This window comes from Emys orbicularis, chromosome 21 (assembly GCF_028017835.1).
Source record: "Emys orbicularis isolate rEmyOrb1 chromosome 21, rEmyOrb1.hap1, whole genome shotgun sequence".
NCBI classification, from domain to species: Eukaryota; Metazoa; Chordata; order Testudines; family Emydidae; genus Emys; species Emys orbicularis.
The window spans coordinates 1289433-1352970 of NC_088703.1; the positions used below are offsets into that span (position 1 = coordinate 1289433).

The following is a 63538-nucleotide window of genomic DNA, read 5'->3' on the forward strand; positions in this document are numbered from 1 at the left end:
TCCGACGTGGCTCTAACGGATGCTCATAATTCCAGATCGTTTCCCAACTTCCTGTCGGCTCCCGGCCGGCGTCTGGGACCCCTTGAGCTCGGCCGGGTCGGCCCTGGGGAACTCAGCGGTTGTCTCTGCCAGGGGCAGGGGAATGGGAGTGCTTCCTGCACACGCCCTCACGGCGAGCACTTCCCACCCTGCCCCCTCAGCCCTGCTGCCAACCGTCAGCTCCAGGTCCCCAAAACCCCATCCCCCCTCCTCCTCGGCTGGGCTCCACGGCAGAGAGCCAGGGATTCGCACCCCATTTGCATAGGGAAACTAAGGCACGGCGCAATCACAGTAGCCCGAGTTCAGCACTGCGGAAGCAACAAGGGATTCTGCTAGTTCACCTGGGGGGTGTCAGAGCCCAACGGCCCCTGCGAGATCCCAGCCTCCGCACAGACTAGAGACAGGATGAATCGCAGCCGTCTCTGGGGTGGGGCACGGGGACCTGGCGCCAAGATGCAGCCGTCTCTGGGGCGGGGCAGTTGTTTATGCAGGGAGCTCTCCCCTGCTGGTCCTGGCGTGGCAAGGACCAAGCTCCACAATGTGACCCCTCGAATGTTCCCTCAAAGCACTTCCCAGACGCCAGCCCTGCTCCGCGGCCGGAGAGCTGGGAGCCACTCATCCCCGAGCCCTTCCTGTGGAGCACCAGGGAGCGAACCCAGGAGTTCGGAGGCCTGGGTCCCGCCACGCCGGGGAGCGAACCCAGGAGTCCGGAGGCCTGGGTCCCCCACCCACCCGCCTGCCCAGAGCGGAGGTAGAGCCGCAGAGCCCCAGTCCCCACTGCTCCCCCTCGTGCTGGGCCCTGCACCCAGCCCCTCCCCAGAGCCAGACGCAGACACCCGGGGTCCCAGGCAGCCAACCCGTCAGTGACGCTGGGCGCAGGCCTCCCAGGAGCAGCCTGGCAGACACTAGGCTGCAAAATAAAGACCCATCGGCTCCCCTGCCCCCCTCCCTGGGCTCCTGAGTCACTGAGCATCCAGGGGCCGCATGATTAAGGCAAGCGGGGGGGGGGGGGAAGGGTTGAGTCTTTTGATCATTGCCTGGGATACGCCACATCCTCCTTCCCCAGCAAAATCTGTCACATCCCCAGGCCGGCTGCAGCCGCCACCTGTTCCCAGAGCAAACACGCCCCAGCCTGGGAATTACGGGGCAAGGAGCCAGAGATCAGAGGGGTCAGGGGAGGGGGGGGGTTGCACTGGGAAGAGCCCCCTTGCTTTGGGTGTGACAAATATCGGCTCCTCCCCCGCCGGGGCTGGCACACCCCGCAAGAGATCGGTCACCCCCAGACGTGGTGGCCGCCCCCAAGAAGTAGCTGTTTTCAGGGGTGGGCGTTTCGGCCCCTTCCCCATCCACGCGCTCCACAGATAGGCCCATGCACGCAGCTCCCCTGGGTGCCAGGCTCCCCCAGCCGTTCTGGGGTGGCCTGGGGTCCCCCCGTTTGTCCACACTCCCTGGTCTCCTGTGTCTGAAAGAACCCGCCCCGGGCGGGTAACCGGCGCCGACCTCGGGTGGTTTCTTTGCAGCCGAAGGGGGCACGGCCGTGGGGAGACCCTAAATCCGTTCTCCCGGACGCCAGCTCCTCTTCCGTCCGCACCCCAAGAGTTTACACCCCCCCACTGGATAGCATCACAGCTCAGTGGGCCCAGCCCGCACGACCTGCCAGCGTCAAGCGGGCCAGACGGGCGCTGTGCAAAGGAGCGCCCCGGGGCGATCGATCGCGCCAGCGTGGTTTGGATCGATCGCCCAGCCCGCGCCATCTGCCAGCGCTCAGCCCCCCCTCCGCGGCTGCCTCTGGTTTCCAAGGCCCCGAACCACAGTCCTGCCAGATCTGCAAAACGCTAGAAAAATAAATGACACATTTCTCCCCCGTGCGGCTCCCTCCTTTTTTGGGGGGGGGGGGAGAATTTCCCTTTTCCCAGCACTGACGCCCCCCCCCCACTTCAGCTCTGCAAAAATCAGTCAAATCCCCCATCCCGACCCAAGGCCCAGACCCCCCAGTTTCCACAGGCCTAGGGAAGGGAGCGACCCAAAGGCCCTGGGGGGCGGAGGGGGCACAGACCCCACTCTCATGTCTGTGGCTTTGGAGAAAATAATCGGGGCGGGGGGGGGGGGGAAGCGAGACCCACAGCCCAGGCTTGGCAGCAGTTCCCCTCCCTCCCGGACCCGGCACCAGGGCTGGGGGGGGGGGGTTGGGACCCCCAGAACTCTCTCCCCCCCCCCAGTATGCTGCAGACCGCAGCTAATAAACCCATCCGGTGCCTCCCCCCGAGAGCAGCCCTGCTCCCCCCCCGAGATGGGATCTGTACTAAATGCAGGAAGGGGAGAGGATGGGGGGTCCCGCTTTGTAGAGCCCCCCCAGCCCCTGTGCAGCCACCACTCGGGGGGGGGCAGCCCCGGGGGGGGCAGGGTTTCGGAGCTGACCCCCCCTTTCCGAGACATTTTTGCAGGGGGAGGCTGCACCCTCGGGGGGGGGACGGACATTTGCAACGTGCACAAGGCGCGGGGGGGGATCGGAGCCCAGCACCCCCCGCCCACGGCCCCGGGCCGGGCCGGGCCCCCCTTACCCGGGCGCTGGCTGGCTCCGCAGGCACCGAGCGGCCCCCCCCCCGGCCGCCCCCGGCTCCGGCTCCGGCCCCGGCCCCGGCCCCTGGTTACAGTGACGCGCACGCGCCGTCTTCTCCTCCCCGGGAGCATTCCAGCCGCTGGCCACGCCCCCGCCTCACCAATATGCAAAGAGAGCCACGCCCTCCCGTGCGCGAGGTCTCACGGCCCCTCCCCCTCCATTGGCCACCCCTTTCTCAGCGCCTCTCAGCTCCCCTCCCATTGGCTGTGGTGTCATGAATATGTAAATAGACTCTGCATTGACCACAACCCCCTCCTTCCCTCTCGTTATTTACAAACGGCCTCAGCCCCCACCCCGGCTCTCTTCCTATTGGCCTCTAGGCTCATGAATATGCAAATAGGCCTTCGCTGACCTTACCCCCCCTTTTTTGGGGGGGGCAAGAGTCCCTCAGCCTGCTCCCATTGGCACCCAGGCTCATGCATATGCAAATACACCTCCCCATCCGTTGATAGGCACAAGGGTTGACCCCCAGACTGGGCCCGGTGCTCAGAGGCGGGGGGGGGGCATGTGACCCCTTTAGCCCTTGGCCACCTTCCTCCAAACGGACCCCCCCAGACCGGATCCATCACCGCCCCCATCTCACCCCAACCTATTAGGACCCCTGCCCAGAGCAAGTGAGAGATGGACCCCCCCACATCTGACCCCATAGCCCCCCAGATCCCCCCCCCCCGAGTTGGGCAGGGTTGTCCCCCCGTCTCGTCACCCGCAGAGAGAAAAGCCCCACCTCGGGGTGCTGCCAGCGCAGATCAGAACCTGGCCCCACGGCCCCTCTCCCGGCGCGTGTGGGATGAGCCGCCCCCAGGAAGGGCTCGTCCCAGCCCCACAGCGGGGTCAGGCCGGGCCCCCGGTGTTGCTAGTGGCGCCGTTCGATACGGATGGGGGCGGCTTTGTGTGTGTGGACGCCCTTAAACCAGTTCAGACCCGACGGAGGGCAGCTGAGCTAGACGGAGCCACACGCGGCCACCAGCTCGGTCCATCCGCTGCCACTTCTCTGGCTGGGCCCCCCCAGTGCCAGGGTTTAACTCCGGGGCACCCGTGTCCAGCCTGGGCCTGCAGCTGGGCCACGCCAAGGGGCTGAGGTCGAGCCGGAGCCAGCAGCCAGCGCCGGCGGGAGCTGTCCCCCACGCTCCTTGGAAGCCACGCTGGCAGCAGCTGCTTCCGCGCCCCGCCTGGGCTTTGACCCCACAGGCCGGCCCTCGGCGGCTCCCGGCTTCCTCTGCTCAGCCGGCTTGCTCGCCTGTGATGCCATAACCAGCACAGGGTGACCAGATGTCCCGATTTTATAGGGACAGTCCCGATTTTTGGGTCTTTTTCTTATATAGGCTCCTATTACCCCCCACCCCGTCCTGATTATTCACATTTGCTGTCTGGTCACCCTAAACCAGCATGGCACTGCCAGCTCTGATGTCATGGGGGGGCGACTTCACGCGGGGAGGGGGGGGCACAGCTGTGAGCCGGGATGGGGCTGTTTGCTCGCACAGGAATGAAAACACTGCCTGGCCAGAGCATCGTTCCAAGCCCCCGGGCAGCACTGCGACAGCTTACACGGGGCAGGACTCCTGGGTTCTCTCCCCACCTCTGGGAGTGGGGGCTGGTGGGTAGAGCAGAGGGACTGGGAGCCAGGACTCCTGGGTTCTCTCCCAGCTCTGGGAGGGGAGTGGGGTCTGGTGGTTAGAGCAGGGGGGGCTGGGAGCCAGGACTCCTGGGTTCTCTCCCCAGCTCTGGGAGTGGGGGCTGGTGGGTAGAGCAGAGGGACTGGGAGCCAGGACTCCTGGGTTCTCTCCCAGCTCTGGGAGGGGAGTGGGGTCTGGTGGTTAGAGCAGGGGGGGCTGGGAGCCAGGACTCCTGGGTTCTCTCCCCAGCTCTGGGAGTGGGGGCTGGTGGGTAGAGCAGAGGGGCTGGGAGCCAGGACTCCTGGGTTCTCTCCCAGCTCTGGGAGGGGAGTGGGGGCTGGTGGGTTAGAGCAGGGGGAGGCTGGGAGCCAGGACTCCTGGGTTCTCTCCCCAGCTCTGGGAGTGGGGGCTGGTGGGTAGAGCAGAGGGGCTGGGAGCCAGGACTCCTGGGTTCTCTCCCCAGCTCTGGGAGTGGGGGCTGGTGGGTAGAGCAGGGGGACCAGGAATCTGGACTGTGGGGGGCTTGTGCCCATCCGTCAGGCAGGCGATAACCAGTTGTGAGCTTCACTAAATGAAGTTGGCCCAGGGGGTTTGGGCTACAAACCCTCCACCGCGCGGCAGGGGAGGTCGCTGTGGCCCTGGGATGAACGTGCCAGAGCTGGGGATAGGATCTGAGAGTCCTGGCTCCACCCCCCCCCCCAAATGCTGGGACCCTCCGCACCCCACTAACAATAAAGACCAATGAACGACCCCGTGGCCAGAAAGCAGCTGCCAGGGCCCAGCTCGCCCCCAGCCCCACGGGCTCGGTGGGGGAGGGAACGGTTAGGGTGTGACGCCCCATCCTGCTGGCCCAGTCAAGAGAAGCGAGCCAGGTGCTGGGGGAGACAGACTCGGGAGAGCTGAGTTTCCTGCCCAGCTCTGCCAGGGCCTCAGTTTCCCCATCTGAAAAACTGAGATGCTTCTTTGGTTAGACGGTGAGCTCTTTGGGGCAGGGCTCGTCCCACCCCATGTCTGGGCAGCACCCGGTGCGATGGGGCCCTGATCTCGGCCGGGGTCGATGATTGGAACTGTGACCCAAGGGATTATTTCAGCACGAGACACTCAGGTCTGGCCGTGGCTGCCCGGGTGGAGCTGCGGAGAGCGAACCATCTGGAGCTGGGTTCTGCACGTCCTTGCGGTGGGAAAATCTGCCGTGTTCTTGGGAGCTGCCGTGACGTTAGCCGGAAACAAACGCTCAGATTAAAACCAGCTGCCTGCTCCCTGCATGACTCCTGGGGAATGGGCCACGGGGCCTGTCCCCTCTGGGGGGCGCTGGCTCCGACCCGGCCCCAGGGCGGGGACTGGCTGGCTCAGGGGGGCAGGGAACGGGCCCGGGGCTGTCCCCTCTAGCGTAGGAGTCTGCCTGGGGCCCGGCAGGGCAAAGTGCCAGCTCCCGCAGTCGGCAGGAGCTGGTTTCCCGGGGGGGCGCACGGCCGGGAACTCGTCTCCGGCAGGCTGGGCTCCCCGGGGATCCGCGGCGGTTCCCGGAATCGGCTCCCTCACGGCGCTGGGAGGTGCTGGCTGGGGCACTGGGCAGCTCCCTGCTCTGGGGCTGGATTGGCCCAGCGGGTGAAGCTGCAGCAGGGTGGGGGGGGCTGAAGACGGGAGATCAAAGCCTTGGAAAGAGACCAAAAGCGCCTGCCGCCGTCACGGGGCCGGAATCTGGGACACTGGGATGGTGCAGAACCGTGGGGGGGAGGGGCTGCAAAGACGGGGGGCCCAACGGGGGGGACCCTAAAATGGGAATTGTGTCTATGTCTTTGCCTGGCTCTGCAGGAACCAGCTGGGCCAGCCCCTGCCCCCCGCAGCCCTCTCTGTGGGGGCAGCAGTAGCGGGTGGGAAGGGGGGGTACATGGAATCGGGACCTCCGACTTGGGGAGGAGGGAGCGTCGGGAGAAGAAATCGACAAGGCCCAGCCCAGGTGCAGGATTTAATGCGAACGGCCCGGCAACAGGACAGCGACGCTGGCGGGCACGGCCTGGCAGGGCCGCGGGCACAGACGGCCCCCGGAGCTCGGCCGAGTTCCCAGCCCACGGCAGCCGGGGCTGCAGATCCCCCAGGTCGGGGTGCAGGGAGGTCCTGTTTGGGGTGCCAGGCCCCGCCCCGGCGCTAGGCTCCCCGCTCCCGGGCCCAGTACTGCCCGTAGAGCTCCTGGAAGAGGCCGTGGCAGGGGATGCGGGCGCGCAGCCGGGCGCAGAGCAGGAAGCAGCCGGCCAGCTTGCGGTGCAGGGCGTAGCTCTCCTCGGGGGGCGGCGTCAGCCGGTGGCGCAGCATGACGGGAATCAGGGCCTGCACGCGCCGCGTGGTGCTCTGGGCGCCGAAGTCAAAGAGCCCCGGGGCGGAGAAAGCCTCCCCCAGGATCATCACCGTGTCCACGTGCGCCTCCTCAAACTCCTGGGCACGGGGGGGGGGGAGGGGGGGTGTTAGCGCCATGGGCGGGGGTCAGCGACTGGAACAGCCAAGCCCCTGCACAGAACCCCCCAGCTCTGCCGGTGCCCCTCACTCCCAAACCGCAGCCCCTACTAGCCCAGCCCTGGGCTCCCCCCCAGCCCTGCCGATGCCCCTCACTCCCAACCCACAGCCCCTACTAGCCCAGCCCTGGGCTCCCCCCCAGCCCTGCCGGTGCCCCTCACTCCCAACCCACAGCCCCTACTAGCCCAGCCCTGGGCTAGCACCCAGCTCTGCCAGTGCCCCTCACTCCCAACCCGCAGCCCCTGCTAGCCCAGCCCTGCCCCCGCCCTGCCGGTGCCCCTCACTCCCGACCCGCAGCCCCTGCTAGCCCAGCCCTGGGCTCCCCCCCAGCCCTGACAATGCCCCTCACTCCCGACCCGCAGCCCCTACTAGCCCAGCCCTGGGCTCCCCCCCAGCCCTCACGATGCCCCTCACTCCCAACCCGCAGCCCCTGCTAGCCCAGCCCTGGGCTAGCACCCAGCCCTGCCGGTGCCCCTCACTCCCGACCCGCAGCCCCTGCTAGCCCAGCCCTGCCAATGCCCCTCACTCCCGACCCACAGCCCCTGCCAGCCCAGCCCTGCCGGTGCCCCTCACTCCCAACCCGCAGCCCCTGCTAGCCCGGCCCTGCTGGTGCCCCTCACTCCCGACCCGCAGCCCCTGCTAGCCCGGCCTAACCCTCCCCCCCCAGCTCTGCCGGTGCCCCTCACTCCCGACCTGCAGCCCCTGCTAGCCCAGCCCTGGGCTCCCCCCGACCCCAGCTCTGCCGGTGCCCCTCACTCCCGACCCATAGCCCCTGCTACCCCAGCCCCACCCGCACCCCCCCACTCTCGACCCATAACCCCCAGCTAGCCCAGCCCCACCCGCTACCCCAGCCCTGCCCACCCCCCAGCACCCCTCACTCCCAACCCACAGCCCCCTGCTACCCAGCGCTGCCTGCCCCCCCCAGCGCCGCTCACTCCCGACCCACAGCCCCCACCCTCCCAGCCTGGGGTCTCTGCTCGGCCCCCAGCACATCCCCAGCCCAGCCGCTCACCTTGGTCTCGAAGCCAGTCACAAACTTCAAGTGTTTCGATTTTTGGAGCACCTTGGCTCTGTCCCCGTCGGCTGCAGCTTTCACCACCTGCGGCAGGGAGGGGCCAGGTGAGAACAAGCTGCAGGGCAACCCCTAGTGCCAGCCCTGCCTGCCAGGGGAGAGCGCCCCCTGCTGGCCCCCACCCCCTGTGACGCAGCGCCCCCTAGGGCCTCAGGCCAGCCCTGCCTGCCAGGGGAGAGCGCCCCCTGCTGGCCCCCACCCCCTGTGACGCAGCGCCCCTAGGGCCTCAGGCCAGCACCGACTGCCAGGGGAGAGCGCCCCCTGCTGGCCCCCACCCCCTGTGACGCAGCGCCCCCTAGGGCCTCAGGCCAGCACCGAATACCAGGGGAGAGCGCCCCCTGCTGGCCCCCACCTCCTGCAGCACAGCGCCCCCTAGGGCCTCAGGCCAGCCCTGCCTGCCAGGGGAGAGCGCCCCCTGTTGGCCCCCACCCCCTGTGACGCAGCGCCCCCTAGGGCCTCAGGCCAGCACCGACTGAGAGCGCCCCCTGCTGGCCCCCACCCCCTGCGGCACAGCACACCCTAGGGCCTCAGGCCAGCACCGAATACCAGGAGAGAGCGCCCCCTGCTGGCCCCCACCCCCTAGGGCCTCAGGCCAGCACTGCCTGCCAGGGGACAGCGCCCCCTGCTGAGTCCCTGCCCCGAATCACAGCGCCCCCTAGTGCCACACTTGTTCCCCGTGCCGGCTGGATTTCCCATGTGGGTCTCCCCCCCGGCCCCGACCTGGGCCAGCCCTGCGGAGGCTGCGAGGGGGACGCAGGATCCAGGCCGGGTGGCACCAGGCCGCTCAGGTGCCAGTTCCCACAAATACCCACACAAAGGAAGGTCTAAGGGTCACATGCCCCAAGGGTGCCCAATTCCTGGCTGCCCATAAACCCCAATTCCCTGAGGCACCCAGCACCACCCCAGACGACAGCCTGGCCCAGTGGGCAGGGCACTGGCCGGGGACTCGGGAGTCCTGGGTTCTATTCCCAGCTGTGCCATTGGCCTCAGGCAAGTCCCCGCCCCATGACTCAGTTTCCCACCTGTAAAAGGCGGACGATGATCCTGAGTAAAGAACCATTAGCTCCATGGATGAAAAGACAGAACGATGCAATTGTGTAACATCAGGACCCAGCTGCTGGTATCTGGGCGCCGCCCAGACCCCATCCAAGATCGGGGCCCCTTAGCACCAGGCACCGCAGAGAGAGTAAGAGACGGCCCCTGCCCCAAAGAGCTCCAGTCTGAACAGACACAGAGTGGGAGGAGAAACTGAGGCATGGGGAGGGGCACTGACTTGCCCAGAGCTGGGAAGGGAATCCAGGTGTTCCATCAACGCAGCGCCCTAGCCCCCGGCCCCCGCTGCCTCTAACCCCGCGGGCTCCGAGGCAGCAGCCGGGTCGTCTCCGATACAGACAGGCAGGCTCCTGCGTGGCGGGCGGGCGGGCGAACGCGCCCATACCTCGATGTAGTGATGGGTGAACTCTCTGCTGAAGGGCCGGCTTGCTCCAAAATCCAGCAAGGTCACCTGGAACAAACGACAGAGCGGCTCACAGCCTGCATTGGGCTGCGGCTCAGGCCTGCTCCGGGAAATGCCAGGAGCGCCTGATTTCGAGCAGGGCCCCACCCCGCACACCTGTGGAACTCGCTGCTGCTGGGCCCTGAGAACGCTCCATACTCAGCCGGCCTTTGCCAGCGGCTGGCGCTCGGCCAGAAGGGTTTTTAGCTGATGTGTTTTTTATTGCCCGGGCCACGGAGCGGATCTGCGAGCTCCTCGCTAGAGAGCGGACCCGATGAATAATTCAGCCGCAGAGCACGGGTTAGATTGGGATCGATACGCCCCGTGGGACGGAGGGGGAAATGGAGAGGCGGAGAGGCGAGGGAATCGCCCGAGGGTAAAGGAGGAGGCTGGGGCAGTGCCAGAGGAGAAGCTGAGGTGCTCCTGGCCCCCGTGCCCGAGCGCAGACAGCTCCGATGGACGTGTAGTGGGAAGCTCTGGCCCCGGGCTCTCTGCGGCAGGATCACAGTGTGGGGGAGCTGTTTGTATTTCAGCCGGCAGGGCCAACGGGCCGGGCAGCTTCCCACGTTTCCAAGGGCCCCTCGCGATCAGCCCGTCTGACCCGCACACACCGGAGAACGGCGCCTGGCCGTCCCCGCGCCCCTGGATGGGCTCCAGGCTGCCATGCCCTTAGAGGCCAGGGAGGGGTCGGGGTGACTACTACGTGTATTCTGGTAGCCTCTAAAGGCCAGGGTCCAGCGGGGCGATTACTATGTATATTACAGTAGCCCCTAAAAGCCAGGGTTGGGGGGGCAACTATTACATATATTAGGGTAGCTCCTAGAGGCCAGGGTCCTGGGGGGCAATTACTCTGTGTATTACGGTAGTCCCTGGGTTGGAGGCGATTATTACATGTATTACGGTGGTGACTCAGCCCCCCCCTCCCCCCCCAGCAGCCCCTTGAGGGGCAGAACTGTGGAAAGGGGGCTGAGGGGCTCCCCCCAGGGGGCTGGCATGGACTCGCCCGCTCTCCTGCAGCCCCCTGGCTCCGGTGCTGCCCTGCAGAGCGTGCCCCCCCACAGCCACCCCCCACCCCCAGCAGGGGCCCAAGCCCCACCTGGTGCTTGCCAGCATCGTAGAAGAAGTTGGCCCAGTTGGGGTCCGTCTGCATGAAGCGGAATTGGAAGAGCTCCCGCAGGCAGAGGCGCAGGACGTTGAGACAGATCTGGGGGGGCAGCGAGGGAGAGGAGGGGAATTACTGGTATTCGGGCGGTGCCTGGGGACCCCCATTCTCAGCAGCAGTATGGGACCTTCGATCGGGGGCCTGCCGCGCCAGGCCCTGCCCCACCGGGTGATAATCCCCACGCTGCAGTTCCAGAGACGCAGGGACTGGCTCCAGGTCACGCAGCAGTTTAGGGACAGAGCCAGAGACAGAACCCAGGAGTCCTGGCTCCCAGCCCCTGCTCTAACCACTAGCCCCCACTCCCCTCCCAGAGCCAGGGATAGAACCCAGGGGTCCTGGTTCCCAGTCCCTGCTCTAACCACTAGCCCCCACTCCCCTCCCAGAGCCAGGGATAGAACCCAGGAGTCCTGGCTCCCAGCCCCCCCTACTCTAACCACTAGCCCCCACTCCCCTCCCAGAGCCAGAGCCAGAACCCAGGAGTCCTGGTTCCCAGTCCCTGCTCTAACCACTAGCCCCCACTCCCCTCCCAGAGCCAGGGATAGAACCCAGGAGTCCTGGCTCCCAGCCCCCCCTGCTCTAACCACTAGCCCCCACTCCCCTCCCAGAGCCAGAGCCAGAACCCAGGAGTCCTGGTTCCCAGTCCCTGCTCTAACCACTAGCCCCCACTCCCCTCCCAGAGCCAGGGATAGAACCCAGGAGTCCTGGCTCCCAGCCCCCCCTGCTCTAACCACTAGCCCCCACTCCCCTCCCAGAGCCAGAGCCAGAACCCAGGAGTCCTGGCTCCCAGTCCCTGCTCTAACCACTAGCCCCCACTCTCCCCCCCCCCGAGCCAGCGATAGAACCCAGGCATCCTGGCTCCCAGCTCCCCGTCTCTAACCACTAGCCCCCACTGCCCCGGGGGGGCAGCCCGGCTGCCGTGCTCGTCAGACCGGCCCCCCCGCGTGTGCCCGCCCCTCACCTCGTTCCGGAGGTCCTGGGGAAGCTCCTGGCACTGATCCAGGGGGACGCCGCTCCCCAACTCCATGGTCAGCACCCGCCGCGTCGTCAGCTCGCCCACCACCCTTGGCACCTCGAAGAAAGGGTCGCCGGCCAGGAGCTGCCTGGGGGGTCAGCAGGACACCGCTGGCTACCCCTGCTCTGCCAGCCACGAGCCACCGCCCCCCACCCCCAGGGGTGGGAAGCCACCAGGTCCCCGGCTCTGAGCTGGCGGGACGCTGCTTCTAGGGGGCCGGGCAGCCCTGCTAGAGGGGGGCCAAGGAGTAACCCATAGGTGGCTTAGCTCAGTTGGAGCAGTGCATGCTGGGACACGGAGTCCCCCCGCCCCCCCCCGAACACAGGAGCAGTGCATGCTGGGACACGGAGTGCCCAGGGCCCCCAGCTAACGCAGGAGCAGTGCATGATGGGACACGGAGTGCCCAGGGGCCACCCCACTAATGCAGTTGCAGTGCATGTGGGGACACACGGGAGGGGGGGAACCCCTAATGCAGGAGCAGTGCATGCTGGGACCCATTGGGGGGGGCGAACCCCTAACGCAGGAGCAGTGCATGCTGCACTGAATGGGGGCTGGGGGGCCAGGACCCTGCTGCCAGCCCACAGCCCCTCCCCGGAGGCCCAGCACACGGGGGGCCCAGCCCGGTCGGTACCTGAAGCTCCGGGCGCAGTCGGCCTCGCGCCGGTAGTCACACTCCCACTCCAGCTCTCTCTGCAGCACCTGCAGCGTGTTGTCGGCGAAGAGGCCTGGGGAGGGCAGAGGGGGGTGAGGCTGTGGGGGGGGGGGGAATCTCCCCTGCAGCCCCCAAGAGAAGGGGGCCCCAGAAGAGCGAGCCACGCCCAGGGGAGGGGGCAGGCGAGACGCTGGGTAACACAGCCCCCCCCCCCCCCCCCAGGCCCGGCGCAGGCCCTTACCCGCCGGGAGCACCGCGCTGACCCTCAGCAGCGCCAGCAGGTTCTCCACATCGCTCCGGATGCTCTGGGCTATGCCCGGGTACTGCGGGAGGGAGAGAGAGGCACTGGCTCGGAGAACGGAGGGGGGAGAGCCAGGCACCCCCCAGGTCGGAGCCCTTCCCAACCCCCACCCGCGAGAACAGCCAGGGCCACTGCCCCACTCAGGAGAAACTGAGGTACCCAGAAGGGAAGGGAGCTGATTCAGGTCACAAAGCAAGGCAGTAACAGAACTAGGAATAGAACCCAGGAGTCCTGGCTCCCAGCCCCCCCTGCTCTAACCACTATACCCCACTCCCCTCCCAGAGCCAGGGACAGAACCCAGGAGTCCTGGCTCCCAGCCCCCCCTGCTCTAACCACTAGACCCCTCTCCCCTCCCAGAGCCAGGGACAGAACCCAGGAGTCCTGGCTCCCAGCCCCCCCTGCTCTAACCACTAGACCCCTCTCCCCTCCCAGAGCCAGGGACAGAACCCAGGAATCCTGGCTCCCAGCCCCCTGTTCTAACCCCTCCCTCATGCTCCCTCTGTAATTGGCCCCAACTACCCTGAAGCTGCCACCCATGGGTGCTGGGGGGCAAGTGCCGCTCACCTGGATCTTCATGGCCACCTCCGTCCCGTCGCAGAGCACCCCGAGGTGCACCTGGCCAATGGACGCCGCTGCGAAGGGCGTCTCCTCGAAGGAGGCCACCTTCTCCCGCCAGTCCTGCCCCAGTTCCTCTGCCAGCACTCTCTGAAACGTGGGGGGGGGGGGGGGGAAGACACGCTCAGCCAGCGTCCTGCCCTGGGGACATGCCGGAGCGTCTCGTCTCTAGGGCACCGGCTCCACAGGCCTGGGGGCTCTCAGTCCCATGGCCAGCAGGACGCCTCAGGGCTCTCCCTGACCCCCCCGGGATACATGCTGTGGGGCGGCCGTCACTCACCCTGGTCTGCCAGGCCGGCATGAAGTCCGCACTCTGCCGCACCCGCGCGAAGATCCGCTGCAGCTGGGGGCTGAGGAAGCTGTTATCTGTGGGGAGAGGCGGGCTGGTCAGCGGGGTGCTCCTGGGCCCGGACGCGCCCCCACACCTGCCAGCCTCAGCCCCCGGGAGAGGCAGCCCAGCCCGTGACATTCGTGTGCCCGGCGTGCGGGGCTCTCTGTGCATGCCCGGCCCCTCCAGGGACGGGCCCTTCCCCAAGGCTGGGCACTTACCTTGGATACTCAGCATCTGCCCGACCTTGAGGGCGGCGCCCCGCACCCTGCACAGCGTGTCCACGATCCGCGCTGCGTTGGCCTCCGACAGGAAGGGGCTGGAGCCCAGGACCGAGCCGCTGCCGTCTGCGCAAAGGGGGCAGGGAGTGAGGGGGGGGGTGTCCTAGGGCTAGTTCCTCGGGGGGCTGACACCCACATCTCAGCAGCCCCCATGGGAGACCAATGGGCCAGCAACCCAGCCCCCTCCACCCCCCTCTGACCCCTGCCCCAGCGGCGTACGGGCCACGGGGATCCAGTCTCCAGGGCTGCCCCTTTGACAGCCAGGCAGGAGCCAGCCCCCCACTTACCCCTTGGCTTCGTCTCCCCATTGAGCGAGTTCTTGGCCATCTCTGCCAGGGCCCCGATGCCCAGCCCCACCGCCAGACCTGGGGAGAGAGGCACGGGTCAGAGGGCTGCTGCTCGGGGGGCTGGGCAGAGGGGGCGAGGCCAGGGATCCCGCACAGGGCGAGCCATCGGCCAGGCCGAGACGTGGGGCGCGCTAGCCCCTTGCTGGCTACTCACGTGATACACCACGCACAGACAGAGCAGGGCCAACAGGGAGCAGTAGGGAAGCAGACAGACAGACACCCCCCCTCCCTCCCCAGCGCAGGGACACGGACACCCCCCGTCTCAGCCCTGGGCTCTTGCGGACTCTACCTCCGAAGCTGGCGAGCCGACCCACGCGCGACGCAGGCACCGTCCGCTCCCGGGCTCTCTCGCTGAGCTGGTGGGAAGAGAAGAGGGGCAGGGCTGGGGGGGGGCATCGTGTCCAGCGGGGGATAGTGCAGGTCTGTGACGTGGGGGCTCCGTTCCCAGCTCCACCACTGCCCCTGCCCGGTGACGTCCCTGCCCCGCCTCATGCCTCAGTTTCCCCTCTCCCCCCACCCCGTGTCGATCTGCGCACTCCTTGGGGCAAGGGCTGGTTCTCGCTCTGTGTCTGGGGGGGCCCTGATCTTGGTGGGGGTCTACACGGGCTACCGTAATGCACCTAATAACAGGCTTCGAGATCTGCAGTCAGAGATCTGTACACAGCAAATATTTAGAAACAATGCCCAGGATTTTAGTATGTGCTGAGGCCCCTTTAAGGTGTCCCAAGCACACCCCCCCCCCCCAGCCCCTTTTGGCTGTCCTGCACCAAGAGTCTAATTAAAAGACACCCCACCCCTCCCGACAGCACTCCCTCCCTGTGCCTGCGTCCCCCCGGCATCTCCCACTGACCCCTCCTCACCGTCTGCCTAGGTGCCCGAGCCGGCTCCTCCGGGCCCATCTTCCGCCTGGCCTCCCGGGCTCTGCGGATGTCGTCAGCCATGAGGGCTCCCAGCGCCGCGTCTCGGTGGAAGAGCCGGCCGGGGCCGAGACCGGGGCACCCGGAGCCCCGGGTGCCGGTGTGTGCCGCGGGCAGGGGGGGAGGAGCCGACTGGCCAGAAGCCCTCGCAGCTGTGGGGGGGCCCCCTAACAGAGACACGTCTGGGAGCTGCTTGGGGGCCCCGTTTGGACTTGATGTGCCACCTCTCTCTCTTGGGACGAGCACCTGGGGCCCCCGGACTCCTGCCTGGAACAGGAGAATCAAGGAATGTGTCTGCGTGTCTGTGCGTCCGTGCATGAGTGTGCGTCTGTGCACGAGCGTGCGTCTGTGTGCGAGTGTGCGTCCGTGCGAGTGTGAGAGGAGCTTGCCCTGAATTCCCTTCACATGACCCCATGGCACCCGGCAGGTCATGGGCACTGTCTGGACCAACCCACCCACCCTTTCCCTTGCGGAAACCCGGAGGGTGATGGGAAAGAGACAGTGTCCCATCGCACCCTCTGTGAGGGCGTCCGGGGTGGAAACACTGGTGGACTGTCACCCCCCAGGGCAAGGAGGAGGACCGGCTACTGGGCCAGCCCTCACAGGGTCTGGACGGGTATAAGGAGATACAGCACCAAGCGCGGGACCGGAGAGCCAGAGACGTACGAGTAGAGAGAGACACGGATGGATGGATGGGAGGATGGATGGATGGAGACGGGATGGCTGGAGATGGAGTGGACGGGTGGATACACACCGGGAAGAGAGGGGTGGGTGGGTGGGATGGATGGATGGAGACGGGATGGCTGGAGATGGGGTGGACGGATGGATACACACAGGGAAGAGAGGGGTGGGTGGGTGGGATGGATGGATGGAGACAGGATGGCTGGAGATGGGGTGGACGGGTGGATACACACCGGGAAGAGAGGGACGGATGGGTGGATGGATGGATGGAGACGGGATGGCTGGAGATGGGGTGGACGGGTGGATACACACCGGGAAGAGAGGGACGGATGGGTGGGATGGATGGATGGATGGAGACGGGATGGCTGGAGATGGAGTGGACGGGTGGATACACACCGGGAAGAGAGGGGTGGGTGGGTGGGATGGATGGATGGAGACGGGATGGCTGGAGATGGGGTGGACGGGTGGATACACACCGGGAAGAGAGGGGTGGGTGGGTGGGATGGATGGATGGAGACCGGATGGATGGAGATGGGGTGGATACACACTGGGAAGAGAGGGGTGGGTGGGTGGGTGGGATGGATGGATGGAGACGGGATGGCTGGAGATGGGGTGGATGGGTGGATACACACTGGGAAGAGAGGGGTGGGTGGGTGGGATGGATGGATGGATGGAGACGGGATGGCTGGAGATGGAGTGGACGGGTGGATACACACCGGGAAGAGAGGGGTGGGTGGGTGGGATGGATGGATGGATGGAGACGGGATGGCTGGAGATGGAGTGGACGGGTGGATACACACCGGGAAGAGAGGGGTGGGTGGGTGGGATGGATGGATGGAGACGGGATGGCTGGAGATGGGGTGGACGGGTGGATACACACCGGGAAGAGAGGGACGGATGGGTGGATGGATGGATGGAGACGGGATGGCTGGAGATGGGGTGGACGGGTGGATACACACCGGGAAGAGAGGGACGGATGGGTGGATGGATGAAGAAGGGAGATGGATAGATATGGAGATCGGCTAGAGGGCTAGATACATACGGAGATGGATGGACGGATGGATAGACACGGGCCGGAGATGAAAGCGAGAGAGCTGGGTGGACATGCTGTAACTGGATGGAGAGGTATGGCGAAGGGAGAGATGGAGGGTACGGGCGGTTGAATAGGGACGGGATGGCGGCGGGACGGATGGAGACGGGAGGGACAGGAGCAGATGTAGGGAGAGGGGACGGAGGGGGGACGGTGACGGACTGGCGGGGGATGGACAGAGGGGGACGGAAGGAGACGGACAGGGGGCCGGACAGACGGGGGGCCGGGGGCTGCATGTGGGGACAGGCTGGCGGACCAGGCAGCCCCTGGGTCACTCACCCTGCGTCGGGCCGGGGCCCAGGTCTGGGGCTGCCCCCACGGGGCCCCCCCCAGCACCTCGCCCACGGCGCCCCGCAGCGCCCCCCGCAGCTCCGGCCACATGCTGCACCTGCGGGGGGGGGGGGCGGCAAAGGTCACTGGCCCTGCCTAGCACCCCTCCCCCACGGCCCCTCCCCCACCCCGGCCCGGCCCCTCCCCCACGGCGGACCGGCCCCTCCCCCCCCAGGGCGGCCCCTCCCCCACCCCGGACCGGCCCCTCCCTCCCCTCGGCCCCTCCCACTCTGGCCCCCCACGACCCCTCCCCCTCCCCCTCCGGACCGGCCCCCCCCCGGGAACAGCCCCTTCCCCCGTGCCGGGACCGGCCCCTCACGGCCCCTCTCCCACCCCGACCTGCCCCTCCCCCACAGCCCCACCCCCCGGGACCGCCCCTCCCCCTACGGCCGCCCCCCGGGACCGGCCCCTCCCCCTCCCGCGGGGTCGCTCCCGGTTCTCACCCGGGTCCGCCGCCCCGCGCCGGCTCCTGCTGCCGCCTCCGCTTCCAGGTTCAGCGGGGCCCCGCCCCCTCCGGCCAAGAGGAGCCAATCAGGGCCCTGCCCCGCGTGACTGCCGCCACGGACAGCCAATGGGAGGAGCGAGAAGGGGGCGAGGCCCCGCCTCCTGCTCGGGTCTGGGAGCTCTCACGTGTGTTGGGGGCGGGGCAATGCACGCGCGTTTGCACACTCGCGGACCCCTTACTCTCGTTGCACACTCTTCACACACTTGATGGCCCCTTCCACACCCATGTGCTGGCCTGTTGCACACTAATTGCACACTCCCCAGTTCACTGCACACTCGCTGGTCCATTGCACACTAATCGCACACTTCCTCGTTCATTGCACACTTGCTGGCCGGTTGCACACTAATCACACATTCACCAGTTCTTTGCACACTCGCTGGCCGGTTGCACACTAATTGCACACTCCCCAGTTCTTTGCACACTCGTGGGCCAGTTGCACACTAATCACACACTCCCCAGTTCATTGCACACTCGCTGGTTCATTGCACACTAATTGCACACTCCCCAGTTCACTGCACACTCGCTGGTCCATTGCACACTAATCGCACACTGCCCAGTTCATTGCACACTCACTGGCCTATTGCACACTTGTACAGCTCCTTGTTCACTCCATGATGCTGCCCATGGGTTCCTGGTCAGCCCCGGGGCCAGTGGCTGGATTCAGGCCTGTGCAGGGCTGGGATGTGCCCCCCCCACACACACTCCCCCCAGCACGGTTTGGGCTGAAAGGTTAAAAACTACACACACAGGGCGGGGGGCCGGGGGGGGACACAGACAGCGCCGCCTGTCTCATCTGAGGACCTCAAAGCAAGACAAGGACCCAAGAAGAGAGAAAACACTCTCCAATCACCCTTGTGCGAGACACAGTGAGGCCGGGCGAACCCCTGGGGTGGGAATGGAGACCCTGGCTTGGAGCTGAATTCAGTTTGGTTGAAAGAAGCAACTTAGTACAGAGTGTGTGTGTGTGTGTGTGTATGTGAGTGTGTGTGTGTGTGAGTGTATGTGTGTGTGTATGTGTGTGTGTGTGTGTGTATGTGTGTGTGTGTGTGTGTGTGTGTCCTGCTGCCCCCTGCTGGAGGGGCTGAGCCCTGCTCTCTCTGTGTGGGTGAGAGGTGACTCCAGAGTTATTGGACCTGCACAGGGAGGAACAGCTGGACTTTCATTCCAGATGTGTGGAATTAGGCCATAATTACCCCTCCCCCAACCTCTCCTCCTAATGAAAACAAGGCCTAAGGCTGTTGGACAGAACCAGGAACACCCCCCCCCCCACTCTAACCACTAGACCCCACTCCCCTCCCAGAGCCGGGGACAGAACCCAGGAGTCCTGACTCCCAGCCCCCTGCTCTAACCACTACACCCCACTCCCCTCCCAGAGACAGAACCCAGGAGTCCTGGCTCCCAGCCCCCCTGCTCTAACCACTAGCCCCCACTCCCCTCCCAGAGCCGGGGACACAACCCAGGAGTCCTGGCTCCCAGCCCCCCTGCTCTAACCACTAGACGCCACTCCCCTCCCAGAGCCGGGGACACAACCCAGGAGTCCTGGCTCCCAGCCCCCTGCTCTAACCACTAGACCCCACTCCCCTCCCAGAGCCGGGGACAGAACCCAGGAGTCCTGACTCCCAGCCCCCCTGCTCTAACCACCAGCCCCCACTCCCCTCCCAGAGCCAGGAGAGAACCCAGGAGTCCTGGCTCCCAGCCCCCCCCACTCTAACCACTAGACCCCACTCCCCTCCCAGAGCCAGGGATATACCCCAGGATTCCTGACTCCCAGCCCCCCTGCTCTAACCACCAGCCCCCACTCCCCTCCAGAGCCGGGGACAGAACCCAGGAGACATCCCAAGAAATGCATGACACACAACAATCATGAGATTTTTGTTTTGAATAATATATTTTGGAATCTTCTTATTTGTGGTTCTGGTTTCGGAGCCTGGAGCCTGCAGGCGCTTCATGGTTACAAGCCGTTCTCCACGCCCACCAGGGCTAGCCACTTCCTTTTTATTAAAGCCTGGAGACTCAGGGATTGCCCCGTGACTCCAGGCGCTGGGGCTTTACGAGAGACCCCAAATAGCAGAAGACGAGTGTGAAAAATTGCAAGAGCTGGCCGCTCTGTGACGGAGAAGGCAGACGAATCAAAGACAGTGCGGCCAACTCCCCGGGATTTTGTCCCAAGTCTCGTGCGATTTGGGGGTTGCCTTGGATTCCCGGCTCCTGTGGTCAGGGGTTATGTGAGAGTCTCCAGTCAGGAAGGGGTAGAACCTGCCCCTTTGAAAGCAGCGGAGTTTGTCACTGATTTCAGCAGGATCAGGAGTCCAGCCTGTTTCTCGCACGAGCGGCTGGAGGAAAGGGCTTTGAAACGGGACTTCAGCGGTACCCAAAGGCTGGGAAACCAGCAGGCAAATCAACAGGACCCCCCCAGAATCACAAATAGTCATTTTAACCATGGTGATTGGAAAGCCCATCTCATGAGACTGGGGGAGCCTGACGCGTGGTTAAAAACGCCTCGGGATTTGGGGCGTGTGCTTCGTGAAACGAAATCTCGGGATTTTAAACAGACTCCTGTGATGTTGGGTGCCCCAGCGCACTCGGGGGTGGGGAGGCTGGAAAGACCAGGGCGTAAGTGACGTCCGGAAGCGTTGGGAGATTGATGGTGGAGCAATCCCAGCCCACCATGGTGTGCGGGGTGTGGGGAGCTTTGTTGTAGTTTCAGGGTTGTGGCCTGGTTTGCCATCTCACACACCACCCTCCCCTGGGGTTTGTTAGGACCCACCCAACTGCTGGTGTTTGTTGTGTCTGGTCCCTTGGCCGGGCTAGCCGGGATATCGGATATCTGTCTGTCTTTGTGTACGGGTTGTGTCTGTGTGCGTAGGTTGACTTTATGTCTCTGGGTGTGCATGATGTCTGTGTGTTGTGTCTGTGTTTGTGCATTGTGTCTGGGTGTTATCTCTGCTGTGTCTGTGTTTGTGTCGTCTCTGTGTCTGGGTTGTGTGTCCGCATGTCTCTGTGTGTTGTCTCTGTCTCTGTATTGTCTCTGTATATTGTGTCTGTGTTTGTGTTATCTGTATGTTGTCTTTGTGTCTGTCTGTGTTGGTGTGTTGCGTCTGGGTGTCGTCTCTGTCTCTGTGTTTGTGTGATCTCTGTGTGTTGTCTCTGTGTCTGTGTTGTGTGTGTGTATCCGCCTGTGTTGTGTCCCTGGCCTGCATCCCCTTTCAATCCCCTCAAACCTGATCATTTTCCCCAAGCAGCCAGGGCCATGGCCCATCTCTGTCCCCACCCTGCGGCCGGGGCACAATGTAGCACTGACCTGGGGGGGCCCGGCTCCATCCGCGTGCCCTTGGGGGGGGGGGGCAGATCCCCTAGCGCCAGCTCTGGGCTGGGCCCGACCCGGCGGACACTGCAGGGAAATGACACATAAGTGAGAAACAAACGAAAGCCGGGCGGGTGGGGAAGGGGGAAAGGAGCCGACAGTCCAGAGGGGCCGAGCGGTGCGGGCTGGGCTGGGCGATTCCCGGCTAGATGCCTCCATCCCTTTGCTCTGGGGCGATGGGCAGGGGATATTGGCCGAGCCGAGCCTGGGGTCTGATCCACCACGGCAGGGGGCTGGGAGCCAGCAGCCTGCTCTGGCCTGAGGGGAAGCCAGAGGAACGCGTCAGGTCCCTGCTGCAGCCGAGGAAAATCCCAGCCAAGTCAATTCCCATTTCTCTGCTCCAGAGTGGACTCAAGGGGAGGGGGAGGGGGAGGGTAATAAGGGGTGGGAGCCAGGACTCCTGGGTTCTCTCCCAGCTCTGGGAGGGGAGCAGGGTCCAGAAGTAAGAGCAGGAGGGGGCTGGGCGCCCGGACTCCTGGGTTCCTGGCTTTGCCACTGGCTCCATGTTTGCCCATGGGCAAGTCCTTCTCTTTGCGTCAGTTTCCTGCTCTGTCGCGGGGGGCGAGGCCCTGGCCCAGGAGAGAGCGAAGCCAGGGACTTGAGCGACGCCCGGGCCCCAGCACTGGCTGTGATGAGGCGAAGGGCCATTGGGACGGCGTTTCCTGTGAGTGGGTACGTTCCGGGCCACAGGACGGCACGTGCCGAGCAGCGGGGCCGGCAGGACAGCCGGGGGGGCAGGACTGGACCCAACCAGGAGGCCGAGAGACTCTCCGCTAGGGACCACCTAGCCCAGCGTCCGGGCTCCCAGTGGTACCGAGCGCTGTCCACCCCCTGGCACCCCTTAGCATTTTTCTTTGTTCTTCCCCCCTTCTCCTGTCACCAGCTCAGCAAAACAGGCTCCAGGCTTCCCCTGCCCCGATCCTCTCCTGCCTTCTGGCCTTTAAACTGGAGAGCGGGTCAGGGTCAGTCTAAAAATAACAGACAAACAAGAGTTAAAAATAAGCTCCAAGCCCCCGGCCACTTTTTGTGGTTTGCCGATGACACTTGCGGGCTGTTTTTAATGACACGCTGCCGCTTTCCCCCAGGAAAGACCCAGACAAACACGGGCAAGTGACTAACCATGCCGTCAGTTTCACTCTTTCCCCCGTGTAATGAAAGTGCACAAAATAAAATCACCTGGACCAGAAAAACATCTGGCGGGATTTCCCCTCCTCTCTGGTTCTAGGAAGCTCTGCTTTTACCTGTGACGACAGCAGGTTTTTAAACAATCAGACGTGACTTTCTCCAGCTAATGGCGTCCCACGTGAGACGCGAAGGGCTTTTCGACACACACAGGTCGCACTGCTTTAACTGTCCCAGCCGGAGCAGCACAGGCTGCATTCAGATCGTAAGATCCCGGGGTTGTCTGTCTGTCTGGGTGTCCCTCGGAAGCCTGGAGGTTGGAGACAGGGGTAGTCCCCTGGTGCAGCTACTTCCTCCCATCCCTTTTTCGAGAAACAGGAGCTGGTTTACGGAAGAAATCGTCCATCGACCTCGCTGTGTCTACGCTGGGTCGGCTTAACAGCGGCGCTCACGGGCGTGGATTTCTCCCAGCCCTGGGCGCCGTCACTAGGTCGAGCTAACTGCAGACCAGGCCTCGATCGGTTAAAACCCAGCCCAAGCCGCCCCTCCCACTGGCACGGGACTCAAACCGCGTGCGGGGAAGGCCAGGTCGGTGACAGAAGCAGCTGACGCCTGGAACTTCGCATTTCCTGGCTCCTGCTGCCCTGATTTCAGAACCGCGACCCCAGGGACTTTGCGGGAGGAAGTCCTGGCCAGCGCCCGGCTCTTCCTGACAAGAGAGATTTAAAACCCAACATCGGTGTGCCCAGAGTTTGGGGCATGGAAATTGCATCAGTACAGAGCCTCTGGCCGCGTTTGCCGAAGCTGGCGAGGGTGGGGACCGGCTCGCTGCCAAGCCCCCACCCGCCCGGCCGCTCGGAATGAGGAGGAAGTGATGCCGTCTCGTGCCGCGCCCGTGTGAATCGCTGTGGGGGGGTCGGGCCCGGGCTGGCGTGGAAGTGCTGACGCCGCTGGTGGAAGTGCTGACGCAGGCCGCTGAGCACGGGGGTTCATCTCGACGTGGCCGTGTCCCGTCTGACGCCCGACCCATTGCTTGGTGACTAACGTGCCCCCGGCAGCTCTCATTACCCAATGCAGTAACTCCTGGGGAGCATCCGCAGCCCAGCGTGAGCCACCGCCCGTCTCCTTCTCCCGCGGTCCCTCTGCCAGCCACTGCGGGGGCGGGCGGTGGGGGGGGCAGCAGTGTCACTGGGCGAGAGGTGACACCTGGTGCCAGCTGCAACATGGGCCGGGCGATTCAGTCCTTGGCCCGACCGGCGCCTGTCTGGGCGTCTCCCTTTCCTCGGCAGCTGCCCGGAAGATTTTTTTCCTGAATTGCCCATGGAAGAGTCAGGAGACGAGACTGACCAGGGCTCTTTGCTTGTCGGGAAGTGACCCACGGGCCCGTAGCCATCACTGGCCGGTTGCTGGTGCAGAGATACTTGTCTTGGGATGGATTTTCCTTGGGAAGGGAGGGGCCAGGTTCAGCCTAAAACAGCGCCGCTCGCTTGTCCCGTGCGGTGGGGGGAAACCAGGCAGTGTCCAGAGCCTGGGGCTGGTGTTCATGGGGAGTGTGACGGGTTCGGTCACAGAAACCCCCTTGGGACTGTCACCTGACATGCTGGAATTACCTCTGAGCCCGTTTTCCCTGCCAGCTTGGGACTCCAGAACCCTGCCTGGTCGAGCCAGACACGCCAGCCTGCTGCAACACAGACCCAGGTCTGGTCCACGCCCCCAAAGCTGCAGAGTTAACTGAAAACAGCGTAAGAAGTGCTCCTGTCTCTAGTGCCCAGACACCCAGCTCCCAACGGGATCCAAACCCCAATGAATCCGTTTTACTCTGTATAAAGCTTATACAGGGTAAACGCATAAATTGTCCACCCTCTATAACACTGATAGCGAGATATGCACAGCTGTTTGCTCCCCCAGGTATTAATACATACTCTGAGTTAATTAATAAGCAAAAAGTGATTTTATTAAACACAAAAAGTAGGATTTAAGTGGTTCCAAGTAATAACAGACAGAACAAAGTGAATTACCAAGCAAAATAAAACAAAACACGCAAGTCTAAGCCTAATACAGTAGGAAACTAAATGCAGGTAAATCTCACCCTCAGAGATGTTCCAATAAACTTTCACAGGCTAGACTCCTTCCTAGTCTGGGCCCAATCCTTTCCCCTGGTACAGTCCTTCTTCCAGATCAGGTGGTAGCTAGGGGATTTCTCATGACTGCAGCCCCCTTTGTTCTGTTCCACCCCCTTTTATAGCTTTGGCACAAGGCGGGAATCTTTTGTCTCTCTGGGTCCCCACCCCTCCTTTTCAATGGAAAAGCACCAGGTTAAAGATGGATTCCAGTTCCGGTGACATGGTCACATGTCCTGTGAGACCCCCCCCCCCCCCCCCCCCCCGGCCTCCATTCTTCCCAGCCTGACTCACAGGAAGGCTTACAAGCAAACAGAGCCATTTACAACCAATTGTCCTAGTCAATGGGAGCCATCAAGCTTCCAAGCCACCATTAATGGCCCCCACTTTGCATAATGACAATAGGACTCAGAGTTAACTTCATATTCCTAGTTTCAGAGACAAGAATGATACGTACATACAAATAGGATGACCACACTTAGTAGATTAAAAGCTTTGTAATGGTACCTTACAAGAGACCTTTTGCATGAAGCATATTCCAGTTACATTATATTCACCCTCATTAGCATATTTCCATAAAGCATATGGAGTGCGTCGTCACAGAGAGAACCAGGTGGCGCTAGGCGCTGTACAAAAAGCAAGGCGGGCTCCCTCGGTGTCAGATGAGCTGACAGGTGGAAACAGATAGAAGTAAACAAGTCATAGAAATTGAAGAGGAATCAAGGGGCTATTTCCCGTGAGGGGGGTTTGCGGAGCTGGGGATTCAGTGTATCTGGGTTACAGGCAATAACCTCCCCGCCTGGCTCCGCGTGTCAGGTTAAGGGAGCCGGTGACTTGAGGCCCTGAGCTTAGCCCGAAGGGATCTGAGGGCAGGATCCGGCCTAGGGGAAGGAAGCCGGTGGTTCTCTTGGAACCTGGCGGGAGCTGGGAGAGAGGAACGCGGCTCTGTGCCGTTAAAAGGACTTCCCAGCTGGTTTGGAAAAGAAGTTAGATGGGGCGGTGTAGTGGTTAGAGCAGGGGGCTGGGAGCCAGGACTCCTGGGTTCTATCCCTGGCTCTGGGAAGGACGGTGGGGTCGTGGTTAGAGCAGGAGGCTGTGGGTCGGGACTCTGCTCCCAGCTCTGTGACTGACCTAAAGGCCTCAGGTTCTCCCCCCGTAAAGCAGGAACGTCGCTCACGGCGCCGGCATGGGAGCTTTGACCCCCTCCCGGGAGCAATTTGTCTTTGTGTTCCGATTTCTGGTATTACGATTGATCAGGTGCAGCCCGCTGACCCAGCCACGGACCAGGGCCCCACTGCGCTCGGCGCTGCACATAAACCCTGCAGTCATTCCGTTCCCCTGCGCTCCCAGATTTGCCGAGGGCGAAGCCGGCAGCTGGAAATCGAGTCCATGTAAAGTTCCACATTTCCCTCCTCAGCCTCCCCCCACCCCCGCCAAGTCTGGTGCTTTTACACCTCCGGCTTCCTTGTTCAAATCGCTTTTCTTCCCCCCCCCCCCCCCCCGTGGGTGCCTGAAAGACCCACACAAAACAGCGAGGGCTGACGCACAGCGCTGCCAAAATCCCCCCTGTCACCTGGAAAAAGAGCTGATCCCCCCACACACACACACCGCCCCCCCCCCCCCGTGTCTGTCAGTTACAGGAATCCTCCAAGGGGCGCTTGCAGCAGGGGAAAGGAAAACCCGCCCCACCCTGCCCTGCCGTCCGCAGATGCTGCCGGGGAAATCAGAACATCCCCGGGGGGCAGAGATCGCAGGGAGGGAGCCCCCAGTCCTCAACCGGCCCTTAGCCAGCGGGGCTGGAGGCTGTTCTCCCCTAGTTACAATGACCTCCCAGCGCCGCTGAGGCCTTGTCGAGGGCTGAGGTGCTGCAGTCAAGTGGTTAGAGCTCTGCCTGTGGCATCCGGACGCCTGGGTTCTCTTCTCCGCTCAGCGAGGGAGGTGTTGTCTCATGGTGAGTGCAGAGAACTGGCTGTCAGGACTCCTGGGTTCTATCCCCGACACTGGGAGGGGAGTGGGGGCTAGTGGTTAGAGCAGGGGGCTGGGAGCCAGGACTCCTGGGTTCTATCCCCGACACTGGGAGGGGAGGGGAGGGGGGTCTAGTGGTTAGAGCAGGGGGGCTGGGAGCCAGGACTCCTGGGTTCTCTCCCCGGCTCTGGGAGGGGAGGGGAGTGGGGTCTAGTGGTTAGAGCGGGGGGCTGGGAGCCAGGACTCCTGGGTTCTATCCCGTCTCTGGGAGGGGAGTGGGGGCTGGTGGTTAGAACAGGGGGGGCTGGGAGCCAGGACTCCTGGGTTCTCTCCCAGCTCTGGGAGGGGAGTGGGGTCTAGTGGTTAGAGCGGGGGGCTGGGAGCCAGGACTCCTGGGTTCTATCCCGTCTCTGGGAAGGGAGTGGGGTCTAGTGGTGAGAGCAGGGGAGGCTGGGAGCAGGACTCCTGGGTTCTCTCCCCGTCTCTGGGAGGGGAGTGGGGTCTAGTGGTGAGAGCAGGGTGCTGGGAGCCAGGACTCCTGGGTTCTCTCCCCGGCTCTGGGAGGGGAGTGGGGTCTAGTGGTGAGAGCAGGGGGTGCTGGGAGCAGGACAACTGGGTTCTCTCCCCGGCTCTGGGAGGGGAGTGGGGTCTAGTGGTGAGAGCAGGGGGGGCTGGGAGCAGGACAACTGGGTTCTCTCCCCGGCTCTGGGAGGGGAGTGGGGTCTAGTGGTTAGAGCAGGGGGCTGGGCGCCAGGACTCCTGGGTTCTCTCCCCGTCTCTGGGAGGGGAGTGGGGTCTAGTGGTGAGAGCAGGGGGGGCTGGGAGCAGGACACCTGGGTTGCAGCCGGCTGTCTCACCCCTCCCGAGGAGGACAGGCTGTCCCGTGACTGGTGTTGCTGCTGGTATTTACCGCCCTGGCCTTGGTTCGGGGATAAACAGGGCGTGTTTGTGTTCTTGTCTCCTGGGCTGATGCAGGACAGCGTGTGCCCGCCGGGGAGAGGCTGCGGGCACCGGCTCTTCCTTCCCATAGCCTGGGTGCAGAGGAACCCGGCCGGGCTGTGCCCGGAGATGGGGGTAAATGCCTGGCTTTGCTGTTTGCCCCGGGGCAGAGGGGAGCTCACTGGGGGGCGGGGGGGGCGGGCTGACTTGTGCCTTGGGGGCACAGATGATGTAACCAGTTCCCCCCCCCCCCCACGCACACTCCTACGTGAACTCACAGCCGCTGGCACCCACGTGTGGGCTTTAAAAATACACTGCAGCAAAAATCCCCATTGGGGGGGGAAATGAACCCAGCCCCACCACCACAGACTCAGCGAGACAGTCCCTGTCCCGAAGGGCCCCCACTCCGACCAGATGCTAGATGGGGAAACTGAGTCTGGCCCGAGGTCGCACAGCGGGTCCGGGGCCCAGCCAGGACTTGAACCCCGGTGTCCTGTACCCCAGCCCTGCCCCCCATGGGGTGGGCGGAGCGCCCCCGGGTGGCTGCCCCCTGCCCACGCCAGGGCCTGTCTCCTGTCGCTGTCATGGAAAATTCTCTGCCAGATGGCCCGGTTGCTTGGCAACCCCCTGGCGTCGTCACCCCCCCGGACCCCCCCGCCCAGGCTTGGATGCCAGCCAGAGGGGAGGGCTCCGGCTGCCTCGCAAAGAGGGAGCTGGCGCCAAGGGGAAGCGTGGGGCCGTGGGGCTGGCGGGCCATGAAGCCGCGGGACAGGAGCCCCCATCGGGTAAGTACCCGCGGGGCGCATGGGGCAGGTGCGACCGAGCGGGACACGTTGGGGGTTTTTTTGGGGGGGGTGGGAGAGGTGTCTGTAGAAGACAAAGCCCCGAATAGCAGGATGTGGGGTTACCCGAGGTGGGTCCAGGGCTCGGCCTGGGGACCCCGTCTGCTCTGTGCCTCAGCTTCCCCAGGTGGGCACGAGGGGGCTGACCCAGCTCCCGGGGGCTCCGGGACATGGAGAGGTTACCGGGCACCTCGACCGCCAGCCCGGCCCCACCCCTCCCCCCGGGGATAGAACCCAGGCGTCCGGGCTCCCTGCTCTAACCACCAACTCCCCCCACCCCTCCCCCCGGGGATAGAACCCAGGCGTCCGGGCTCCCAGCTCCCCCCGCCCCCAGGCGTCCTGCCCTTTTATCCAGCGGACAATGGCTCCCCTGCGCGTTGCCATAGCGATTCGCCCTGGGTGCTGGGCTTTGTCTGGCCATGGAGGCGGGGGGGGGGACTCCAAAGCCCCCGCCCCCCGGTGGCTGCCTGCCCAGGGGCCAGGCCGGGGGGGCTCTTTGCAGGTGCCCCTGGTGACTCAGCTCTGCCCCCCCCCCTGACAGTGCCGCAGCAGGAGCAGAGGGGGGGTTACACAGCCGGGGACCCCCCCAGCAGCGACTGCCCCCTGCTCTAATCACCAGACCCCACTCCGCTCCCAGAGCCGGGAGAGAACCTAGGAGTCCTGGCTCCCAGCCCCACTGCTCTAACTACCAGCCCCCACTCCCCCCCCCCCCCAGAGCTGGGGAGAGAACCCAGGAGTCCTGGCTCCCAGCCCCCACTCCGCTCCCAGAGCCGGGGAGACAACCCAGGAGTCCTGGCTCCCAGCCCCCCCCCTGCTCTAACCCACCAGCCCCAACTACCCTCCCAGAGCCGGGGAGAGAACCCAGGAGTCCTGGCTCCCATCCCCCCCTGCTCTAACCACTAGCCCCCACTCCCCTCCCAGAGCCAGGGAGAGAACCCAGGAGTCCGGCTCTCAGCCCCCCCTGCTCTAACCACTAGCCCCCACTCCCCTCCCAGAGCTGGGGAGAGAACCCAGGAGTCCGGGCTCCCAGCCCCCTGCACTAACCACTAGCCCCCCCTCCCCAAGCCGGGGATGGAACCCAGGAGTCCTGGCTCCCAGCCCCCTGCACTAACCACTAGACCCCCGTCCCCAAGCCGGGGATAGAACCCAGGCGTCCTGGCTCCTGCGATGAGCAGAGGTTCTCGAGCGCCGTTACCCTGTGGTGCCCTTTGCCCGTGTGTGATCCCTGCCCCAGGCTGACACACCATGGCAAAGCCAGGGACTCACTTGCAGCCCCCAGGGGACGTTTGAGCGGAAAGCTGCCAACTGGTCACCACGAGCCAGGCCCCCGCGCCTTGCCCAGAACCCAGCCCGACTCCCAGCCTTTGGTGTGGGGGTGGTGGGACCCACAGGCCCCTCGTGGAGCGAATGCACCTGGTGCTCATGGGAAAATGTCCCCCACGTCCCAGGCCGCCGGCTGGTTAAACCCTCGGCCTGGTTTCCCTGGGGAGGCTGGGCGCTGCAGGGGAGGGGGTCGCCGGGCCGCGAGGGAGCTGGGAGCAGATCGGGTCGGCCCCTCCAGCCCTCTGTGCTCCGCCAGCGTGGGATAAATCACCCCCCACCGCCCCTGCGTCTGGCCACTGTCCCGGCTGGGCTCGCAGCGTCGGGCTCAGCGGGAGCCCCGTCCCCCTGGGGGGCTGCCCCATGGCCGGTGGGCCCCGGCTGTCGGGAATGAGCCGCGGTTTTCTGAGCCTGAAAGGGGCTCTCGGATCCGCCTGAAAACAGGGTGAGAATGGGGGAAGGAGCCTGGGGCCTTCAGAGCTGGACTCCTGGGTTTTGTTCCCACACCCTTCGGGGGCCTCGCAGCCATCCGGGCGTCCGCCCTGGTGCCGTCTCTCTGCGGCGGGGCGACGCTGGTGCCAGGGTGTTGTTTGCAGCTCGCTAGTTAGCAGGGTTACCCCTGCCTCGCAGGTGGGGAAACTGAGCCGCAGGGCGGCAGTGACTCCGGGCAGACCCCGATCTCCTGGGTTCCAGCCCGGGGCCTCCACAAAGCCGGCCTCCCTGGCCCCCAGGTTCAGTCTACGGCTGCTTGTGGGGGGTTGGCCCTGCTCTGTGCCTCAGTTTCCCCATTCCCCCTGTAGCACCTGGCTGATGCTCCCTGGGGCGCGGGTGGCTTCACGGTGCTTTGGAAGGGGAAGAGGAAACGGGCCGGGACGCCGAGTGACGACCCGCACCTGCCCCGTCCCTCCCCCCCGCCCTGGCAGTCACGTGCAGAGCAGACAAACCTGTTGGGATGGAAAACCTGACAGGCCCCAGCCTCCGCTTTCCCATGACAAGTCTCTGACTCCTGCCCTGCCCCCGACGCCACCCAGACGCGGGGCGGGACGGGGCAGGTCCACGCTGCCGCGGCTGGGGCTGGGCAGTTACTGGATGGGGCAGCTTGGGACGGGGATTGGAGATCCAGCTAAAATTGGCTTCCCGAGAGGGGGGATTCCTTAAAAGCTGCTTTCCCGGGTAAGTGAGACCCAGCCGTGTAGCTGTTAGCAGGGGAGCGCCTTGATGTCCTGACCGAGATCAGGGCCCCGTCGCGCTGGGCGCCGTCCAGACCCTGACCGAGATCAGGGCCCCGTCGCGCTGGGCGCCGTCCAGACCCTGGCCGAGATCAGGGCCCCGTCGCGCCAGGCGCTGCCCAGACCCCGGCCAAGATCAGGGCCCCATCATGCTGGGCGCTGCCCAGATCCCGGCCGAGATCGGGGCCCCGTCACGCCGGGCGCTGAACAGACCCTGACCGAGATCAGGGCCCCGTCGGGCCGGGCGCCGCCCAGACCCCGGCCGAGATCAGGGCCCCATCGCGCCGGGCGCCACCCAGACGCCAGCCGAGTTCAGGGCCCCGTCGCGCCGGGCGCTGCCCAGACCCCAGCCGGGATCAGGGCAGCGCCGGGCGCTGCCCAGACCCCAGCCGGGATCAGGGCCCCATCGCGCCGGGCACTGACCAGACCCTGACAGAGATCAGGGCCCCATTGGTCCCGGCGCTGCCCAGACCCGGGCTGGGCGCTGCGCCCACCCAGAGCAACAGAGGGCAGGCTGTTCTCCCCATGTCACTGCTGGGGGACTGAGGCCTGGGGAGATGTAAGGAGGTGCCCAGGTCCGCCCCGTACATCAGTGGCAGAGCCAGGTGTCCTGACTCCAGTCCCAGGCCCTCGCCGCTGGCCGACCAGTTACAAATCTTTGGTTCCACCCCCCGCCCCGGCTTGGCTGTGCCTCGGCCCTGGTCACGCCAGCAGGTTTCTGCTCGGAGCTCACGGCCGCCTCGCACAGAGTCAGCAAGAAACCGCGAGGCGCTTGTGATGGAAAATGTGCGTCAGGCCGGGGCCGGGGCCGGGGGAAGTGCTCTGGGGGAAGCGCTGAGCAGTGCGAGGGGAGGGAGTGTCTGTTGAAAGGGTGAAGCTGGTGCAACCGTGAACTGGTTTGGTAACAATGGCTGAGGTTCGTGGCTGTGTTGTGTTCTTGAGAAACCCCTAGAACCCAGGAGTCTGGGCTCCCAGCCCCCCCCCCCCCCCGCTCTAACCACTAGACCCCATTCCCCTCCCAGAGCTGGGGAGAGAACCCAGGAGTCTTGGCTCCCAGACACAAGGCCCACATGGGCTTGTCCCTCAGACAGACCCCCGGAGCTGCTGGTGACTGAGTCCCCTCTGCAGGGCCCATAGGGGGGTGGGGGTGGCCTTGGCCTGGCCCTCCCGCCCCTGAGCAGAGGGGACAGCCCGGGGGCCAGTCTCAGCAGCTCCAGGACTAGCTGGTGCCAGCAGGTGGTAGGGACCCCCGCCCCCCTGCACCGACCTGTGCCCTGGGTGAAAGTCCAGACGGGGGGCGGGGATGGGGACTCTGATCCGCGCCGAGCGGCGGTGCCAAGCCAGCGTCTCTCCGTGGGGCAGCGCCCGCATTGACCCGGGCTCCGGCCAACCGGCTCCGGGCCCCCGGCGCTTAGCAGGGACCAGACCCCAGCTGACTGGGCTGATGCAGGAGGTGGCAATGCCGGAGGTCGGAGGGGGCTGGGAGAGGGCGCAGTGTCTGGGTGCCTGCCAGGGGGAGGTGTCGAAGGCCCAGACGGGCGACAGGCTCACCTGGGCGGGAACCCCCCCCTAACCAATGGGCGGGCCCAGCCAAGCTTCCGAACTAGCCGCATACATGGGGTCAGGGGGGCTGGGAGCCAGGAGTCCTGGGTTCTATCCCCAGCTCTGGGAGGGGAGTGGGGTCTGGTGGTTAGAGCAGGGGGCTGGGAGCCAGGACTCCTGGGTTCTATCTCCAACTCTGGGAGAGGAGCAGGGTCTAGTGGTTAGAGCAGGGGTTGGGGGAGGAGTCCCTCCCTTTTTGTTCTTTTCCCAGCTCTGCCGCAGATATTCTGGGCCTCAGTTTCCCCACCTGTAACATGGGGAGAACATTCCTTCCTGTGAGCTGTGTGGAGCAGGGAAGGGCTCTCGCTCGGGGTCTGTGCAGCACCTGGCACACTGGGACTGGGGGGGGTGATCTCAGCTGGGACCCTCCTACAGTACGGGGCGGGTCCCGGGCACTGACTCCCTCCCTGCCTTTCTCTGTAGAACAAGCCGTGGAAGAAACTCAAGAGCATGGTCCACTGGTCGCCTTTCGTCGTGTCCTTCAAGAAGCGCTACCCCTGGGTGCAGCTGGCCGGCCATGCGGGTGAGAGGGGCCGCGGGAACGGGGGGCCCGGTGAGCCCGTGCGGGGAGGGGAGCTCTGCTGGGGGGTGCAGCCAGCCCCGATGGTGGCTGGCGAAGGCAGCGCTGTGTGCCCAGTGGGCATGGGCCGGGGTGTGTCCGCACCCCCTGACCCCAGCCATCCCCTCCCTGCCCCGCAGGGAATTTCAAAGCCGGGGACTACGGGCGGATCCTGAAGAAGTTCTGCCCGCGGGAGCAGCAGTGCCTGGAGCGCCTCATGCGGGACTCGCTGCGCCCCCACGTGCCCACCTACTTCGGGCTGGCGCAGCGGGACGGCGAGCGCTACAACCAGATGGAGGATCTGCTGGCCAGCTTCGAGACGCCCTCCATCATGGACTGCAAGATGGGGGTCAGGTGAGAGCCCGGCTGCGGGGCACAGGCAAGCTGCCTCAGCGAGAGAACCCAGGAGTCCTGGCTCCCAGCCCCCTCTGCTCTGACCCACCAGCCCCACTCCCCTCCCAGAGCTGGGGAGAGAACCCAGGAGTCCTGGCTCCCAGCCCCCTCTGCTCTGACCCACCAGCCCCACTCCCCTCCCAGAGCTGGGGAGAGAACCCAGGAGTCCTGGCTCCCAGCCCCCTCCTCTAACCACTAGCCCCCACAGCCGGGGTAGAAGCCAGGAGCCCTGCGCTGGGAGTGCCAGAGCCCAGGGCTGGCTGAGGCATGGGCCGTGGGGTGAGCGCCCCCGGCTGATCCCCGCTCTGCCCCCCGCAGGACGTACCTGGAGGAGGAGCTGGAGCAGGCTCGGCAGCGGCCCCGGCTGCGCTGTGACATGTACGAGAAGATGGTGGCGGTGGAGCCGGGGGCGCCCACGCCCGAGGAGCACGCCCAGCGCGCCGTGCTCAAGCCCCGCTACATGCAGTGGAGGGAGTCGCTCAGCTCCACCGCCACGCTGGGCTTCCGCATCGAGGGCATCAAGGTGGGGGCCACGGGCTGGGGCGGAGCAGGCCTGGGTCGGGGGTCACATCTGGCTGGAGCAGGGGCGTCTGGCTCTGGGGAGGGGGGATCACGTCTGGCTGGAGCAGGGGCGTCTGGCTCTGGGGAGGGGAGATCACGTCTGGCTGGAGCAGGGGCGTCTGGCTCTGGGGAGGGGAGATCACGTCTGGCTGGAGCAGGGGCGTCTGGCTCTGGGGAGGGGAGATCACGTCTGGCTGGAGCAGGGGCGTCTGGCTCTGGGGAGGGGGGATCACGTCTGGCTGGAGCAGGGGCGTCTGGCTCTGGGGAGGGGGGATCACGTCTGGCTGGAGCAGGGGCGTCTGGCTCTGGGGAGGGGGGATCACGTCTGGCTGGAGCAGGGGCGTCTGGCTCTGGGGAGGGGGGATCACGTCTGGCTGGAGCAGGGGCGTCTGGCTCTGGGGAGGGGGGATCACGTCTGGCTGGAGCAGGGGCGTCTGGCTCTGGGGAGGGGGGATCACGTCTGGCTGGAGCAGGGGCGTCTGGTTCTGGGGAGGGGGGATCACGTCTGTCTGTGGCAGGGCTGGCTCTGGGGAGGGGGGATCACGTCTGTCTGTGGCAGGGCTGGCTCTGGGGAGGGGGGATCACGTCTGTCTGTGGCAGGGCTGGCTCTGGGGAGGGGGGATCACGTCTGGCTGGAGCAGGGCTGGCTCTGGGGAGGGGGGATCACGTCTGTCTGTGGCAGGGCTGGCTCTGGGGAGGGGGGATCACGTCTGGCTGGAGCAGGGCTGGCTCTGGGGAGGGGGGATCACGTCTGTCTGTGGCAGGGCTGGCTCTAGGGAGGGGGGATCACGTCTGGCTGGAGCAGGGCTGGCTCTAGGGGCAGCGGGTCTGACTGGGGAGCGTGCATCCCCCTCAGCCCCCCCATGCCCCGGCCTGATGGGTCTCTGTGTCCCCAGAAAGCTGATGGCACCTGCAGCACCAACTTCAAGAAGACGCGGCTGCCCGAGCAGGTGGTGCAGGCACTGGGCGACTTCGTGGACGGCGACAGAACCGTTCTGGTGAGGGGCTGGGCTCCCCGGTGGTGCTGCTGGCCCTGGCCGGGGGGAATCGCCCAGAGCTTGGGCTTTTCACTGCCAAGATGCAGCCACCTCTGGGGCACGGTACAGCGGCTGGCTAGTATCTGTGTGACTTTTGTTTTAACCAGCGTGCGGCAGCACAGCGCCCCCTAGTGCTGTCCTAGCGCCAGCCCTGCCTGCCAGGGGTCAGCGCCCCCTGCTGCCCCTGCCCCGCTCCCTGCCCCACAGCGTCCCCTAGTGCCGCCCTAGGGCCAGCCCTGCCTGCAGGGGAGAGCGCCCCCTGCTGCTCCCGCCCCACAGCGCCCCCTAGCACTGCCATGGGGCCAGCCCTGCCTGCCAGAGGAGAGCGCCCCCTGCTGTCCCTGCCCCGCAGCGTCCCCTAGTGCCGCCCTAGGGCCAGCCCTGCCTGCAGGGGAGAGCGCCCCCTGCTGCTCCCGCCCCACAGCGCCCCCTAGCACTGCCGTGGGGCCAGCCCTGCCTGCCAGAGGAGAGCGCCCCCTGCTGCCCCCGCCCTGCTCCCTACCCCACAGCGCCTCCTAGGGTCAGTCCTGCCTGCCAGGGGAGAGCGCCCCCTGCTGAGCCCCCATCCCACAGCGCCCCCTAACACTGCCGTGGGGCCAGTACCTGCAGATCGGGCCAGCCGCATTCCCCTCCCTGCCAGGGCCCAGACGGGCTGGGCCTGGCTAGTGCTCAGGTGGGACCTGCAGCGCCATCGCCCCCTACTGGCCTCCCGCAGCTACCTCGGCCTCACCTGTCCACCTCCCCTCTTCCTCCCCAGACAAACTACCTGGGCCGCTTGAAGGAGCTGCGGGCGGCGCTGGAGCAGTCCGAGTTCTTCAAGACCCACGAGGTAGGTTCTGGCTGTGTGTGGGGCTCAGGGAGGCGGCAGGCCTGCGGGGGAGGCGCTCCCTGCCGAGTGGGGGGCCCAGCCAGTGGCCCTCGCCCTGGGGATCTGGGTACATGCGCCAGGATGCAGGGTCTGTTCTCCTGCCCCCTGGCAGCCCCAGGTCCGTAGGAAGCAACACGTCTCTCCTCTGGTCACGCCTGGATGCGCTGGGTTCTACAGCGCCTTCCTCCTGTGGATCCCAGAGCAATTAATGGACCCAGGAGTCCTGGCTCCCAGCCCCCCTGCTCTAACCCACCAGAGCCCACTCCCCTCTCAGAGCCGGGGAGAGAACCCAGGAGTCCTGGCTCCCAGCCCCCCTGCTCTAACCCACCAGAGCACACTCCCCTCTCAGAGTCGGGGAGAGAACCCAGGAGTCCTGGCTCCCAGCCCCCCTGCTCTAACCCACCAGACCCCACTCCCCTCCCAGAGCCAGGGAGAGAACCCAGGAGTCCTGGCGCCCAGCCCCCCACTCACTGAGCTCTGTGTTTGCCCCCCGACAGGTGGTGGGGAGCTCTCTGCTGTTTGTCCATGACCGGACGGGGCTGGCCAAGGTCTGGATGATCGACTTCGGCAAGACGGTGCCGCTGGCCGGGGGGCAGACGCTGACGCACCGGCTGCCGTGGGTGGAGGGGAACCGGGAGGACGGCTACCTCTGGGGGCTGGACAATCTCATCGCCATCTTCAGCACCATGGAGCAGGACTGAGCCGGGCGCCCTGACACCCAGCACCGGCTCTGTGCAATAGCTGGGCACTGCCGTGTGGTGCCCTCCCTGCCTCTTATTTATACAGCCAGATATGCTACAGCCCCGCTCGGAGCTGGGCCCCATCGCGCCCCGTCTGCCTGGGCCAGCTTCCAGCGGCTCAGCTCGGACGGCCCGGCGCCGGGGAGAGGATATGTGCAGTGCCTGGCCCGTCAGACAGACGTCACGGGACACGGTTTACACCAGCTAACGGGAAGGGGCGAGAACTGGTCCCATCTCGGAGAGGAGCCATTTCCCACCCAGCCGGGGGAACCCTGGGAAGACCGAGATTGGAGCTTCGGGGCGCTCGACGGGAGACACCAGCGTTTCGGAGGGCACTGGCTCGGCGATCCTGCAGTCCAGGCCCCGGCAGTGATGCCGGCTGGAACCGAACGGGGTTCGGATCCTCCGGGCCCCTCTCCTGTTCACGGCCCATTTTCCTTCAGCTCTGCTTAATTTCGCAGCCCCGATTCCAGCCCCACCACCGGGCTGCTCCAGGGGACCTGATCTGCAGGGAGCTGCCCGTGGGCGGGGCAGCAGCGCCCCCACCTTACTGATTCATGGGAGGTTAAATTCGAGACACTTTAAAAGACTTTTTGGCAATAGCGACTGGGCCCTGCTGTGGCGGGCGGCTGTGGGCTCTGACGCGAGTCTCCCGGGTGGCGGGTCGACCCCCAGCTGCGGCTGCAGGGTTCTCGTCCCTTCCCCTGAAGCATTCGTGGCCCTGCTGGAGGGTCGGATGTGGCTGGCGATTTCCACCCCCTGCACTTTGTTCTGCTGTGGCAAGGAGCCTCTGCCGGCCCCTGTGGCCTGGGAAATGAGAACCCCGACGTACTGCCAAGCTTGCGCCCGCCGTGGGGCACTCAGGGGGTTGCCTGTGGCTAAGTCTATCCCAGCCCGGGGGTGGTTTCCTGGCGGCTGGAGAGCTGTGTGGCTCTGCTGGGGTGAGCCGGGCTGGAAAGCTCAGCCCGTCTTTACAGGGGTCTCGGCCCCTTGAGAACCAACCGGGATGCCACCTCCTCTGCCAGCTGTGTGTGGTTCTCCTAGCCCAGCCTTGGGCTCTCGCCCTTCGTGCAGGGCGCTGGCACGGCCACCTCCTCTGCCAGCTGTGTGTGGGTCTCCTAGCCCAGCCTTGGGCTCTCGCCCTTCGCGCAGGGCGCTGGCATGGCCAGTCGCGGGCCACTTCTCTGCCAGGCTCCCGGCCCGGGCCGAGGAACGCACGTGCCGCACCTGATTCACAAGGGCCCGAGTGAGGCGCCTGGGTTCCTCTTGCTCTGCCGCGCTCTGTGCCTCGTTTCCTGAGCGCTCGCTGCGTCTGCGTGAGCATCTCACGGGCAGAACCAACCTCCTGGGAGTCGCTTCCACCTGCCCCAGCTTCAAGCCTGGCCAGTGGGGAGCCTTTTCCAAGGCGCAAGCGACGGCTGGATTCAGGCGCTCTGGCTTCATTAGGCCCGACCCTAGTGGCAGAGATGACCAAGGGCCCTGCCGGGAGCTGCCTGAGTCTGGCTGAGCACGGACTCACTGCACCCAGGAGCTTGTGGGGGCAGGCGGGCGCGGTTCAGGGGACCACCCTCGGGCTCAGGAGCGCAGCGTGTAGCTGGCCAGCGGGGACGGGCCCTTCCGAATCCATCCGCCAGGGGCTCTGGCTGCTCTCAATAGCGCTGGGTCGCACCGGCAGGGCAGAGGCCAAGCGCTGGAAGTGCGGCTGCCCCGGCTGAGCCACCGGCTCCGAGCCTTTGGTTCAAACCTCGGAGAGCAGCTGCCACAGGTGCTAGTCCCTGCTGGCCGTTCCCGACCAGCCCAGGGCCCCGCAGTGGAACTGACAGCAGCACTGAGATCTGGGCCCTGCTGGGCCGGGCGCTGCACGCACCCCGTGAGAGACAGTCCCTGTCCAAAGAGCTCACAGTTCAGACAAAGGTGGGGAGGGGAAACCGAGGCACAGAGCGGGGCAGAGGCTTGCCCGGGGTCAGTGGCAGAGCTGGGAATGGAACCAAGGAGTCAGCACCCAACCCACACGACCTTGCTGCCCGAGGCTGTGAGCGGGTCAGCTCCTGGGGGGGGGGGGGTCTGAACGGGTCCCCCAGTGGTAGCGGAGCCCCTCCAGCCAGTGGCGCGAGGGGTGTTCCTGCCCCCTGCACGCAGGCAGGACGTTCTCAGGACCAAGCGTTGTCCCTGGCCCATTCCCCTGCATGGGGCTCTGCCGCCCCTCTGTAGACGGGAACATGGCCAGGCCTCCGGGGCCGGAACCTGTCACAATAAACAGAACCTGCCGGTGTGGAAACCAAACAGCCTTTGTCTTTAATGCATGTTTGCTGGGCATGGGTTAAGTTCACTGTATGACAGCAGCTCTAGAGAGCCGAGACCATCACGCTGAGCACTGCCCAGACTCCGACCGAGACCAGGGCCCCGTCGTGCCGGGCGCCGCCCAGACCCCAACCGAGACCAGGGCCCCGTCGTGCCGGGCGCCGCCCAGACCCCGACCGAGACCAGGGCCCCGTCGCGCCGGGCGCCGCCCAGACCCCGGCCGAGATCAGGGCCCCGTCGTGCCGGGCGCCGCCCAGACCCCGGCCGAGATCAGGGCCCCGTCGCGCCGGGCGCCGCCCAGACCCCGGCCGAGATCAGGGCCCCGTCGTGCCGGGCGCCGCCCAGACCCCGACCGAGACCAGGGCCCCGTCGTGCCGGGCGCCGCCCAGACCCCGGCCGAGATCAGGGCCCCGTCGCGCCGGGCGCCGCCCAGACCCCAGCCGAGATCAGGGCCCCGTCGGGCCGGGCGCCGCCCAGACCCCGGCCGAGATCAGGGCCCCGTCGGGCCGGGCGCTGCCCAGACCCCACCCGAGATCAGGGCCCCCTCAGGCCGGGCGCCGCCCAGACCCCGCATGAGAGCCAGTCCCTGCTCTCAAGAGCTAACAGTGGCGGGTGGCAGACAGGAAGCGTTAAGTTATTTTCAGAGTCGGCCACAAGTACCTGCCGTTTCCTGGCGCCGTGGCCCCAAACCAGGAATCTGGGACATTCTGAAACGCGTCACTGGGTAGAAGAGCAGCAGCGCCTCTGGAGAGGGCCTGAAATAGCTGCTCCTCCCCCATGGCCACAACCCGGCGGGCATCAGCAAAAAGGGGCCGGGGCCGCACCCGGCACTTTAACCCCAGCGGCTGTCTCCTCAGTGGGTCGGAGTCTGCTACGCTCTGCCCCTCCCCGTGCGCCGCTCTGTCTCCAGGCGCTCTGCAAAGGAGGGCAGGATCATTGGCCCCATTTTGCAGAGGGGAAACTGAGGCACGGAGCGGGGAAGAGCGGCAGAGCCAGGCCCCCCCCCCCCCCGAGTCCCAGATCAGTGCTCCACCCACTAGGCCCCGCTGTCCCTTGTAACATGGGCAGGCCCAAGGGCTGCAGGGAGTTTGCAGCAGGCGGGCGCGCCGGTGGCTCCTAGCGCTCGGCAGCAGGGGGTGGCCCGGCTGGCTGGGGCAGGGCGCTCGGTGCGGTCCGTGGGTGCAGCAGCACGGTCTTACCGCAGAGCCCTGCCCTCACGCCTCCCGCGGGCACCACGTAGACCTTGCCGTCGCCCGCCCGCTTGGGGCAGAAGTCGGTCAGCTGGGCGTTGCTCTCGTGTGCCTGCCGGTAGCTCCACAGCTGGGGGCGCCAGCTCTTGCCCTGCTTGGAGAGCAGGTAGATCTCCAGCACGTCCTCCGGGGCAGGCGGGGGGCAGGCCGGGCTGGGGTGGAAGAGGCCAGAGATCTCCCTGTCCTCCTGGCAGGCTGGGCTGAGGGCGCCGCCCCTGAGGCCCAGCAGGAGTCCTGCAGGAGGAGAGGAGCTAGCCAGTCTCCCCAGGGCAGTTCCATCCTGTCCGAGCCCCACCACGCCCCTGGGATCACCCCACGCCCCTCGGATCACTGGGCCAGTGCGGGGGGCAGCCCCTCTGGACGGGTCCCCGTGAGCCGCTGTCGGCTCATGCCTGGCCAGCTGCCACCCCCTTGTGGCGAGCCTTGGAAATGCAGCCAGGCCAACTCGCCCTCCTGGTTTCTTTCTCCCTGTGCCAAGAGGCTGGTGCAGGAAGCCCGCGGGGTTGTCCCCACACCCCAGCCTTAGGATGCTGGGCGCCCCAGGCCCTTCCGGGGCAGGTCGCGGTGGCTGCAGGGAGCTGCCTGGGAGCAGGGCAAACGGCCTGGGCAGGAGGGGTCGAAGCCCCGTTCGCCGCAGCCCCAGAACCCATCCCCCGCCCGGACGTACCTGAGACGACGGCCCAGTGGGCTCTGTAGCCGCGTCTCCTGCAGGGCTCGTGGTTGGAGTCCTCGTCGTAGCTGGGACGGCCGTTAAGGTTTGCCAAGGGGGCTGTGGCGGGCCGGCTGGCGAGGCAGGGGCACGTGGGGAGAGCAGGCCGCCCCAGCTCCAGGCACCCGGCTCCTGCCCCTGGAGAAGTGCGCTCCCCCCAGGCGCTGACTGGGCACACATGGGGCTGCTAAACCTCTCCAACCAGAGAGGGGCTGGAGCATCAAATCTGCTGCTGTCCGTACCTGCGGGCTCTGGACGCCACTGCAACGGCTGCCTCGGAAGGGTGGGGCACAGGGGGGCAGGCGTGGGTGGGGCATTTAACCACTGGGAGGGAGAAGGCACCTGCCCCACATTCATTCCCCCCCCACCCACTGCAGCCAGGAAGAGGAGACACGAGAGATGTGACCACATCCCACCCCAGAAGTGGCCGCATCTGCCTCTAAAATGACCCCACCAGGCCCGCTCTACAGGGGTATCAGAACTGCGCCAGCCCTGCCCATGCGTGCAGGCTGCGGTGCGGATCCCATGGGGTCACCGTGCAGGGAAGGATACGGCAGTAGCAGGGGGCAGCCAGCGGTCAGATGGCGAAGGATCCTGCCTCGGTTCTCTCCCTCGAGACCTCCCGAGAGCACCTCGGCCCGGCACTGGAACAACTCCTCGGCCAGCTGGGCCATGTCAGCCGCTGGGATGGACAGGGACAGGAATTCAAGCTGCCCCGAGGCCCACCCCCAGCAGCGCAGCCCGAGCTCGGGTCATGGCCCCTGGCTTCCTGCTCCCCTAAGCAGCGCTCCGAAGACGCGCTGCTGGGGGGACGTGATCCGACATGGGCTCTGCAGCCTAGCAAAGGGCGGACACGACCCAGCGGCTGGGAGGTGAAGCTGGACAAATTCAGACAGGAAACGGGCACAGATTTGTAACAGGGAGGGGAAGGAACTATTGGAACGATTTCCCGAGGGCCGCGGCGGGTTCTCCAGCACTGGAGCTGTTGAAATCAAGCTGGGCTTTTTTGGAAAGCTCCTGTTCACACGGGAGCGAATTCAGGCAAGGCCCGTGTTCTGCGGGAGGTCGGACCAGCTGCTCCCAACGGTCCCTGCCGGCCTGAGACTCCCCCCAGTGAGAGAACACAGAAGGCTGGCCCCTGGCCCCGCGGCATTTATACAGGCCGGGCTCACTGGGGCCTGCACTCAGGATTTTATCAGCAGCCCAACGAGAGCTGGTGTTTTTCCTGACAAAGCTTCACCTCCTGGAGTCCCGGGATTCCACAAAATCCTCAACTTTCATTGAAAATACAAGTGTCCAGCCCTGCAGACTGTGGAGAAAAGCTGGGACGCAGGAGCCTGAAAGGTACCAAAGGTGAATCCCCGGCCCCAAGTGCTCGGTATACGCCATGATCTCGGACTACTCAGGGCCGGCATTAGCGAGGCTCCCGCTGCCTGCCCTGGCTTCCAGAGGAACCTTCTGCCTCGGACAGAAACCTCCAAGCGCTCGCTCCTCGCGGGAAATTAACAGCCCAGCTGCGGGGGGTTTTCCCCTAAATCAAGGCGCTTGCAAGTTTTCAAGCAAACTAATCCCGCGGAGGGCACAGAGGTGGGAGCTGCTGCCGTGCAGAGAGCAGGGTTCAGAGAATAAGGCTGGAAGGGACAATTAGACCATCTAGTCTGACCTGCTGTCCAGCCCAGACACCCAGCTCCCCCTGCATCGAGCCCCTCCGGGAAGGCATCCAGTCCCCAGCAACGCTCTAGGGGCCAGAGACCGAACTCCAGCAAGGCAGGAGCAAAGCCCTCATGCCCTGCGCTACGTACCGCCTCTGGGCACATCCTCACGCAGTCACAACCCAGACCGGGCCCTGGAGGCTCCCCCCTGCGCCCAGCCCAGCTCCCGGGGCCTAGTGCAAGGAGGGAGTTTTGAACCCCCCCAGTCACCGACCTGAGAACATTTCCCCTTGGGCGGTGTAGCCTCTCTCCAGCGCCACCTGAACGATCCTCTCCAGGGAGACGTCTTGGGACAGACTGAGGAGGGAGCCCGCCATCCACAGCGCCACCAGCCCGCACCTAGCGGGGGAGAGAAGAGACATTGCAGGGAGCCTGGGTCCCACGGGCTGAGCTCGGCCACTCCCCCTCCCAGGGCGCTGGGTTCAGAGATGGGTATTTCTCTGCAAGCCTCGGAACGCTTCCCTGGGTTCCCGTGTCCTTAGGCCTCTTCCCCCTCGGCGTTCCCAGCCTCCCCCTGCAGCCTGGGGCGCGGGTCACCGGCTGGGCTCATCTGGGCACGTCTCACTCAGTCGATTCCCTGCCATCACAGGGGCCTGGGGCAGCGGTGGCACCTCGGTGGCTCCTGTTCCCTGCCTGGGCTCACCAGAGCTTAGCCCCGAGGACTGAAATGCTTTGCTCCAACTCAACTCGCTGGGCTCACACATCGGCCCATCCAGGAGATCAGGCGACATGAGTGAACGGGCCGTCTGGCTACAGATGCTAGCTCCAGCAAGGCCTTCATTCCTCCAGGGGAGGGTATGGCTCGCTGAGGCTGCGCCCCCCACCCCAGGCTGGGGTTCGGGGGAGCTCCTGCTTTGCCTGGGGGCACCTGTTTAAGATGGAAAAGGCCAGGTGTGGGGTTTTTAAAGGCAGATCCCGAGTCGGACGTTAGGTTTAGACCAACTCGTCCGCCCTTGTGCTATCTGCTCACGATCCTTTTCCCTCCGATGCAGTGAGTAACGTTCCTCCGGCCCTTTGTGCGCTTGCCCGTAAACATCCGCACGGCTCCCTTCTCGGCCTCCTGCGCCTGCCGGGAAACGCTCCGTTGCCGGGACGCCTCCAACAGACTTCCCAGCGGTAAGGCTACTGGTGGGCGGAGATCCCTGCCCGCCACGCCGAGTGGTACAGCCTCCTTGATTCCCGCGCACCCTGTCCGTCTGCATCGTCCGGCTCTTCTCTTAGACCTAGATTGCAGGTCTTTGGGGCGGGGACTGTCTTTTGGGAGGTTTATACAGGACCTGGCCCAATGGGGGTGGGTCCATGGCTGGGCTGCCTAGGTGCTACCGTAATACAGCAGCTGGCCCAGGCTGGCCACGCCTATGCTCCCCCGAAGCCCAGGCACAAAAGAGCTCTTGGCAACTGCTTGGGAGGGACCAAGCAGGGGAAGCTGTAGATCCATGGGACTGAGACCCCTGCCCCAGCCCCCTGGGTGGCCCCAGCCCCCGGGTAAAGCCGCCTCCGGCTGCGTTTGCCCTGACAGAGAGGAAGCGGTTGCAATACTCACTGAGGCCCCTCTTGGATTAAGGAAGGCACCGCCCTGTTGTAGAGGAGCCACTTGAAATGCCCGCTAAAGCTGGAAGACAGAACCAAGCAAACACTTACTGGCCATTTGCCGTCCAGCCCCCGCCTGCCAGCACTTCCTCCTCTGCACAATGAATGAGACGCTCTCTTTAAGCAGAGGGCTGACTTCAGCAGCCTCTGGGACTGCGGCTACCTCTGGGCTGTCTGATGGCCACACGGCAATGCCCCACTATGGGACAGGAAGTGGCCCACGGCCCTGTACCCAGTTGGCCCTGCAGAGGGAATTTAGGGAGGCAAAATGGAATTAGCTCAGTTAGGGCCTGGCCAGGACACCTGGGTTCACCACACCTGGATATTGAGGCAAAGAGCAGAGACTAGGAACTAGGTTTTACGTTTCTTTTTAATTATGAGCACCTCCAGCAACACAGAGACCTCTACTGTCACCCTGAGGATTAGGGTCAGGGCTGACTGTGAGGGGAGAGCGCCCCCTGCTGAGCCCCCAGCCCCATAGCACAGCGTCCCCTAGCGCCGCTCTGGGGCCAGCCCTGCCTGCCCGGGGAGAGCGCCCCCTGCTGAGCCCCCAGCCCCATAGCACAGCGTCCCCTAATGCCGCCCTGGGGCCAGCCCTGCCTGCCAGGGGAGAGCGCCCCCTGCTGAGCCCCCAGCCCCATAGCACAGCGTCCCCTAGCGCCGCCCTGGGGCCAGCCCTGCCTGCCCGGGGAGAGCGCCCCCTGCTGAGCCCCCAGCCCCATAGCACAGCGCCCCCTAGCGCCGCCCTGGGGCCAGCCCTGCCTGCCTGGGGAGAGCGCCCCCTGCTGAGCCCCCAGCCCCATAGCACAGCGCTCCCTAGCGCCGCCCTGGGGCCAGCCCTGGCTGCCTGGGGAGAGCGCCCCCTGCTGAGCCCCCAGCCCCATAGCACAGTGCTCCCTAGCGCCGCCCTGGGGCCAGCCCTGCCTGGCTGGGGAGAGCGCCCCCTGCTGAGCCCCCAGCCCCATAGCACAGTGCTCCCTAGCGCCGCCCTGGGGCCAGCCCTGCCTGGCTGGGGAGAGCGCCCCCTGCTGAGCCCCCAGCCCCATAGCACAGCGCCCCCTAGCGCCGCCCTGGGGCCAGCCCTGCCTACCCGGGGAGAGCGCCCCCTGCTGAGCCCCCAGCCCCATAGCACAGCGCTCCCTAGCGCCGCCCTGGGGCCAGCCCTGCCTGCCCGGGGAGAGCGCCCCCTGCTGCCCCCGCCCCTTGCAGCAAGGGCCCCCCGGCCCCTGGGTTCTGCCTGGCGGGTCGCCCACCCGGCCCCAGCCCCGCTCAGCAGGCGAGAGCGGCGCAGGGATCCCGGCCCGGGGCCCGACCTGGATTTCCTGCGGCTCAGCAGCTCCCGGACGTCGTCCCCACTGCCGGGCGCTGGGGCCGCTCGCTCCAGGGCCGCCTTGAAGAACTTGGCCTTGTCGAGCCCGTAGGTGGGCAGCGGCCTGGGAGGGGGCGGAGGTGGGGCAGGCGGGGGTGGGGGAGGGGCAGGGCCCTGCTGGGGGGCAGGAGGGGGAGGGGGCATCCCCCCCCTGTGGGCCATCCCCACCCTGGCTCTGGGGTTGGGGGGCAGCAGGAGGTGAAAGGGCACAGACTAGAACCAAGGTCACCGGGGCATGGGTTAGAGGTCAGGGGTCACAGGTCAGTTCGCGGGGCGGGTCAGGGGTCACCGCGGGGTCATAGTGCGTGGGGTAGGGGCGTGGCCTGGCAGGGTCGGAGGTCTCGGGGCCCCGCCCGCCTCGCGTCCCGCTCGTGCCCCTCCTAAAATGGCGGCCGCCGGCTGAGCAGGCAGCCGTGGGGTGAGTCCGATCACGTGATTGGATACCAGCCACCCGCTTCCCTCCTCTCAGCCGCCCCTTCCGGGTCGCGTGACAAATACCGCCAATCAAATGTGATAACAGCGGTTACTGACATCTCCAATCAGCCAATGGCCGGCTCTTGTGCGGAAGGCGGGAACTGCCGAGCCGAACACCAAATCCGAATGCGGCTTGCCTTAGGGGGGCGGGGTAACGATGGAGAACCGCCTCCTGATTGGTCATTTTACAGGCCGTGGCACTGCTTTGATTGGTCTGCCACACACGAGGCCGTAGGCCTTTCATTGGCCGGGGCCGGCGAGGCGCCGTTTTATAGGCTCATAAGTCCGAGGCTGCTTCGTCGTGATTGGCCCGCGCGGACAGTGGGCGCGGTTGTCTCTCTCGGCGGGCTCCTGTGGCGGCGGGCGGCGCTACGAGGCCTGGGCCTGCGGACTCCATCGGTGAGGGGCCGCGGCGGGGCGGCGCCATCGGGCCGCGGGGCCGGGGGGGATCGGGCCGGGGGGCGGCGCCCGGCCTGTGTGACCCAGTATGGCCGGGCTGGGGGGGCCGGCGGGGCCGCAGCCACTGGAGCCTTCATGGGGGCGGGGCTTATCCGGGCCCCGCCCCCCGGAGCCCCACATCCGGGTCCTACGGGGGGCTGCAGGGCTGCAGCTTGTATCCCCCTCCCCCCATTGTGGGCGGGGCGGTGTCCCTGGGGGCGGGGCCTGGCGCCCCTTGAGGGCTCCCCTGGGGGTGGGGAGGGGGCCTGTTCTCTGCCGCCTGGGGGATTGCCATGGCCAGGCCGGGAGGCTGTGGCAGGAGCTGGGGGTGCTGGTAGCAGCCAGGGACCGGCCTGGGGGGGTCCCCTGGTGCTGGGGGAGGGGCCCTAGAGCCCAGGCTGCCCCCCCCAAGGTCTTGGCCCCAGACCCTCACCACAAGCTGTCTCCCCTGAACATGGCGTCTGGCTTTGCTGCCTCCTGAGACGCCTCGTGGGCCTGTCCGGAGGTGGGATTAACCCCAGTCCTGAGCTTCTGAGATCGCTGCCTCCAGCTCCTCGCACTGGTCTCGCCCTTGCCCCGGCAGCGCCCGCTGGGGATCGTCTGAGGCTGTGACCCCCTGAGCGAGACCCCCGGGTCACGTGGCTGCTGTGGTATTGGGAGCCTGCAGCCGGTTTCCCCGTTGAGCGCTCGCCTCGATTTACCGTCTCTCTTCTCCGCAGACCCCGCTGTTGCCGACGATGGCCGTCCCGGAAACCCGCCCCAATCACACCATCTACATTAACAACCTCAATGAGAAGATCAAGAAGGATGGTGAGTGAGCTCCCAGGGGAGTTCTCGCCTGGAGCTGGCGATGTGGGTGGCTGGGCTAAGGGGCTTGCGCCGGAGCCCAGCGCTTTGGGGGGAGGCCGGGGGGTGTCTGGAGGACTCGCTCTCCCAGCCCTGCTCCTGCTCGCCTGTTGCTGTCTGGCCGAGGAGGACTGGGTGCTGAGGAGGGATAAAAGCGACTCCCGCTCTCTGACGCGGGGGGTGAGAGCCTCTGTCTGAGGCCGCAGGAGTTGCCCAGTCGGCGTCCAGCTCCATGTCTGTCTGATCGTGTACCTAATGCTCCATTTCTCTCCCCTAGAGCTGAAGAAATCCCTCTACGCCATCTTCTCCCAGTTCGGCCAGATCCTGGATATCCTGGTGTCCCGGAGCCTGAAGATGAGGGGACAAGCCTTTGTCATCTTCAAGGAGATCAGCAGCGCCACGAACGCCTTGAGGTCCATGCAGGGGTTCCCCTTCTATGACAAGCCGATGGTGAGTGCTGGGGGCTGCCGTCTGGCGGGTGCCGTTGGAACTGCCCGAGCGGCTGCTTGGCCGTGCTCCCCCTGACGAGCTCTCTCTGCCCCCAGAGGATCCAGTACGCCAAGTCGGACTCCGACATCATCTCAAAAATGAAAGGCACCTACGTGGAGCGGGACCGCAAGCGGGAGAAGAGGAAGCCCAAAGGTCCGGAGACGCCCGTGGTCAAGAAACAGATACCTGGGGCAGCAGCGCCGGTGGCAGCCGCGGTGCAAGGAGCTGTCCCCGTGAGTAACGTGAGCAGCGTCTCACCCAGGGCAGTGGCTGGTTGGCAGCCGGCGCTCGGGGCCTGAGGGAGCCTTTCCCAGCGCAGCCAGCATGGTCTGTCTCGGGCGGCTCTCAGGAGTCGGGCTGAGTCTGGTCCCAGCCGGCTGTGGTTAGCGTCTGGGAATACCAGGCTCTGCGGCCAGCGCGGACTCTGATGCGGATGCCAGGGCTGTGCCCAGGCAGGCACCGGAGGCTCCGGGGCAGGTCTGCACCCAGGAACTTGCTGTGAAGCTGGGCTCTCTCTCCCCTATAGGGAATGCCGCCGATGAACCAGGCCCCCCGCATGATGCACCACATGCCCGGCCAGCCTCCGTACATGCCCCCTCCGGGTATGATCCCCCCACCCGGCATGACTCCGGGAGGACTCGCGCCGGGGACCATGCCCCCTCAGCAGATGATGCCTGGCCAGATGCCGCCTACCCAGCAGGTGAGTATGATAGAGCTTGGCCTGGCTCCAGCTCCTTTCCAGATCGGACTCAGCTGTGTGGGGCAAACCTCCCTCTGGGGGTGGGGCTTGGGGTAACTGGGCCTTTCCCCTCCATGGTACTGGCTCCAGTGGGGAGCGGAAGAGCGCTCGCGAGCTTGTGTGGGGGTAAGTCCTCCCCGCTGGCTCGTTGCTTGCCTCAGCCGAGATGCTGAGTCCCAGGGGACTCCTCTGCGTGGAGAGCAGGGGGGAGAGCGGCCTGTCCTGGGCACTGCCTCTGCTGCGTGTGTCTGGCTGGAGCTGCCCTGCAGGGGTCTCGGCCCGGCCCTCCCCTCCAGGCGGCGCTCGCCACGTCTGGGCTCCCAACCTGACCCCTCTCTCTCCCCCTTGCAGCTCTCGGAGAACCCACCCAATCACATCCTCTTCCTCACCAACCTGCCCGAGGAGACCAACGAGCTGATGCTGTCCATGCTCTTCAATCAGTGAGTGCGGGGCCTGAGGGAGCCGGGAGGGCCGAGTGGGGGGGCGGACGGTCCCAGGGCAGGGGGTGGAAGTGGGCGGTCCAAGGTAGCGGGGGGGGAGCATGGTGCTTGCGAGGCCAGCAGAGGGGGGGGGGGTTTGCTAGTGATCTGGGGGCCTGTCCCCTCTAACAGCTGGGTCCTGCCCCCCCAGGTTCCCGGGGTTCAAGGAGGTGCGCCTGGTGCCCGGGCGGCACGACATCGCTTTCGTGGAGTTTGATAACGAGGTGCAGGCCGGAGCCGCCCGTGACGCCCTCCAGGGCTTCAAGATCACACAGAGCAACGCCATGAAGATTTCCTTTGCCAAGAAGTGAAGCGCGCCCCCCCCCGGCCCAGAACTGCCCCCCCGGGCCCAGAACTGCCCCTCCCCACTCCCCCGTTAGTCTGTTCTGAACCAGGCCCCCCTGTTTTTTATCAGTTCCCTGGAAGGTAAGTCTGCCGTCAGGGCCAGCCGGATTTCCAGCCCCAAACACCCCCATTCCCCTGAGCCTTGTGAACTGACGGCGGGGAAGCGTCCCCCCTGCACGCCTTGCTGCTCAGAGTGGGTAAGTGACTCTGGAGCGCCCCCAGCTGGTGATCTCCGCGTCTGCGACGAGCCTGGAGCTGGTTCGTGGCGGGGTGGTTGGTACAGGGGGTGGGGGTGGCTACAACCCTCCTGCAGCATTGTACCCAGAGTCTGCTCCTCAGACATTGCACCTGGCGCTCTCTGTTCTGTAATAAAAGCTCCTTGGTGACCCCTGTGCTGCGGCTGGCCCGTTCCTCGCTGGGCTCCCCGGTGGCGTGGGGTGAAAGCGACGGATTCTCGGCGTGGGAGTCTGATTTCCTTAAACCCGTGTCCTGAGAGATGGCGCTGAGCCAAGCCCCCAGGCAGGGGTGGGAGCTGAAGGGAATTATTCCCAGCCCAGTGATTGTGAAAGTAGTGAAGTCTGGGCTTACCCCACCACTATCCCAGAAGGCTTTGGGGGGGAGGGGGGGGGGGTTTGTCTGGTCCGAGCAGCTTGTCCCTGCTGCCTTTAACACCGAGCCTAGAGAACCCAGGATGCACTGCTGCATGGAGCATTGCATGCTGGGAGAGAACATGGTGAAGCGGGTGCCTGGGAGGGGTCATGCTCCTAGTGTGGAAGAGGCATCACCGGTGGCTGGGGTTTGACTACTGAGGTGCGCCCCCCCCCCCCCCCCCCCCCAGAGGTGACTGCCTACCTCCTCCATTGGCTTCAGAGCTAGTCTATTTTTCCTCTTTCTCCCCCCCCCGGCTGGCTGAGAGGAGCCCTGCAGTTGCTGGGGGTCAGATGCTTCCCAGCAGCCCCCCGTGGGTGGGACGCATCCCCGGCCCTTGGCAGGGGTGGGTCTGATGTGTTGAGTCACAGAGCACAGGAAACTGGCGCTGGCAGGAGCTAGTACTTGTGCCATGTAGTGACCTGGTGCCATCTGCCTCAAAGTGGGATCCCACCGCTACCACAAGGAGCTTCTGAAGTGGGGGGGCTTCGGGGGGCTCCCCCTCGGGGCTGGGGCGGGGCAGGGGGAGCTTTGATGGTGCAACCCCTTCTCTGCAGGGTCCTACCCCTTCTGTGGGCCTCAGCTGTAGTGAGCCTTGGGACAATGGGCCCAGTATGTTACGCGAGAGCCGGCCCCTGCGTCAGCAGCCGGCCCCGCTCGCCCTCGCTCCCGGCTTGAGTTTGTGGCACTGGATTATTTTAAAAAGTGGAGTGGAAGGGGGCAGAGAATTCGGAGCTGGTGACTTGGCCGTGCCCCACTGCCGGGGGATGGGATTCTGTCTCTCCTCCTCGCGCGCTCTCTGCGCGGCCTGGCACGAAGACTCCTGGTCTGTTGTGGACATGCAGCCACCTCTGGGGTGGACCGAAGCAGCCGTGCAGCAGCAGCACTACGCGGTCGGAGGCAACCGGCCCTATCCTGGGAGAGCCCCAAGGCCAGAGAATGGCTTTGCCCCGGCTGGTGTCTGGGACGAGCATCCCCAAGGGCTGGGGGAGCGGGAATGGTCAGGACGCAGAGGCGATGTTCTATCCAAAACCTGGTACCTGCTCCTGGCAGCATGGCCCCCCCCCGACAGCCGTGGGGGTCCCCCATCGGCAGCACGGCCCCCCAGCGTGGCCCCGGGGGTCAGCCTTGACTCAGGGAAGGGCACCCCCTAGTGCCAGGCAAGGCTCAGCACTGCCAAGGGGCCCCCTGCCGGAGGAATCGGCCCCTCTCTGCCCAATGGGGTGGCTGCTCTGGGATCTCTGAAAAGGGCTCAGGGCGGTGACTAGAAACACAGCCGGGGCGGGCCAGGCTGCCCTCCCTGTGGGGGCAGTCTGAGCCCGGGGCGGCTGCATTTCGCCCACCATGGCTAACACCCGGCTCTGGGCCCGGGCCGCTCTGCTGGGCGCCCTGCTGGGGCTGGTGCAGGGGGGCCGGCAGCTGGGCAAACTGGCCGAGAAGAAGCTGTGTGCGGACGCCGACTGCAGCCGTAAGAATGGGTGGGGGGAGGGGGAGCACGAGGGGCTGCATGTGCCGACTGCAGCCGTAAGTGTGTGTGGGGTGGGGGGGGAGCACGAGGGGCTGCATGTGGGGCGGTGCTGGGGGGCAGGGCTGGTGGCACAGGGCAGGCATGGGGGTTGAGGGCCATGGCGTGGCGGTGGGATAGGGCAGGGCCATGCTTGGGGGCAGGGGGGTGCTGGTGGAGGTGCAGTGCCCAGGCCTAGGGAATGACCCCCCCGGTCTGTCGCCCCCCCAGATCCGATCTCCATTGCGGTGGCTGTGCAGGATTACATCGCCCCCGACTGCCGCTTCGTCCCCATCCAGCGCGGGCAGGTCGTCTACGTCTTCTCCAAGCTGAAGGGCCGTGGGCGGCTGTTCTGGGGCGGCAGCGTGAGTGGCTGGAGGCGGGCGGGGGGTTTCCCTCGGCTCTGCTGGGGCATCAGCCCCCATCCCAGCATCATGCCCCTGGTGGAGCGGGACCCAGGGCCACGCAGAGGGCTGGGCCTGACCCCCGCAACCCCAAATTGCCAGTGCCAGCCCCCCCAGCACCAGATCCCATCTCAGCCTGGTGCCCCTCTGCAGGCTGGTGGGCTCCTGTGTGACGTTTGCTGGGTCTCAGGACCTGGGGGGGCTCCATGGGCAGGGGGAGTTTGCCCCGCCCAGGCTGCAGCTCTGGGGGAGGGCTGATGTCAGGGGTCTTGGCACCCCAGGTTAAGCCCCCCAATCTCCTCCCCGCAGGTGCAGGGGGATTATTACGGGGAGCACCCCGCCCGCCTGGGCTTCTTCCCCAGCAGCGTAGTCCAGGAGAACCAGTACCTCAAGCCGGGGAAGGTGGAGGTCAAAACCGATGTGAGTAGCCGAGCCGCAGCAGGTGGGCACCCAAGTATTGCTGGGGGGGGGGCTCCCCACACCACGGGGGGGCTGCCAGCACCCAGAGACCACAGCTCGCGGAGTGGCTGGCATCTTTGAGATGGGAGGAGAGACTGCAGGGGTGGCAGATCTGGGGATAGAACCCAGGAGTCCTGCCCCCCCCAGCTCTACCCACTAGTCCCCGTTCCCCAGAGTCCTGGCTCCCAGCCCCCCCCCCCCAGTCTAGGACCCCTCAGCTTGTCTCCCCCATTTGCCCGCGTCTGATCCCTGTACTCTCTTCCCTTCCAGCAATGGGATTTCTCCTGCCAGTGAGTCCTGCCTCGGGCCCAGCTGCCAGCGCTCCGGCTCCCGGCACACCCACCTGGACCCCGTGACTGTTCCAGAGCCCCGGGGTCAGGAGTGAATTTCCTTCGCTGTAGCAATACTTCCCCCCCCCCCCCCATCCCCCTCCTTGCACTGGGGCCTCTGGTCCTGGGGCAGCCCCCTGTAGCTTCACCCTCCCCACCCCCTGCCTGGGCCAATCCTAAATAAAGCCCCCCTGCAGCAAACCTGCTGGCCCCCGTCTTTCCCTGGGGAGGAAGCAGGAGCAGCGGATCTCTGGGGGGGGGCTGCAGCTGTCCACGTGACTGGTTTGAAAAGTGAGTCCCTTCTGGCTCGGGTGGGGGCAGCCCTTGGGGTGAAGGGGAGGTTCCCCCCCCAGTGTCCAGCTGGGTGGGGGCACTTGGGAATGTTCCTGTCCCCTATTGCTTTCCCCCTCCGCCCCCTGCTGCTCCCCCTCGGAGCCGGGGGGCTGCTGCTGCAGAGCCGTCCCCCCGGAGCAGCAGGCTGGAAATAGAAATCTCCTTCGTACACCCTGCCCCAGATTCTCTGCTGCCCTGCCCGTGCCACGTGCCGTGGCCCACCCCCCCGCAGTGAGGGCTGGGCGTGGCTGGGGGGGATTTCGGATTCCCTGGGGTGGGGCTGTGGGACAGAGTGCAACTCCTTTATCACCTGCCTGCTCAAAGTGAAAGCAGAAAAGAGAGTGCCCCCCCCAGGGGCCCTGGAGAGGCTTGGTTACCTGGCAGGCTCAGCAGAGGCGATGCCTGAAGGAGACCTGGAGGAGCTCATGGTAGGGGGCACGTGGGGGTCTCCCTTGGGCTGCCCTGGTGCTGGGGCCAGAGACTGTCAACCCCTGCCCTGCTAATTCCCTGGGGGGGCTTGGGGGCTTAGCGAACGTCCCTGCGACCTTTCCGGTCTGCGCCGCCTGCAGCAAAGCTGGCAGGTCCCCGCTTTGGGTCTTGGCACGTGGGCTAAGAGCAGGCTGGAGAACTGGGGGCAAAGGTGGGGGGGTTTCCCTTCAGCTCATGCCTTTCCTCTGCCCCCGGGGCTGATGGGGCTTTGGGTGGGCCAGTGCATAGGTCTCACCTTGCAAAATCTGGAACGCATCCAAAAAAAACGGGGGGGGGGGGTGTTGTAGATTTATTGTGTGTATGACGGTAGCAGCTAGGGCCCCCACCCCAAAATTGGCCCTCTGGAGGCTGAGACCTACCCCTCGTCTCTGGCAGCTGGTTGCTCGGGTTGGTTGTGGGACCTGCAGAGCTGATAAGCAGCTCTCTGAAGCCAGGGCCCTGCCTGGAGCCCTTTTGACCCGGCCCTGGAATCGTGCCGGCACCGCATCCTGTTCCCAATAACAGGTGCCGCTCTCTGCACGCGCGCCCGGCTTCTTCCTGGTTTTGCTCCTGATGTGGGGAGGAGGCGTGAGGCCCTCATCGACACGCTCTGCGGCGGTGTCCCAAACACACGGGGGAGGGGGGCTCGGGACAGACCCCCACCCTGCTCCTCGGCAGAGAGGAACCATTTTCTATTAATGCGCAACAGGGTGGAGGGTGTCCCCGGGCTGGGAAGCAGCCACCCTGCGGCTCAGGGCTGGGCAGCATTGACAAATGGGCTCGTACAGCGGAATCAGCCAGGTGGGGCAGGCCCCACACCCGGGGGGAGGGGTGGGGAGTATTGGGGCTCGGGCCCCAGAGCCATGGGAGGGGGCGTATCAGGGTTCAGGCTGAGACACGGGGCCCAGACCCCACCAGGTGCCCGGAATGTGCCCAGCTCAGCCAGGGTCCCTGGAGTGCTCAGCCAGGGTCCCTGGAGTGCCCGGGCAGGGGGAGCTGGATTCCCAAGGTCTGGGCAGGGATGCCCCCTTAGCCCATTTCCCTCCCCGCCCTTCTTTTGCCCCACCTCCTCCAGCATGCAGGGCGTGTCCCCCCGACTAGTCTCCTCCCCCTGGGGGCGGGGCTATGGAAAGGAGCCGGGGTATAAACCCCCGCTCGGGGCAGGGCGCAGCGGCTTGGAGCGCTGCGCGCAGGGCGCACGGGGGCGCAGCCGGTTCTGGAGACCCCCCGCGGCTCCCGCCTCCGCCCCCTTCCCGCAAGGGGCCCGGGCCGGACCATGCCCCCCCAGGAGCTGCTGCCCGGGTACCCGCCTGCGCCCCCGGTGCCCCCGCACCGGCCCCCGCCCGGGCTGGAGCTCCAGTGCGTCCTGCTGGGGGACGGCGCCGTGGGCAAGACCAGCCTGGCGGTCAGCTACAGCGCCAACGGGTACCCGGCGCGCTACGTGCCCACGGCGCTGGACCGCTTCTCGGGTAGGTCCCGCGGGGGGCCCCTTCTCCAGCCCTCGGCCGCCCGGCGTCTCCAGCCGCGCTCCCCCTGCCAGGCCCCCGGGACCTGCCAAGAGGTTTTCCACTCCCTGGAGCGCTCGGTCCTTCCCCCCACATCCCCTCGGAGGTCTGGGAGTGCTCTGCCTGCCTCACTGCCCTGAATGGGACCCCCCCTTATACCCTCCCTGGAGACCAGTGTCAGGGGTCTGGGAGCCAGGACTCCTGGGTTCTCTCCCTGGCTCTGGGAGGGGAATGGGGTCTAGTGGTTAGAGCAGGGGGGGCTGGGAGCCAGGACTCCTGGGTTCTCTCCCAGCTCTGGGAGGGGAGTGGGGTCTAGTGGTTAGAGCAGGGGAGGCTGGGAGCCAGGACTCCTGGGTTCTCTCCCAGCTCTGGGAGGGGAGTGGGGTCTAGTGGTTAGAGCAGGGGAGGCTGGGAGCCAGGACTCCTGGGTTCTGTCCCAGCACTGGAAGCGGGGGGTAGCGGTTAGAGGAGGGGGGGAGGGTTTTCTGCCAGCTCTGCCACTGACCTGCTTTTGAGAAGCGCAATGTCTCTGGGGCTGGGGGGAGGGGGGAGCATCTGGCTACAGGGGTAACGGTCTCTTCCCCTTGCAGCCGTGGTGCAGGTGGACAGCGCCCCTGTGAGGCTGCATCTCTGTGACACGGCGGGGCAGGTAAGAGTCCAGCTGGGAGCTCCCTTTAACCTGTTCCCAGCAGCTGTTCAAACCCCCCGGCACGTCTGAACACGTCAGCCTGGGAGGTGCCGGGGAAGGTAACAAACCTGCCGAGCTCCGCCCTGCGGCCCCCTGTGCACTGGGGCTCTGTCCCTGCTCTGGGAGGGGAGTGGGGTCTAGTGGTTAGAGCAGGGGGGCTGGGAGCCAGGACTCCTGGGTTCTATTTCCAGATCCACCTCTGACTCCAGGTGTGGCCCCGAGGAAGTTGGTTCTCTCCTTGGGCCCCAGCCCCCGCATCAGGGACACCGGGACAACCCCCCCCCCCCGGGCGTGTCTGGGGGTCCTGCTGAGTGTGGCTGGAGGCACTCACTGCGGGCTCTCCCTCCCCTTCCCCCCAGGACGAGTTTGACACGCTGCGGCGGCTCTGCTACACCAAGGCAGACGTCTTCCTCCTCTGCTTCAGCGTGGTGGCCCCCGCCTCCTTCCAGAACGTGGGGGAGAAGTGGGTGCCGGAGCTGTGCCGGCTCTGCCCCGCTGCCCCCCTGCTGCTGGTGGGCACCCAGTGCGATCTGCGCCAGGACGTCCAGGTGCTCATCCAGCTGGCCCGGCGCCGGGAGAAGCCGGTGGCCGAGCTGGCGGCCCGGGCGCTGGCCCAGAAAGTGGGGGCTGTGGGCTACGTGGAGTGCTCGGCGCTGACCCAGCAGAACCTCAAGGAGGTGTTCGACACCGCCATCCTGGCGGGGCTGCGGCACGCCGAGGCCCGGGGCCGGCGGACGCGCAGCACGGCCAGCAAGGTGCGGACGCTCTCCAAGGCCTGGTGGAAGAAGTACGTCTGTGTGCGGTAGCCAGCGCCCGCCCCTCAGTGTCCCACGGGGCCACCCTCCGCCTGGGGGCTGAAGGGCGCTCCGGAGCGTGGGGGGCTGGGCTGAGAACAGACAACTCGATCCAGGTGTGGATTCAAGAGCCTCTGGGTGTTTGCCTGCGGGATGGAGACAGGCCCCGGGCCGTGCGGGTGGCTGTGCCGGGCTCCAGACTCCCCCACCCTGGCCCATGTGGGTTGTGCTCCTGGGCTGCCGGTCTGCCTGGCCCCCCCAAAGGGGTCCAAATTCAGAGCAGGGGCTGGTTCCCCGCTGTGGGGGGAGCCAGAATCTCATCCCTCCAGCTGCCTCCCTGCAGGACAGTCTGCCTCGGCTGGGGGTGGGGCAGAAGCCCGCCCAGCACAGCCCCTTTTGCAGAGGACTTTGGTTTGTGTGGGGCACGGAGGGAACCGCTGCAGGAGGGTCGCCCCGCTGGACTGGGGAGGGGCAGAACCAGCGCCCCCAAACCAGCCTGGCCCCACAACTGGGTTTAAACCCTCCCCCTCGCTGGGCACTTTGCGGACGGGACTGGCCGGGGCACGGGGGGGGCCGTACCGTGGGGGGCTCAGCCGGACCCTCCCTCCCCATTGCAGTCTCTAGGCGGGGTCAGAGCCAGCTGCAGCCGCGGACCGGAGCTTCCTGTGGGTGCGGCAGGCTGAGGGGGCCGGTCTCTGGGGGGCTGCGCCGGCTCGGGGCCCTCCCCCACCCGCTGCTATGTTTGCACTAGTATAAAAACATCCCTGGCCGAACGGGGGATTTGCCCAGGGTCCCCTCCCACCCCATGGCACGAGAACCCCATGACAAATCCCCCTTTCACCCCCTCCCAAGGCCTTAACCCCTTCTGTGCCAGCCGTGCCCTTGGGCGTCCTGTGCCCTCCCCCTGGGAGCGGGGTGGGGGGCTGCGGGCTCTGCGGGCAGCCGGCAAAGGGCAAATGGGCAATTTTATCCCCTTTGGGGGTGCAGAAACCTGGCTGCCCTGTGTGGAGGGGGGGCTGAGATCTGTCCCCCCCACCCAGCAGCATGGTCCAGTTGGCCCCAGGGTGGGGGGAGTGGTGTTAGCAAAAGCTGGGGGGGAGCAGGGTGTGTGCTGCTGAACTGCCCCTTACCCCCATAACTGCCCCGAGCTCTGCCCCAGGGCTGCTGGTTTCTGATCCCAGTGGGGGTGTGTGTGGGGGGGGGGGGGCGGGTTGTCAGCTGCTGTTGTGATAACCGTGGGCAAAGCCAGGGGTCCGTCCGTCTGTTCTTTCTTTTTTTTTAAATGTCTTGAACCAATAAAGTTTCTTTTCCTGGTGCAAACGCTGTGGGAGCTCCCCCGGGAGCCACTGTGTGGGGGGGAGGGAGCTGAGCAATGGGGGGTCGATCAGTGCTTTGAAGGGGGGCTTACAGCTTACAGCCCCCCCTGAACCTAGTGCCCCCATGGCGCTGGGCACGGCCTCGACCCAGCTCAGTTCAGGGGCTCGGGACTGGGCGCTGCACAGACCCAGGGAGATCTCAGGGCCCCGTCGCGCCGGGCGCCGCCCACATCCCAGCCGAGATCGGGGCGCCGGGCGCCGCCCAGACCCCAGCCAAGATTGGGGCCCCGTCGCGCAGCGCTTGGTGCAGATGCCCAGGGAGCTCCCTGGTGCAGACCTCAGGCCCAGGGAGATGCAGGGACTGGGCCGAGCTGGGCTGGCAGCCTGGCGTAGGGCTGGAAGTGGACTCCTGGCGGAAGGGGCAGAGGGCTGCTTGTGCTCTGGGCGGGGGAACCGCTGCTGCCCTAGGCAGGGCAGGTGCTGGCTCAGGCCCAAGGTTTGCAAAGAGCTGGAGGGGCCGGGGCTCTCGGCACCACCTGCTGCCCCTCCCCTGGGGAAGGCCCCGAGGGTGAGAGCCGGCAGGTCCCCGATAACCAGCCGCCCGTGTTTACCCAGGGTGGGTGAGCAGTTCGAGCAGGAAGGGAGGGCAGTGCCCCGGGCTGGGCGGGGGGGAACAGCTCTTGTGCTCCGGGGGGGAGGGAGCCAGTGACTTCAGGGCCAGGAAGGGAGAGAACCCAGTAGTCCTGGCTCCCCGTCCCCCCTCCCGTCTCACCACGGCCAGATGCCTCCCTCAGTTCACTTCTGTTCCCATGAGCCCGCGGCCAGGGAGACCCGGGCCCAGCACCAGGCTGAGTGGGACCAGCCAGCTGCTGCCAGCCTGCCGGGGTTCCCTGATGGGGAGACACTGAGCTCTGTAACGGGGCTCCAGGGGACCACGACAGTCAGTCCCCACCTACTGCCAGCAGCCCTGAGGGGAGGAGGGCCAGGTCTAGTGGTTAGAGCAGGGGCTGGGAGCCAGGACTCCTGGGTTCTCTCCCTGGCTCTGGGAGGGGAGTGGGGTCTAGTGATTAGAGCAGGGGCTGGGAGCCAGGACTCCTGGGTTCTCTCCCCGGCTCTGGGAGGGGAGTGGGGTCTAGTGGTTAGAGCAGGGGCTGGGAGCCAGGACTCCTGGGTTCTCTCCCTGGCTCTGGGAGGGGAGTGGGGTCTAGTGGTTAGAGCAGGGGCTGGGAGCCAGGACTCCTGGGTTCTCTCCCCGGCTCTGGGAGGGGAGTGGGGTCTAGTGGTTAGAGCAGGGGCTGGGAGCCAGGACTCCTGGGTTCTCTCCCCGGCTCTGGAAGGGGAGTGGGGTCTAGTGGTTAGAGCAGGGGCTGGGAGCCAGGACTCCTGGGTTCTCTCCCTGGCTCTGGGAGGGGAGTGGGGGCTAGTGGTTAGAGCAGGGGGGGTTGGGAGCCAGAACTCCTGGGTTCTGTCCTGGCTTGGGGAGGGGGGGCTGGTGGTTAGAGCAGGGGCTGGGAGCCAGGACTCCTGGGTTCTGGGGCTCGGGGAGGGGAGGGGAGTGGGGTGTACAGGGCAGGGCAGAGGCTGCCCCCCAGGGAGGAGGGAGGGTTGGTCACGTTCCTTTTACTGCCCTTCCCTTGCTGTGGTCCCTGCTCGAAGCTGCTCCTGGGCTGGTGACTGCAGCTGGCTCTGGCCTTATCAGCGGCTGCTGCTGCCCTGCCATAAAACTCAGGAGGGGAGCAGAGCCGATAGCATCGGAGCCTGGGCAAAGGGCGCTGGGGCCTCTTTTGCCCCAAGGACGGGGGGTGGGGGGATCTCTGCAAAGAGCTGCGCTTTGCCTGACATGCCCCACCCCAGAGCTGGCTGCATCCCGCTGCCAGGGCCGCTTCAGACCCTGAAAGTGGAGGAGAGAGACACGGTGCGGGGGCTGGGCTCTCTGGGGGGCTGCTGGGGGACATGCCCCACCCCAGAGCTGGCTGCATCTTGCTGCAGGTTTGGGCCGTGGCTCTTGGCATGTAACGATCAGCCTCACACCAGCGGGGCACCAGCCTGCCCCCCTGGGCTCGGGAGCTGGGATTCCTGGCAGTGGCGGGGGGGTGAGGGGGAGAAATCAGAAACAGGGAATCCCCGGCAGAGAATTACCCTGTGGGGGGATTCCCCAGGGCTTTACAGCCCCAGTGGTGCTCCGCCCCGTCCCTGCCCCTGCTCAGCACCCCCGCCCCCACCCCACGGCTGTTGGGCCTGGGCGGCCTTTCCTGGAACCCGGACGATCTGATTCCCCTGGGCAAACCCCACTTCCCTTGCGGAAAATAGGAATCTGGGACGCGACTCTGGAAAACCCCGCCTGGCGGGAACCCTGCCGGCTGGGGGTGCAGCGGGGTTAGGATCTCAGTGGAGCAGGGCCAGCGGCCACTAGCCAGGGATCTGGCCCCAGACCCTTAACCAACAGCGTCAACTGGGAAAAGCCCGGGGCCTGGGTCCCACCATCCCTGGTTCTAACCACCAGACCCCACTCCCCTCCCAGAGCCAGGGCCAGAACCCAGGAGTCCTGGCCCCCAGCCCCCTGCTCTAACTACCAGGCAACTCAGATGCCCCCTGGCTTTTATTTCCTGGGCTGGAGGGAGGCAATGTGGGGGTTTGGTAGGGGGCTGGGAGCCTCTATTTCTTCAGCCCCATTAACCCCCCCCCCCACGATCTGAGCCCTGCCCCCCCTCCCCCCGCTGCTGTTCCAGGAACTGGCTGGCAGAGGTGGGGCTGCCCCACAGGCACGGGCAGGGCGTGTTCGCTTGGCAGGTACAGGGAGTCCATGGTACAGCCGCCCGCTACCTGCCGCGCCTAGCCGGCCTGCGCCCCCCCCGGGTCAGGGCTTGCTGGGGCCTGTGGATCAGAGCACAGGGCTCCGGGGCGTGTCTCAGCACGGTGCCCACGCACTGCCGGGGGGGCAGAGGGGAAACAGGACGCCTGGGTCCCATTCCCGGCTCTGGGGGGAGTGGGGTCCAGTGGTTAGAGCGGGGGGGGGCGGGGAGCAGAGCACCAGGACTCCTGGGTTCTGGCTCTGGCTCTGGGGGGAGTGGGGTCTAGTGGTTAGAGCAGGGGGGCTGGGAGCCAGGACTCCTGGGTTCTCTCCCAGCCTGGGGCTAAGCTGGTCTCTCTCTGAGGGGGGGCCTGGGGGCTCCCTCCTAGGAACCCACCCTGCCAGCCTCACCCCCCACCCCAGCCCACTAGGCCCCACTCAACATGGCCAGTCACATTGGGGCTGGGATTGTAGGGGGCTGCCGGTGAGGGGCACCGGCAGAGCTGGGGGGCTGTGGGGGGAGCCCAGGGCTGCTTAGATCCAGCTCCTGTCACCCTGGGGGAAGCCGCTCACACAGCAGCCTCCCCCCCGCCCCCCATGCTCCTGGGGCTCTTAGCTCCCCGAACCCCCCTTCCCTCAGCAGCAAATCCAGGGGCGGGGGGAGGGGGAGACGCTCCCTGGGCGGAATCGCTGGGCACAGGCCCTGGGTGCGGGGGGTCAATCCGGGGCAGGGGGCAGATTTCAGCCCTGGACACATGACCCACATGCCCCCCACCACGGTGAAACGTCTCCCCACTATGGTGCCACCTGCCCCATGCACCACGGTGCAACCCAGCCCTGCAGCAATGCACCGGCCGCCTGCAGCGTGGCCCCCCGCACCCTGGCTGACGACGCTGGGGTGGCTGATTTTGCCCCCCTAGGGTGAGCCCCAGGCTGGGCTGAGCTCAGGTGAGGAAAGGAAGGAAGCAGCCTGTGGGGGGTGGGTCTGGAATACAGCTGTGAATAACAGGGGTGGGGTGGGGGCGAGCAGTGAGACCCCATCCCAGCCCAGGCTGTGGGGAGGTGTCTGGGATCTGAGCCAGGCCTGCCCGGGGGCCTCCCAGGTGCCTGGCAAGGGGGACACAGGAGGTGCCAGGGGCAGCCAGCCCTGGGCTCCTTCTGCAGCTGGTGCCCCCAGACACAGGTGGGGGGGGGGCTACAGGGCCCTGCTGAGCCCCTGGGCTTGTTCCTCCGGTCTGGGACCCCACCACTGGCCCTTTCCATACAGCGACCACCCCCTGCCCGCTGGGAGCCGCCTCTGCCCCTTGCCCCCTCCCCGCCTGGCCCTTCGCACCAAGGGTCCTGGGGTCTGGCCGAGGCAGCGGCTTCTCCCGGACACGCTCCAGCCCCTGCGTCCTTAGCCCAACGGCACACAAACAAAGCCAGGGAGAGAACCCAGGAGTCCTGGCTCCAGCCCCCCCCCCCCGCTCTAACCACTAGACCCCACTCCCCTTCCAGGGCTGGGGATAGAACCCAGGAGTCCTGGCTCCAGCCCCCCCTGCTCTAACCACTAGACCCCACTCCCTTCCCAGAGCCATGGAGAGAACCCAGGAGTCCTGGTTCCCACCCTCCTGGTTCTAACTACCAGCCCCCACTTCCCTCCCAGAGCTGGGGAGAGAACCCAGGAGTCCTGGCTCCCAGCACCCATCCATCCCTTGTTCAGAGGCGACACTGTGGTGACATTGGTCTGGATTCGCTGCGTCCTGCGGGTACGTGTGCCCTGGGGCTGCGCGGTTCCACCATCCACTCCTTATGGCTGCCTGCAGGCAGCTCCGTTTGGCTGCCAGTCGGAGGGGGTGGGGGGCAGGCGTGGGCGTGGGGAGGCACCCGACCGGCTGGGGTTTGCTCAGAGCCGGGGCAGCCCTCCCGCGTTTTCAGAATGGGCTCTTCGCTCTGCCCCACTGGGGCAGCACTGGGGCTGGGGGTGGCAGCGGGGCCCACGTGGTCCCTGCAGGGTTGTGGGCAGCTCCCAGGGCAGGGTGGAGCCCCGGGGAGGCTGGGGCGTGGGGGATGCTCTGGTGTGAGTGATGGGATCCCTGGTGCTCAGGGGCTCTGGAGCAATCCAGAAAGGCCCCTCTCCGGATGAGCCGCCCTTCTGGCCACACCTTCCCATTGAAATGTCACATGGTTCGGCAATTAAACAGCCCCTGCGCCCCACCCCAGAGGTGGCTGCATCTCAGCGCCAGGTGTACGATTCGGTGCAGAGTTGCTGTGCAGCTCTCACACAGCTGCCCCGCTCCCACGCCTGAGATGGCTGCGTTTCCTTGCTGGCTGGGAGATCCCCATATAAAGAGCCGTCGTGCTCCACCCTAGAGGTGGCTGCATCTCGGTGCTGGGCAGAGCGAACCCTGTCTCCATGCTCAGTGGAGATGGCTGGAGAGGGAGTCCCAGAGCAGCCTGGGAGCCGGGAGATCCTGGGTTCTAATTCTGATGCCAATTCCCCTCGTGGACTCAGTTCTTGCTGTCGCTCTGTGCCTCAGTTTCCCCATCTGGGTTGCCACCTGCTCTAGCTCCTGGAGCGGACAGATGTGAGGAATGAGGGGTTCATGCCTGGGAGGTGCTGTGGAAATATCAGATCCACACACCGCCCCCACCTCAGGCCTGGGGGAGGAGCCCTGTGCCGGGATTAGCGAGAAAGCCGGTAATCCCCTGGAGAGGGGCGAAGCGAAGCTGGATTTAATTCCTCGTGCCCCGCTTGGCACAGCAGGGCTCGCTCAGGTTTCCAGTGTCTGGTGCGGGGCACAGTGTGGGTGGGCAGCCCTACTCCCCTCCTCCCCAAGCAAAGCAGTTTTGTGTGTGGACAGATCTCAGCTCACGGAGAGCCGGTTCGGTTACTCCATCCCTGCGCTGGGAGGGTCTGAGCCTGTGGCATTCGCTGGGGGGCTTCCCACGCACAGCAAAGGGGTTGGGGTCAGGAGCCCCCTTGGATTTGGGGTCCCACCCGGCCGTTGGTGTCATTTAGAGCAGCCTCAGGGCTGCTCTAGTTGATGCTCTGCTGGGTGGCAGAGAAGCTGCATATGGCCGTGCGGGGTGGGGGTCGTGGGGGACTGATGGGCCTCAGAATTGAGCCACCCCCTCCCCTGATGCCATTGGGGTCACGGGGGGGGGGCTTGAATTCTGGGGACACAAACCAGCCCCCTACTGGCGGAAGGGGACATGACATTGACACGCTGCCCCCCCCCCCGGCAGCCCCCCAGCCCCCAGGAAACAGGTTACACTCACTGCCCCCCAGGGTGACCCCCCCCTCCCCGAGCTGGGGATAGAACCCAGGAGTCCTGGCTCCCAGC

The 63538-nt window shown here is 65.9% G+C and overlaps 5 protein-coding genes and 1 pseudogene across 5 annotated transcripts; 4 read left to right on the plus strand and 2 right to left on the minus strand.

Annotated features, from left to right (window-relative positions):
• Positions 1-6420: 6420 nt before the first annotated feature.
• COQ8B (coenzyme Q8B) lies at positions 6421-17117 on the minus strand. The gene is made up of 14 exons (XM_065420715.1): positions 17016-17117; positions 14909-15232; positions 14338-14404; positions 13989-14066; positions 13642-13767; positions 13373-13458; positions 13042-13182; positions 12418-12499; positions 12156-12249; positions 11471-11612; positions 10447-10554; positions 9294-9359; positions 7796-7882; positions 6421-6705 (listed from the first exon to the last, which is right to left on the minus strand). The coding sequence occupies exons 1-14, from the start codon at positions 17115-17117 to the stop codon at positions 6421-6423; spliced, it is 1788 nt and encodes a 595-aa protein (XP_065276787.1).
• Positions 17118-31775: 14658 nt separating this feature from the next.
• On the plus strand, positions 31776-36193 carry ITPKC (inositol-trisphosphate 3-kinase C). The gene is made up of 7 exons (XM_065421080.1): positions 31776-32027; positions 32498-32597; positions 32774-32987; positions 33345-33549; positions 34484-34585; positions 35382-35453; positions 35990-36193. Exons 1-7 carry the CDS (start codon positions 31776-31778, stop codon positions 36191-36193), a joined length of 1149 nt encoding a protein of 382 aa, XP_065277152.1.
• A 3456-nt stretch (positions 36194-39649) lies between these two features.
• Positions 39650-42536, minus strand: ACTMAP (actin maturation protease). The gene is made up of 4 exons (XM_065420749.1): positions 42419-42536; positions 41045-41174; positions 40451-40521; positions 39650-40017 (listed from the first exon to the last, which is right to left on the minus strand). Exons 1-4 carry the CDS (start codon positions 42519-42521, stop codon positions 39650-39652), a joined length of 672 nt encoding a protein of 223 aa, XP_065276821.1. The 5' UTR covers positions 42522-42536.
• Positions 42537-45974: 3438 nt separating this feature from the next.
• SNRPA (small nuclear ribonucleoprotein polypeptide A) lies at positions 45975-48945 on the plus strand. The gene is made up of 7 exons (XM_065420748.1): positions 45975-46036; positions 46795-46885; positions 47199-47371; positions 47467-47643; positions 47937-48110; positions 48501-48589; positions 48780-48945. The coding sequence occupies exons 2-7, from the start codon at positions 46813-46815 to the stop codon at positions 48937-48939; spliced, it is 846 nt and encodes a 281-aa protein (XP_065276820.1). The 5' UTR covers positions 45975-46036; positions 46795-46812; the 3' UTR covers positions 48940-48945.
• Positions 48946-50965: 2020 nt separating this feature from the next.
• On the plus strand, positions 50966-52282 carry MIA (MIA SH3 domain containing). The gene is made up of 4 exons (XM_065420754.1): positions 50966-51089; positions 51357-51490; positions 51839-51949; positions 52259-52282. Exons 1-4 carry the CDS (start codon positions 50966-50968, stop codon positions 52280-52282), a joined length of 393 nt encoding a protein of 130 aa, XP_065276826.1.
• A 1961-nt stretch (positions 52283-54243) lies between these two features.
• On the plus strand, positions 54244-56117 carry LOC135892965 (rho-related GTP-binding protein RhoU-like; annotated as a pseudogene).
• The last annotated feature ends 7421 nt before the right edge of the window (positions 56118-63538 follow it).

What these genes read in the sequence shown, in the direction of transcription:
- COQ8B (XM_065420715.1), bottom strand. Translation starts at nt 17,117, where the DNA reads ATGTGGCCGGAGCTGCGGGGGGCGCTGCGGGGCGCCGTGGGCGAGGTG. An exon ending in CTCGGGCACCTAGGCAGACG is followed by an intron (nt 14,405 to 14,908) that starts GTGAGGAGGGGT and finishes TCTTCCCACCAG; the next exon opens with CTCAGCGAGAGAGCCCGGGA. An exon ending in TGGGGAGACGAAGCCAAGGG is followed by an intron (nt 13,768 to 13,988) that starts GTAAGTGGGGGG and finishes CCCTTTGCGCAG; the next exon opens with ACGGCAGCGGCTCGGTCCTG.
- ITPKC (XM_065421080.1), top strand. Translation starts at nt 31,776, where the DNA reads ATGGGGACTCTGATCCGCGCCGAGCGGCGGTGCCAAGCCAGCGTCTCT. An exon ending in GCAGCTGGCCGGCCATGCGG is followed by an intron (nt 32,598 to 32,773) that starts GTGAGAGGGGCC and finishes CCTGCCCCGCAG; the next exon opens with GGAATTTCAAAGCCGGGGAC. An exon ending in TCCGCATCGAGGGCATCAAG is followed by an intron (nt 33,550 to 34,483) that starts GTGGGGGCCACG and finishes CTGTGTCCCCAG; the next exon opens with AAAGCTGATGGCACCTGCAG.
- ACTMAP (XM_065420749.1), bottom strand. Translation starts at nt 42,521, where the DNA reads ATGGCGGGCTCCCTCCTCAGTCTGTCCCAAGACGTCTCCCTGGAGAGG. An exon ending in CCAAGGGGAAATGTTCTCAG is followed by an intron (nt 41,175 to 42,418) that starts GTCGGTGACTGG and finishes TGTCCATCCCAG; the next exon opens with CGGCTGACATGGCCCAGCTG. An exon ending in CCACTGGGCCGTCGTCTCAG is followed by an intron (nt 40,018 to 40,450) that starts GTACGTCCGGGC and finishes CTCCTCCTGCAG; the next exon opens with GACTCCTGCTGGGCCTCAGG.
- SNRPA (XM_065420748.1), top strand. Translation starts at nt 46,813, where the DNA reads ATGGCCGTCCCGGAAACCCGCCCCAATCACACCATCTACATTAACAAC. An exon ending in CCTTCTATGACAAGCCGATG is followed by an intron (nt 47,372 to 47,466) that starts GTGAGTGCTGGG and finishes CTCTGCCCCCAG; the next exon opens with AGGATCCAGTACGCCAAGTC. An exon ending in AGATGCCGCCTACCCAGCAG is followed by an intron (nt 48,111 to 48,500) that starts GTGAGTATGATA and finishes TCCCCCTTGCAG; the next exon opens with CTCTCGGAGAACCCACCCAA.
- MIA (XM_065420754.1), top strand. Translation starts at nt 50,966, where the DNA reads ATGGCTAACACCCGGCTCTGGGCCCGGGCCGCTCTGCTGGGCGCCCTG. An exon ending in GGCTGTTCTGGGGCGGCAGC is followed by an intron (nt 51,491 to 51,838) that starts GTGAGTGGCTGG and finishes TCCTCCCCGCAG; the next exon opens with GTGCAGGGGGATTATTACGG. An exon ending in AGGTGGAGGTCAAAACCGAT is followed by an intron (nt 51,950 to 52,258) that starts GTGAGTAGCCGA and finishes CTTCCCTTCCAG; the next exon opens with CAATGGGATTTCTCCTGCCA.